General features: G+C 39.6%; 5 protein-coding genes across 6 annotated transcripts; 3 read left to right on the top strand and 2 right to left on the bottom strand.

Annotated features, from left to right (window-relative positions):
- The first annotated feature begins 7,561 nt into the window (after positions 1-7,561).
- tacr3l (tachykinin receptor 3-like) lies at positions 7,562-12,864 on the top strand. Its single transcript, XM_078282747.1, has 5 exons — positions 7,562-7,929; positions 9,015-9,203; positions 9,556-9,706; positions 12,297-12,493; positions 12,624-12,864. Exons 1-5 carry the CDS (start codon positions 7,562-7,564, stop codon positions 12,862-12,864), a joined length of 1,146 nt encoding a protein of 381 aa, XP_078138873.1.
- Positions 12,865-16,385: 3,521 nt separating this feature from the next.
- LOC139908865 (ecto-ADP-ribosyltransferase 5) lies at positions 16,386-18,293 on the bottom strand. The gene is made up of 4 exons (XM_071895711.2): positions 18,178-18,293; positions 17,822-17,909; positions 17,012-17,712; positions 16,386-16,637 (listed from the first exon to the last, which is right to left on the bottom strand). The coding sequence occupies exons 2-4, from the start codon at positions 17,879-17,881 to the stop codon at positions 16,553-16,555; spliced, it is 846 nt and encodes a 281-aa protein (XP_071751812.2). The 5' UTR covers positions 17,882-17,909; positions 18,178-18,293; the 3' UTR covers positions 16,386-16,552.
- A 4,416-nt stretch (positions 18,294-22,709) lies between these two features.
- primpol (primase and polymerase (DNA-directed)) lies at positions 22,710-27,582 on the top strand. Of its 2 annotated transcripts, none has more exons than XM_071895722.2 (13): positions 22,710-23,601; positions 23,711-23,805; positions 23,902-24,040; positions 24,660-24,807; positions 25,309-25,411; positions 25,502-25,653; positions 25,804-25,966; positions 26,059-26,156; positions 26,330-26,416; positions 26,695-26,803; positions 26,897-26,973; positions 27,094-27,140; positions 27,324-27,582. In XM_071895722.2, the coding sequence occupies exons 1-13, from the start codon at positions 23,428-23,430 to the stop codon at positions 27,555-27,557; spliced, it is 1,626 nt and encodes a 541-aa protein (XP_071751823.2). In that variant the 5' UTR covers positions 22,710-23,427; the 3' UTR covers positions 27,558-27,582. The 2 variants fall into 2 exon arrangements, with proteins under 2 accessions (XP_071751823.2, XP_078146478.1); XM_078290352.1 differs by having other exon boundaries at positions 22,711-23,601; positions 25,505-25,653.
- A 352-nt stretch (positions 27,583-27,934) lies between these two features.
- Positions 27,935-49,746, bottom strand: acsl1a (acyl-CoA synthetase long chain family member 1a). Its single transcript, XM_071895717.2, has 21 exons — positions 49,686-49,746; positions 38,702-38,908; positions 36,687-36,801; positions 36,500-36,564; positions 36,280-36,381; positions 35,524-35,623; positions 35,214-35,389; positions 34,854-34,886; positions 34,520-34,571; positions 34,341-34,414; positions 33,554-33,631; positions 32,983-33,117; positions 32,539-32,673; positions 31,716-31,811; positions 31,542-31,614; positions 31,259-31,347; positions 30,461-30,577; positions 30,086-30,229; positions 29,826-29,927; positions 29,674-29,745; positions 27,935-29,396 (listed from the first exon to the last, which is right to left on the bottom strand). The coding sequence occupies exons 2-21, from the start codon at positions 38,894-38,896 to the stop codon at positions 29,256-29,258; spliced, it is 2,094 nt and encodes a 697-aa protein (XP_071751818.2). The 5' UTR covers positions 38,897-38,908; positions 49,686-49,746; the 3' UTR covers positions 27,935-29,255.
- A 5,459-nt stretch (positions 49,747-55,205) lies between these two features.
- Positions 55,206-56,959, top strand: helt (helt bHLH transcription factor). The gene is made up of 4 exons (XM_071895723.1): positions 55,206-55,232; positions 55,834-55,938; positions 56,111-56,207; positions 56,484-56,959. The coding sequence occupies exons 1-4, from the start codon at positions 55,206-55,208 to the stop codon at positions 56,957-56,959; spliced, it is 705 nt and encodes a 234-aa protein (XP_071751824.1).
- The last annotated feature ends 1,903 nt before the right edge of the window (positions 56,960-58,862 follow it).

Raw genomic sequence — 58,862 nt, 5'->3', positions numbered from 1 at the left:
CTCTCTCTACTGCCAACTATCCAATAAAGCATAAATGCCAAAAAAAAAATCAAAAGAACAAAACAACAACAACAACAACAAAACAAAAACAGGCATGCTGAGTGACTCCACTGATGTTGGGAGAGAATGAGAGAGCAGAGAGCTTCTTAAAAGACTGCTGATTCAGAAGAAGCTTGATACAAACAGCAGCTTGGTGCATTTAGGATACAATATCAGCTCTGTTAAAACAGCTGATACCCTTTTACCAACCAAAACCCTTCCCAGTAATTTAGATAAAAAAAGAACTGAGAGGGTTTTGTCATAGAATAAGTAACAACATCTAGGCCAATAGTTCTATATTTCCCTGTATTTTACATTATGGATCTTTCAGGCAGGGGCGGATTTAGTGATTTGAATCTCAATCCCAATCTTCACCTCTTTCAAACTTCAAGTTCTACCATAACTCCCAGTAATGTCCCAATAATGTCTGGGGCCTTTATTTACCTCAACAAAACAGAGAACCAAACGTCTTAAAAAATAAAAAGAAAACACAGTTAATTTAAAACAAAAAAATCCTAAAAACAGTAAAGTTAACAAAAAATGTATCAACAGTTCTGAAATAATTATGAAAAGTGACTAATGGGAATTAATATAATAGACACAAACACATAAATACACATGTATATCACCCAGCTCTGCCCTACAAGCTACGTTTGGAGTATCCCTGTGCAGAAACAATGTTTTTACAAAATTTCAAATTTTGCAAATTGCATTTGGAGTAAGGGCCCCAGATTTCACTGCCATATATTGCAATTGGTTGAATTACAGTGTCAAAAATTTTCAACCAGATCTTTATAGGAGGGTGAAATTTATGTTGAGTTTTTCTGATTGTACGCTCTGCGTGCCCTTTCTGCTAAATCCTTTACTGCGAGATCAGAACTGCCCCAATGAAGAGATTGTCAGGCCCAGATGTCACATGCTTATTAGTTATTCCACCCAGTGAGAATTGGTATTTATTTTCCTGAGAACATCTTTTTTTTTAAATCATCATTTTAGTTTTCTCTATACTGATCGATAGTGCCCAATCTGTGCAATAATTTCCTAGTAGGGTCGGGTTATGATGCAGTCCTTGTTCAGTTAGTGATGGGATGAGTAGATCATCATACAGGAGGCACTTCATTTCCTGCCCTCTAGCCTTAATCAGGGAGATGTTGATTGTTCCAGCATTGTAGCAAATTCAATGATGTAAATATTAAATAATATAGGGCTGAGATTGGAGCCTTGTCACACTCCCCTACCTTGATGGAAACATTGTGTCCTGCTGTTATTAATTTTGACACAACATTTGTTTTCCTTATACATCTCCTTGATGAGAGAGAGAGATGAGTTGAGAGTTGAGAGTTTCAGAAAGAGGACTTCATGCCAATCAATCAAAGTCTGAATCAAAGGCTTTCTGAAAATCAATGAAACAAACAAACATTTTGCTTTTGTTGATTTAATGGACATGTTTTTGTTTTAGAGTGCTGTGTACAAATATGTTCAGTTGTTCTATGTTTAGGGAAGAATCCAATTTGCCAATTACGTTGTTCTTTTTAGGAATACAAAGCATTTCATTACATGTGCTGTCCGATCCATGTGCCTTTTTAGTTTCAAGTATTTTTTATTTTGACATTTAGTTCACATAACCTATGGGTGTCCAATTTGTTGATTTTTTGTTGATTCCAGATTGTTCAATACAGCTGCAGCACTTCTCACTTTCCCACGTCATAGCTCTGGTGTGCGCTCAGAGATTTGTGTCTGAGTATCTCTGGTTTATATATGCATTTGTCCCCTACTGAATCAGTGTAATCTACTTCTTTCCCAGTTCTGGCGTTCAAATCCCCCATTAGCAGCACTGACCCCAACGACTGAAAGTGGAGGATGTCAGACTGCAGTGTTTGAAAAGTGCCCTCACAGGGAGATTAAAATGGAGGGATATAAATTGCACATAGGTAAATATGTTGGTCTGAAGTAAAAAAAAAAAAAAAAAAAAAATCTGTATCTTTATCCAGATACATGTTATCTCTTTTTTCTCAGGGGAGATGTGATTTATAAGATGTTCTTTAAACCATATGATAATTTCTCCTGAATCTCTCCTGAGGATTTTTTACTGATGGCACACACAACTCCCTGTAACTATGAGGAGAGTGTATGCAAATCTCCTCAGTTACATGTCTCTAACAAGATGATAACATCTTAACTAGATATAATATTTACACAATCAGAGCCATTGTTCTTTTCTCCAAATGTGGAGAAGTACATCCCCTGAATGTTATAACTTGTTATTTAGGGATATTAACCAGTAAATGTATGTTTTGTGATCCAAAGCACGTAAGTCATAAACGTCATCAGCCTAGCTCATGAGATTATTACATATAAATGCTAGCTTTTTTGTTTTTATCTCACAAAGTTCACTCGGGGCTGTGTTACCTCCCCTTGACATTACAGCAGCACATCTGTTTGGCTCGGTACTGAGCTGTGGTCTGTCCACCTTTACTCCAGTATCAGGCTGCCTGGCTGGTTTGACCGCCTCTGCTGCCTCAGCTTATTGCCTCATGGAGGTTGACTGTAGCTGGCTGGTCTCCTCCCTTGGGGCTTCCTCTCCAGGTCAGTGTCCATCTCCACATTTATCCTGTGGATGATCCTGTAGGGTACATCCGTCCGGGGTAGAAGGGCGGAGAGGGTGACCTTGGCTGTTGGATATGTCTTCACCACACTGGACAGAGTTTTGGCCGCATCCACCCCCCAGGTGCTGAGGTCATTGGTCCCGGTGTGTAGAATGACGTGGGAGTCTCCCAGTGTTTTCTCCGCCAGCAGTATCGGGGCAGACTGAGTGATGGGACTCCACAGCTCTTCTCCCTGGAAACAGCCGTGTCTGATGCAGGCGTTTCCCATTAGTCACACAGAAAGACAACACTGTCTTTCCTCTCTGTGTGTGGCTGCTGGGAAGTTATTGAACTGCTCTTTGTGTTGGGATGGCCCTTCTCTTTTGGGGCAGTAAGAGACACTGGGGTGGTTGCAGGGCAGGAGGTGTGTGTGTGTGTGTGTGTGTGTGTGTGTGTGTGTGTGTGTGTGTGTGTGTGAGAGGTGTTATTAAGTGGGCTTGAGCTTGTCATCTGTGTATTGTGAGTGTGTTCTCTCTCTCTCTCTCTCTCTCTCTCTCTCTCTCTCTCTCAAGAGAAGTCCGGACAGCAAAAGCTCCATTTAGACATGTAATCCTGCAGGATCAGTCACTTGCTCATAAGCTTCTCTCGCTCTCTCTCTCTCTCTCTCTCTCTCTCTCTCTCTCTCTCTCTCGCTCTCTCTCGCTCTCTCTCTCTCTCTCTCTCTCTCACATTAGACACATGAACATCCAGACACATGGCGAGTAATATGGCTATTTTTTTGTTTGTTTGTTTTAGTATTTTTATTATTTCTACAGTTTTATTATGCTTCTTTTATATTCTATTTGGGTGTTTATATTCTATTTAAACTTTCCCTGCTGAATCCTATTACTTTTGCTGCTGCAACAACATAATGTCCCCACAGGAACAATCAATACATTTTCACCTTATCTCATAATGTTATTACATCAGAACTCATAGCTTTCAAACAGGGCCTGCTTTACTCTTTGTTTCTCATGATTGAATAAATGTTAAAATGTTAATTACCTCAAATGGCCAACGTCTTTTCCCTCCATGTAGCACTTCCCATCTCTCGCTCTCTCTTAAGAAGCCTGGACAGCAAAAGCTCTCTTTAGCCATGTAATCCTGTAGGATCAGACACTTGCTCATAGTCTCTCTCTCACTCTCTCTCTCAGATACTCCACCGGGACACATAGACGACACATACACAAAACACATGAGCACACACACAGCCTATGCGCGGCCATGGCCTTCAACTGGATACAAAGTATGGCAAATGCCGAGTCCAAATTTGATCTCATTATAATGGAGACAAAGTTTTTAATTTTCTATCAAATTGTAGGAAATTTATTTGGAAGTCATATCTAAAAAAAATCATATCAGCGGAGCATTCAGGACCAATGTTCCCTATAAGCTGATAGTTTGTTAACATATAATAATTTTTCACACTGACTAAATAATAATATCCTTTTAGTCATCAGTCATTGCTCCACAGGATTTAATGAATTGATGCCCCTGCGCACAGTGTGCAATAACTGGCTCAGATTTAGACTATTGGCAGGTCTAGACTCTCCAAACAGCAAATGTAAAGATGTGTTGGCCTGATCATCACAGATATTTTATGGAAATCAACTAAAAATATCTGGTCACCTCAGGTTTGCATATGGCCTGTACAGTATGTGCGTAAAGACATTTCTTGTGTGCAAGTGAAGCATATAGGGAGAGAATTTATGTATGTATTTCTTCTGTGCATGGGGCATGTATACATATTTGTGCTATTCACTCACCATACATAAACAAACACAGAGATGTGACTTTGCCTTCATCATACTTCCCCGCAAAGGATTTTTGCCAGAAAAGGACAGAAAAGCTCTCAAGCCCGACAGTGAGTAAACATTTTTCCCCTGAAGCAGGATTTATAACATTCCAGAGGAAACATTTATAGCTCAGTGATATACAGTATGTTAAGTCTCAGGAGAGAAATATAACATCTCTTTGCCATCTGACCGTATGATCATTCGTTTCTGAATAATTTCCCCCCAGTCCTCCTCAGAAAAAGGGGAGAAATAAACTGGAAAATACATTTTCAAAATTTCAAAAAAAGAAGTGTGCTTGCTGAAAGCCGCATATATGCATGACTGTGTTTACATTAAGTGTGTTTGACACCATCAAATTGTTATACATGAAGCAGACAGGACAAGACACAGAGAGAATTAATCCTTCAGTCACATTTATAACACATATACACAGTATGTGATGTTATTGGGGACATAGCATTGAGTCATACTGGGGTTTCTTTGCAAACTCATATTCTTCTCATGTTCTTGCTCAAGGAGACACTGTTATGAGAGGTAACTGAAATGTATTTGAAATAAATTACAGATGTGGTCTGTTGATTGGAGAAAGTCCTTGTGTCTTATGTGAACCTTCTTTGAGATGTTTCTCTCAATTATTCTTCTTCTGAGCTTCTTCTGAAGTATTCTATATGCATGGCCCACGTACACACATACACACAGATGCACATGCACACACATGTGCAAGCATTCATCCACACCGAATGACTCACACACATACACTACATATAAAAAAAAATACCATTACAAGTTGGAACCCTTTTCATTTTTCTTCAACAAGTGATTTTGACTCAAGGTCAAAGACTAAACTACTGTCAATATCAATTTCATTTTCTTCTGACAGATCAAACTTCACCCTATGACACATTGAATCAGACAAAAAACAAAGAGACTCACTCGTCTCCCCTGCTGTGGCCTGCAGAGTACCACCCTTGTGATTAAATGATGGCTGAATTATTCATAGAAAATTAAGAAAAATAATTTTTGATGCAGCTAATGATATTATCAACAGTTACTTAATAGCTTATGACCTTTTTAGTATGGGGCACAGGCACTGTTTCAGAAGAGGTTTCAACCGTGACATTTGAGTCAGGGAGTGGCCCAAAAGAGGTGGCCTCTGGGTAATGAGGTCACGCTGAGAGGAAACACACTTTTTGACCTTCTAGAGGTCTTTTCCCAGTGTGCACAGCTTATATGTGTTTGTGTGTGAATGTGCTCTAAAGCGAATGATCCACAGACTCATTGATAAGACCTAACTATATGGTACCATGTCCTTCCTGGATCAAATTATTTCTTTTTAGCGTAGGGAATACCAAATTCTAAAGACCTATAGCTGTCGTTACAGTAGGAGAACAGGGAGAGAGACACAACAGATTGTACAATGTAGCTCATTAAAATAAATACACCAGCTGCAATCCAAGCTAATTGGCAGTAGTATTACCCACCAGGAGCAAAAGACACTAATTGGGTATTTTACAGATACCTGGGGCTACATCATTGGCCTGAAGCCTCAGTTTGGATTAAGGGATAAAAAGTACCTCGATTTGTGAGTACCAAAGGTATTTCACTAACACTTAGGAGAATACAATATTTTAAGCACTGCTACAAAGCAGAGTAAATTGAGAAAGTGATCTTTACAAAAATGGGTCTAGTTATGTGTAACTCATAGAGCAGCTAGTTAAATCTCTGCATGGAAGTGTGAAATTGAAACACAAAGTAACAAAATATAGGAAGATTCCAAATTGATTCACCCATACAGCTAAGAAATGTTATATTAAAGCCCTGAACGAAGCATTGGTGGACTTAATTTTACAATAGCCTGTGTTCAGAGAAAATAAAATGTTTTTTGATCACCGTCTAATAAATGTTTGATTTCGAGGATCAAACATTGTGATTGAAATTTATATTTTAGTGTAGTGTTAAAGAAGAGATAAATATAAATAGATAAATATGATAATTTTGCGGCATTCCAGCATTTACGAAAATGTTTTGCTTTCATGCCCGTTTTACTGAAGCCTTAGATATGCGTTTTAGTAATGATGTCCCTGATCATCAACCACCACTGGCAGACTGGTAACTCTCTATCAGTTACGAGTCAATTCAGCCTGCAGAGGGAATACTGACACTGTAATATAGAAAATTGTATGTGGGAGATGAGGAGGCTTCACTGAATTAGTGAGTTAGTTTTCTTGGCCATCACTTTACACTGAAATGCTAAATATTGCAATTATCATCCCCTATGTTTTCCTATTTTATCCATTCGTAATAAACTTAAATAAGAGACATCACAAATTCAAATACAGAATCACATGAGACGTTAGACTTTTTTCCACCAACATGCATGTCTATTTTCTATTCAGCCTGTCATGATTGCGTATAATGCAAACCAAGATACAGAAAATGCGCAAGCCATATGCCATTCACTTTTGATGCCTCGGGTAGCCTACTAAGTTTGATGTGCGGTGGCCCAAGGAAACAGATAACACACGACACAAGAAATGGCCACCATACCAAATCGCGCACCAGACTCTAATAGCTACATCCATGGACTTTACTTGATGGGGGGCTTATTGGGATTGATTAGGACTGGATCAGCATCACATCTCAAATTCGTTTGTTGTAAGCAATGATGTAGTGGTAAATAATCAATATAAACAAAAAATGTTGTTGTTTTTTAAAGCATCAAATATGCTTTTTCCTTAAAAGACCCCATCGTCATATAACTTCAAACCATATGTTTGATACATCAAACTGGACCAGTTTGATACACAATTATGATATACAGGCTACTATAGATTTACCTCAAAAGATTTGCTGCAGGTTATACATGTTGGTAAACTCCATTTGGAGAGGCTGGTAAGCTGAGTTGAGGTGGTTTTACCCTCCACTACGTCCCTACGCACCTGCAGTGTGCGGGAGTGGAACAGCTGCGGCATGACTGCTCTCCCTGCTCTCTGGTCACATGTAGCACTCTCGCGCGTAAGGTGCGCACCAGAGGTGCCAAAGTGATTTTCTGTTGCCTGCCAACAACGAATTGAAGTGAATCTGACTGAGGATACTTGAGGAATGGCTACTGCACAGTATGGATCCAACACAACGCGAAATTTGACAAACCAGTTCATCCAGCCACCGTGGCGCATCGCGTTGTGGTCGGTGGCCTACAGCACCGTCCTCACCGTGGCGGTTTTTGGGAACTTGATTGTGATTTGGATTATTCTGGCCCATAAGCGGATGAGAACTGTGACGAACTATTTCTTACTAAACTTGGCTTTCGCTGATGTTTCGATGGCAGCTTTCAATACTCTGATTAACTTCATCTACGCGGCTCATGGCGAGTGGTACTTTGGAGAAGCCTACTGCAGGTTTCACAACTTCTTCCCTGTCACTGCTGTGTTTGCCAGCATCTACTCTATGACTGCTATAGCTATTGACAGGTAATGACTGAGAAGGTTTTATTATTATTATTATTAGTATTAGTATTATTGTGATGGAAATATTTATTATTCAATTTGGGACATTTTCGTGATAATTATAGGATGAATTCATTTTACAACAATTTGACTAATAATATTGAATTCAGAAATTCCGAGGAAAAAAAACTGGACCAGCAGTCGGGTCAATTCACTTTTGATAATTTAAGAATAAATTAAAATTTTAATATTTTGATGTGAAGATTGTCTGGATTGTATGAAGGTGAACTGACCTCAATTTACCCAAGTATTTCTGACGTCTGTGTCTTTTCAGAAGATCAAATGCCAAATACATGGCAGTACTGTAAGCACATAAACATGTGATGACCTGAATTACTTGTGATTGTTCCAAACAGAAAAAAAAAAAGTTTCTAAAATGTTGTTTGTTCATTATTATTATCTGTGCTATTACTTTGAATTTTGCCAAGTAAGACGTTCAAAATCAAAACATGAAAACAATGGGAACAAACAAATGCCACTTCCAACACATCCTTTTTGATATGATTTCAATAGCTACAATTTTAAATGAAAGAGTCACCAAGTGTCATGCATGCTGTATACACACAAGAGTAAAGATGTTTGAGCAGTTTTGACTTAAAATGTGCCTTAGTAAGAATTGATCAACAAAGATTAAGCACATGAGTATCTTCACCAATGCCCTCTGATAGAGGCTTTTTACAAGTTTACCAGCATACTGAAAATGCCACTATTTTGAACTTCTGTGTATATATATATATATATATGTATAAATAGATATTCATCAGAAGAATACTATTCAGCCTGTAACCCATTATTCATGGCCAATGGTGAGTGAGTGACAGTAAAACTAATCTAAAATGCCAAATGCAATAATGGACATCCTATGGGATTAACTCCCTTGTTTATTTTTTAGTATTGCATTAAATGCAGTATACTGACACTGCTATGTACTGATGAATGCATTCTAGTTAGCATTCGGGTGATACTAGTATGTCGCCTATTCTGTATGCAGCACTAGCATTAGGTCACCCAAGGTCGCCCATGACTGTTTTGTGACCTCCTTCCCGCAGGTACATGGCCATCATCCATCCTCTGAAGCCGCGTCTGTCGGCGACGGCCACCAAGGTGGTGATAGTGTGTATCTGGAGTCTGGCTGTGGTGCTGGCCTTCCCTCTCTGCTTCTTCTCCACCATCCGCACTCTGCCGCGCAGGACCATCTGCTACGTGGCCTGGCCCCGGATGGCAGACGACCCCTTCATGTGAGTGCACACACACATCCACCATGTACAAATGCCATGCGCGCACACACACACACACACACACACACACACACACACACACACACACACACACACACACACACACATGCACACACCTTATAGAGCTAGTAACAAATCAACAAATTGTCATGGCCAAAATATTGTTTCATACATTTATGTTTTTCTTTGCTTTGTCTGTAGCCAACATGGTGTTCATCACTAACTCCGGATATGCCATTATTCGTCCCCTCTTCATCATGCATGTCATTATTTTGTGTTGAACAGCTTCAGAGGCACCAGTTACAATTGAACAATATATCCTAGGTGGTGATTTGCTCCTCTACTTGTTCAGGTATCATATCATAGTGACAGTCCTGGTCTACCTGCTGCCCTTAGTGGTGATGGGCATCACCTACACCATTGTGGGGGTGACGCTGTGGGGAGGGGAGATCCCAGGGGATTCATCTGATAACTATCATGGACAGCTCCGAGCCAAAAGGAAGGTAAGCGCCACCTTTGTTCAATGCATTTACATATTATACACACAATACTATTGCATTCATTTTGTCTATTTGTGAGAGTGTGTCTGTGTGTGTCTTCCAAGTCTTTGGAAGGGAAGTGCAGAGAAGTATTGGCAGCTAGACAACGTACATATTTAGATAAGGTTTTGCCTCTTACCCATGAATCAACTAAACAAACAGGAGGCGTGGTCACTCCAGGTTTCATGAAAGGACTTTGGTGGTTGGACAACAGACTGGCAGATAAAGTACTACTTAGCTACTCACATAATACTTACATATTTACATAACTAAGTCCTGCTTTTGCTGATATGCTGCTGCTACTGAGCAGAAGTGTGAGGCAGCGAGCAGGGAGACTGCCCATCAACTGGACGACCCAGGTTCAAGCCTCCACCCTGTTGAAGAGTCCTTGAGCAAGACACTGAAGCCTTACCAGCTCTAGGGTTGCTGTTGTGTAGCCGACCCTACCTTCTGTGGAGAGGAGCAAGTAAAAAGAGAATTTAGCTACAGCAATCAAAAAAGTATTGCATTATTAATACATAATTATACCCTCCAAAGATCAGGGAGCACCAATCCTCAACAGCAATAAGGGTCCAAATCTTTAGAAAGACCTCGGCTGACTGGGATTGAAAGTGAGCCAATTAGGCAAGAAACACAGACACCAGTGTAATCAGTTCTGCAATGTTACAACACCATACACCACCGAGTCCATTCCCTCCCTAGCATAGATCAATAAAATGTGTCAGGTGTAGGTGTCAGTCACATTAATTAGGTCAGTGTTAGTGAAGGGAATTCATACGCAGACTGTCAATTTTATGTCTGCAGCACAAGTACCTTTCTAATTCTGCCCTCCCTGTATATTTCCATGTTATGATGCACACCCATATAGATTTTTGCAAGCATAATTTATTGTTCAGTTGCAACTTCAGCCTTGAAGAAGAGAAAAAAACATCCATTTCAGGAATGAAAATGCACTTGACATCAGCCCAGCTACAGAATGTGCTTTGCAACAGTTAGTGCGTGGGGTGGGTTATACAGGGATTAAGGTCATCACAGCTTGCATGACGAACATCTATCAGGCCAGCTGTGGGATTAATGCCAAAGAATACAATTTATTGATAAACACCACAAATACCACAGGTTTACATGTCGGATTATTCAAAGAGACCCCAAAAAAGGTTAGGCTGTGGAAACATTCACTGATAAAGGATGCTGATGTTTTGGTTGGAATAAAAAAACGCTGAATCATCATTATTTTCTAATAAGTGGATCAGGATCTTGTTCTTTATCAGTGACCCTATATCAGTATTTATCCTATAAAGTTGAGTATAGTACAGTTTCCCTCTAAATTTGCATAGGGAATAATTTTCTTCCACCAATGTGGTGCTACACACACACACACACACACACACACACACACACACACACACACACAAACAGAGAGAGAGACAGATGCAGGCTTGCAATTTACAACATTATACTGAGCTTCAAAGAAAAAGTCATCAAATCATCAAAGAACCAACTTGCTGGCTGAGCCTAGAGATAAAAGAGATTCACAAATTCCATTAACACAAACCTGAAAGAAAATGTCAGACTTAATTCAAAGGCCCTCGGAGATAAGCTCCCATCTGGGCTGGAGCTGATAGGAAGTCATTCTCACCTTCTTCTCGCAGGTGAGCTTGTGGTCCTGGTGAAAAAGCAGCCTGCTCCTTGTAACCCCCCACGGGTCGTCATTGTGCTGCGATAATTGATAAGCTCTGGGGTGCTGTCGTCTCTATCCTACCTGAGCCTGCTGCGCCCGGTGTGTCATCATTGACCTTTCCCTCTCTTTGTATGGCTGCCATAGGGGCAGAATGAAGGGGAACTTCATCAGACAACATCCCTTCTACTATAAGCACAATGTGCATATAAAACAGCTGCCAACGCCTAAAGACAAGCTATTAATCATTCCGTCTTCATCATTTATAGTACAGGTGTTATTGTCTGCGGAGTCAATATTGTATTATATTTCACCCCCAGTGGATGTGACTGTCACAAACAATTAAAGGGAATAATGACTTGACTGTCTGTGTGGAGAAAAGGGCAATTACATGGTCAAAACTGATAACTTATTATAAATTCGGTTATAATAATGTCAATATATATATATTTTTTTCTTATTAAAGTTGTATACCTACTTTTGAAACATACTGTATATGAATGGTCCATTCAGCAGCATACACATTTTTGTGTTTGAGAGGTGTTGACCATTACCGGACAAGGTCTAAATATGTAATAAAATAAAGTTACATGTGTTACAAAGACAAAATACATAAAACACAACTGAAATAAACGAAATAAACACAACAAAACCAGAAACAGCAATATCAAATATATTATAACATCTATGTAAGGTCTTCACTTCCATTTCGGTCACATTGTCTTGTCACTCCTAATTATTGCTCTGCAATGCAATCACAGAGGATTACTAAGAAAAAAAAAGTATATACACACACAAACAAACGCACACACACAATAAATCGGATTTCGCTTCATTTGTGTTTCAATCTAACTCCTTTTTTCTTTTGTCTGGCAGGTGGTGAAGATGATGATCATCGTAGTGGTGACCTTTGCCCTCTGCTGGCTGCCCTATCATGTCTACTTCATTGTGACGGGCCTCAACAAGCATCTGAACAGGTGGAAGTACATCCAGCAGGTTTACCTGTCGGTGCTGTGGCTGGCCATGAGCTCCACCATGTACAACCCCATCATCTACTGCTGCCTCAACAGCAGGTGGGCAAAAATACAAGCATACAAGCATGTAGACTACACACACACACACAAACACACACACACACACACACATGTATATAGAGACGACAGCAGCATCTCTCTTGATTAAATGTTGGTAATCTGGGTCCAGGTTCCGCGCCGGCTTCAAGCAGGTTTTCCGCTGGTGTCCGTTTGTGCGGGTGTCGAGCTACGATGAGCTGGAGCTTCGGAACACGCGACTCCGGCCGGGCCGCCAGAGCAGCATGTGCACGCTGTCCCGCGTCGAGACCAGCATCCACAGCAGCGACCGTTACCTCAGCAAAGACAAGAGCACTTGTTCCCGTGAAATCAGGTCAAGGTTGTACTCTGAGCCCAGTAACATGGAGGGTTAATTGTCTGGAGTGGGCACCCTGCGGCACATTGTTTTTCAGCATCATAGATTTTTTTTTTTCTGCACAGCAAATTTGCCAGTGTTAAGTGGATAAGTGTGATTTTTCAGTGACAGTTGTTTTGAGTTGATGAACGCTGATTGGAGTGTTAGTGCTGTGTTAGTTAGAGCTGATATGGCTCTGGGGTGGCTGGTCAAAACTAAAAAAAAAATAAAATAAAATAAAATAAAATTCAAAAGTGTTAAATTAACTCTGATGGGAGTGGACTTGTATAAGCACCGGCATAGTGTTGATTTTTACTCTCTCAGAGCTAAATTACACTGACAATTTTGCTGTGTGTATGATTGAGCTCTAGTTTAATTGAGCATGGGAACAATAAAATGCAAGTGATTTCACGGCATGTACACACACAAACAAGCACACACTCTCTTTCCCTCTCTTTGTCTCTCTCTCAAGCACATCTGCAGGCGAGTAGGGAATGGTAGTAGTGGAGTAGTTTTTTGTCTTCATCAAAATTATTTTGTGATTATATTCCACTGGATTTACTGCATTGAATTAAATTGAGTATTGAGCCTGTTTTACACAAACAGACATTGGAAACATCATCTTGTTATATTACTGTGGTGGATCTCAGATGATCTCTTGTTTTTACATTTTGTGTTTTTTCTTTCATCTCCAGGGGTTTGGTTTTCTGTTCATTAGTTTCTAATAGTAAATTGTTGCCTTTTAATAGTTTCAGTATTTTCAACACAGTGTGCAATATTACATATTTAATGTATTATCCCTACACATAGCTGTTTGAACTGTCATGTGTTTACACTGCCAACTAGTCAAAATGCAGTTAGGCAAGTTTCAATCTTGCAAAATCTTTCAAAAAATTGTTGTTTCAACTATTCGGTGTGAGAATATTGATGAATATAATATATGTGTTTTTTGTAGTAGGTAACAGTAAAGTGTTAAATGTTTATGAGAACGTGTCATGGCACTTACGATTGTTGTACATATATACAGTAGTTATATATGTATGCCTGTTTAAATTTGTTAAAGCCACAATCCTTTTTTTTTTCTTTTCTTTTTGAGTGTCTGAGAGCAGGCACAGTGCGTAACTCTTGCATATAGGTATGAGAAATTATAACAGGCCCACAGTTCAAGGCAGCATGGGCTACAAGTCCTATGAAAGGTATAGTGGCTTATGAAAAATAAGGGGTAAATATGAGTAAATATTGAGTAAATATCTATCTATCTATCTATCTATCTATCTATCTATCTATCTATCTATCTACTCTTAGTTCAAACATTTTGATTCTAATTGTTTGAAAGCTATTGACACTTATATTGTGAACCAAGTTATTATACCACTGAGGTTATTTTAAATTATATATCTACAGTATATTATATTTACTTACACTCTGAGGACAACAGACACATTAACTCTTAACTTGCAATACGATGCTCATATACATTTAGTTGGTGAAGTGTTTTCTGTTTTTGTTGGTCATATGTGTGATCTGTAACACCAGAAATAGCCCACTGAGCTGAGTGGGATTTTTAGTCTCCTGTATGAGACGTGATGTTTTTCAATATATTGTCACAATAAATTAAGCTTCAGTTTCTCAGGATGGTGAAACATGATATGGTTTTAGAGCTACTTTTGAGAAAATAAATATAATGTAATTATGTATATATCAGATAAATCTAAGTAAATGTTATTTACCCATCAGATTTATTTAATATTATGTTTAATACACAATTTAATAAGATAGACTATAGAATATATAATTTGATTAAATATATACTTTATACTTATAACAGAAACACTATATTGCAATAGGCATGTTTAATGCCTTCAGGCCATTACTCAGTGGATTTCATCAACAGTAATTGCAGCAAGAGCAAGATATTAATGCTGTCTATCCAATTTTGATTTCCTAAAATGAATTATCATGGCAGCGGTGTTAAATGAAGTTGGTTGGACGTTACATGTAGCTCATGATAGAACTTGAATTCACAAGTGCTTGTTGTTTAATGGAGTAGGCACGTGCCATTTAAAATGGACTTTTCTGTTGAAGGGTTTGCTGCTTATGTGTGTTGTATTTTTATATATGTGTCCAACAGGGTTGGGGTCAATTCATGAATGAACTCATCAATTCAACTTCAGCTGAGGAATTGGAATTTGAAAAACCTACAGGAAACAGAACTGGATTTGAATTGGAATTTCAGTTGAATTTGATTCAATTAAATTCTGTGAAATTCAAAAAAAATGTTCTTACCACATATCTGAAATTACATGTAGTGTTATATATTATCAATACTGAATATCATAAATATGTATGTAGGTATTTGATGCATAGCATGTAATCGTAATATATACATTATGATTGAATGTATTTGATTTGTTTAACTGTGTTTTATTTGATTCATACTGTTTGATTGATAATGTTTAGCAAGTCAAGACAACCTCTCTTAGAAGTGGAATTTCATGGAATTTGATGGAATTCAATTCCTGTCATCCCAATTCAATTCAAATTCTGTTTCCTTAGAGCCGGGTGCAATTCCAATTCAAACTCCAGGAATTGAATTGGAATTTATGCATTCTCAATTCAATTCATGAAAGGCCCCAACCCTGGTCTCCAAGTATGATTTTTGTATATAGTAATTGTAAATGTGTATTACAATATTTGTACAATTGTGTACAGACACACACACACACACACACCCACACACACCCACACACACACACACACACACACACACATACACACACACACACGCCTACACACACATTCACATTGTGCAAGTAAAGAAATGGTATACTATTGTTGCAGTATGTTTGTATTTTACCATTGTATTATGATCTGAAATTACTATAAAAGCTTTTGTTGTCTGTACAACAAACCATTTTGTTGCATGCTATTTTGATTCTGTGCGGTCATAATCCAGAGCTTTGAGTAATCACAAAAATCATGCTGCCACACACACACACACACACACACACACACACACACATAACTAGTGGATGAGAGTATCTGATCCACTAGTTATGAAAGGGAATTTTGTGGTCTCCACTACATAGGATGTACTACATTTGTAAAATGATTCATATGAAATATAGTTGGAATGTTTTGTAACTATTGTTATACAGGCCTGTTGATCTAAGGCTTGGACCTCATATAGTGTGACAATCCTCCAAAGCTCACATCCTTCGCCGTGCTGCTCCGGACTGCAGTCATGTTAACCTCTGTAAGCCTTAAATTACTGTATACAGTCGAGAAGAAACACAGCAGCTATGAAGAATCTAATCTAATCTAATCTAATCTAATCTAATCTAATATAATATAATCTAACATGATAATATAATATCCTTTTATTACACCCTCTATCATTTATAGGCATCAGCCTGCTCTCAATCAATTCACAGCACTGTTTACAAACTGCTGTAACTGCAGTCATCACATGAAAAGATGCTCACAGGTACAGTAAGTCCTGGAATTAATGTATGTAATGTAGAAGAAGGGGCAGTCCAATCAGTTTATGTATGTATTTATTTCATTTTACATTCTTCATGCCTTTACCCTGTTATGAAAATTTGGAAATATTGAGTAAATAATGTCATGGTGTATATCAGCGTGTTTTTTTTGCTTTTTAATTACAGTTACCTCTGACAGCCGTCCAAGATTCTTATTATTTATGCTCAGCAGGTAAACAAAAAAAGCGATAAAGCCATAAGCACCGACACAATACTGCCCAGCCATTGGGTAGAGGAGTCAGTTGGGGACCTAGACAAAGAGAAACAGAGAGTGAGAGATTAATATATTATTGCATAGGTACTATTGTAATATTACAATATCTAAAAAAATATATATTTTTCACTTCTTGAGCTTGGAATTATAAATTTCCATCTGGGTGGAGTGCAGTTCTTAGATACTGAGCTTCAAAAATTTGACAAACCATCTGGCAAAACTGTTATGTACTTATATTTTTAAATATTTAACCCCAAAAGGTTCTTTAAAGCATAAAGTAACATTCAAAGATCACTCAATTTTGACAAAGAAGTCAGACAGAACCTCATAATTCCAAGCTCACGGTTTGTTAATTATTATGTGATTGATAATATTGAATTTTGATAAAAGACCAGTAGCCTAAGTCTCACCGAGGAAACAAGTAACAGCGGTCGGTGGTGCTCTGTTTTGCAGATTTCAAAACGATCTCAGTGTACTCATAGTCATCAGAAATCTCTTTTATTTCCACCACCGTGAACACTTCAGACGGGGACAAGAGCAGCTCAATGTCCCCTTCTTGGCTGCATGTGTTTTCCTCCACGTTGAGAACGGAGCAAGAGGTGATATTGAAAAAGACCCCCCCCCCTAAATCGGGATCTTCCTTCAGCTCCGAATAGTCCGCATGAACTGAGGTGAACCTGCCAAATCTCACCTCTGAGCCGTTTTGTGCTGTATATTTTTTCCCTGAGACACGATACACAGTCTGACACTTCTTTTTCGACAGCCTCAAGGCGTCTATCAGCAGAAAGTGAAGAGACTTGAAGTGGAAGTTGCTGTAGACGCTAGCATTCCCGCCCAGAGTTTCCACCTCACTGTTAAAGGTCTTTCTGAATTCTTTGCCCCCATATGCGTACGCCAACAGTGCAGCAGTGTGTTCCGCCACTCCTCCAGGGATCAGCGTTGAACACTGGTTATTTGCACTCCACGCTGTCTTTAATTCTGCACTGTAGCCTAGTTCTTCACTCAGCAGACCTGATGTAACCTTCTGCAGCATCTGGTCCCGGCATCTGAGGTACAGGTCATCCACAGCATCCGGGGCCATGTCCAGCTGTTTTGCAGCCCCTACAGTCACCTGTAATTGATTGTGGAATTCAAAATATGTTTTGCAGAGACGGGAATATGTTTTTTGGCTGTGTCAAAGCAATTTTTGAACTTCAATTTGTAAGAGAAATGAAACTTACCCCCCAATAAAGAGCTGCGAAAACAGTAACAGCAAGGACCCTTTCTCTTTTGTCCCACATTTTGCAAGGGCTGCTGTCCTCTTCTTATCTGCAGAGACCATTGACGGAGATAAAAGGAAAATCGTGTGAAGTTCCATTAAGGCTAATAATGAAAAGTTCCATGACACTATTTGAATGGATGAAATGATCATACACATCCAGCTAGTTCGTTTAGATAAACCCTCAATCTACTATTATCAGTTTTATTCCTTGACATACGGCAGCCCCCCCACGAACCCTACATATATAAAAATACTAAAACACTAAAAGAAGACTCAATACAAGCCTGTAGATAAGGTTGAGATTCAGGCACATACCTTTAGCAAGAAGTATTAATCTCTTGTAGCAAATCAAAAAATGTGGGGAAAGCTGAAGCTACAGCAAGTCCATACACGCCTGATTTCAGGAGTGTTTTTCTGCTATCACTCCCTCTAACATACCGACTATGTGAAGGCAAATTATATCTCCACCCAGCAACTCCTTTTCCTTCCCGTGGAAGGAAATAGCATTTGGAGCCATGGGGACTTATGTTTTTTGTTCTGCTGGAGCTACTGGAGTTAGTAAGCTCTCACTGAAAAAGTGATTTGTTGATGATGTTTTTAGGACCAAACTAAAACCACATAGTCTAGCCCAGTGTTTGATAAATCAATCCCAATCCCCCTGTTTAACTCAAATGTTATCCCCAAAGTAGAGCTAATTTGCCTTTTTGTACAATAAAAGTTAGAATTTATGCAGAAACAGGAACTACTGAGAAGAAAGGTCCAGTGAAGCCTCAGTCAATGTCAACCTCAATGCACTTAGAGCACTTTTGACACTTCTATTTGTACCCAAACTTAGAATCACATTCAATGCTGAGAGAAGTGCACAATACTTCACTTTATGTAAAAGTAGAAATGCCCTAATATTCTACTTAGATAAAAGTATTGAAGTATTTGTATTTGTGAAAGTATATGCTTAATATAATTTCCTTGTTTAAGGGATGGGAAGCTTTCCATTTTCACTCCATCAAACATTGTAGAGGAAGCTGAAGGCATCAGTGGTTCTAGTTAGGATTTCCCTGGATTTTCAGAAGAACCTGTCAAAACACAAATGTACATTGTAGAGGGGTGAAAAATAGCTTATTTTCTTAAGAATAGAATAGAATAGGATAGAATAGAATAGGATAGAATAGAATAGAATAGAATAGAATAGAATAGAAATAGAACTACAGTGCTTGCGTAAAAATATTTTGTCACCACCCCTTATTAGAATAGGTATTTGTGGTTACTTTTCTTCACCAAACAGAAAGGGTGAAATTTAAGATTTATTGAAATTACTTGTTTTCTGAGCTGTCCTTACTTGGGATTTTGAAGTCCAAGTCTTCAGTCTTTCAGATGGTTTCTTATAGTTGAGTCTCTGTAGAGGATTCTTTAACTTAAAGTCTTTCACTGTATTGATCTTCCCTATCTATCTTTGAGATCGGTGCATGATGAGGGTGTCTCTGCAGCTCGTGTCTTCCAGCTCTACTCCTAAGTTTTTATGACAAAATGCTTCAAGCTAAAAGCTCATCACACCAGATCCTAGTTAATATAGGGCAGTGATTCTCAACTTTTTTCATATCAAGGACCCCAAATGTAGTACACATTAGAGCCACGGACCCCATTTGATGAGATTTTGTCTCTCGGACCCAAATCTGAGAATATTTTTATTGTTAGATATGATTTTTCCCAGAATTCCATGACTATCTGTATTGTAGGTAGAGAGAAAACAGTCATTCTTCTACATTCTCTAATTGTGTTAACTTCTTGTAAATGAACAACAACAATTCCTCAATTTGCTGGGGACCCCCTGGAACTCCTTCAAGGACCCCTGGTGGTCCCCAGACCCCATGTTGAGAACCATTGATATAGGGTATGAGGCTCACATACAGCCAATCACATAAATACTGGTACACACTGAAGTGAAGTTGGTCAATTTTTAATTCTTTCAACGTGGTTTTACATGGATGCCAACAAAGATCTATGACCAGAAGCTACAGTCTGTTTTGTTTTTGCCTCAGTTGCATCTTAATTCCATATTCCACTGTTGAGTAAAAAGAAATAAAATAAAACAAAATATCTTAAGGTACAGATGCTTATGCTATTGACTGTACGTCTTGTTTACTTGGTTGCTATTCACTAAACTCCCTAGAGACGGGGCGTGTGATTACAATTCCTCTTCTGTCTCGTTCCACCTCCCGCCCTCTCTCGCTTCCTGCAGAGCATTATGCAGTTGGTTCAGTAAGAGCTCAAATTTACAGTATTGACTCTGATAACAGCTACTTTTAATCCACAACTGTTCAGTCTGGCAGGGGCCAGGAGCAGGAGGAGTAGTGTAGGATTGCCACAAGTGCCAGGCTGCGGCACAGTGTAGGACTGAATGAGGCGTTCGGACGTAATACGAGAATCCAGACAGTTATGTTCAGGGTCACACTTTACAAGAGCATTGAGCGTTGGGAATAGAGGCATGCCTATCTGGTATACGTCAAGGTGAGCACTATGTAAATTCTGCCATGGTGTTCAGGTGACATGGTTTTATGGGGAATCAGCTTGAGCAAGTAAACATATGGCAGGAAAACTTCTCACCACTGCACATCACATTCTATGATTATTATGGTGAACAGGAACAGGACAGGGCTGTGATCCAGAGTAACCCGGCGGCCACAATGTCTATGGTTGCAGTCAGGCTTCATTGGCTTTTGTTTTAGTCCTGTTTATTATGCTGGCTCTCCAGAGGCTGATAGTAAAGGTTTTCATTGGGGACCAGAAACAGAAAGTTTTATTGAATCAGTCATGGAAGGTGTAGTGGTGTGAGAAGCTGCTGCTGTCCCGTACCAGGCTCCCATTTACTGCCTTCCTCTCCTTACATTCCTGACCAGTTACTCAGCTCTCTTTCCAGCACACTCCCAGTATGATTGTCTGTAACATCCTGCCAATGCAGCTAACATGCTGGCCATCAAACTAAAACCCAGACATGTTATTGGATTGTTTGGCATAATATTGTACAAATCACTTTCATTGTAGGCTGTTTAGTTCATGGTTAGTGCATGAAGAGTTTCATTCCAGCTTGAGATAGGCATGCTGAGCAATAAGAGAAGAAAATAAATGTGATTACTTAATTCAAATGTACATGGGCTACATGCCATACAAATAGACAAAATCATCTAAAGGCTAAATAATCTCTTCTCATTCACTCCATCTAGGGCTCTATCACGTTCATTCTTTTCATTTGTTAGTCTTTTGCTTTCAGTCTCACTCACAGCCTATGATCTGAAATGTAGAGCGACTCTCAGCTATAAACTACAGTTCCCAAAATGCCATGAATGTCTTGACAACAGGTAGTTGCGCGACTTGTGTCAAGTTTACGGCATTAACAGGAATAACACTTCCGGCAACGCGATTTTATCTTCAAAATAAAAGGAAAATTGTCATTTGAAGAAAATAAATAAAGGAAGTCATGGAGTGTATAGAACAAAAAACAAACAACAACAAAAAAACAACACAAACAACAAACAAAACAAAACAAATGAAAATGGAGTGAAAATACAGCTGTAAAATGATTCAAAGGAGACTATATGGTCTTATGGTCAATAAAAGTATTTTCTGATCAAATAGGAACAACTTTAAGACCAACTTTCAGATAAGATTCTGATTCCTGTGAGGAAATTGGCCCATTGCATCAACAAATAGTAACAATAGGATACAGCAAAGAAAAATATTATTTAAATAATAATATAGCAAAAGAGGATAAAAACAATGGAACATTTCATCACAAGAACATGTTAAATAGAAATGTAGGATTGAACATATGAAAAGGTATGATTACCAGAGCTAAATAGCAGCAATAATAGCAGTAGCACTTGTTGAAACAAAGAACAAAATGAGTAAAAAATATGTATGATCTGAGAATACACCAAAAATATCAACCATGTGCAGTATGAAATAAGTGGAAAATTATATAAAAAATATCATATATATCCAATATGTAACAAATGAGAGGAAAATGAGAACATGAAGAAATCTGTGAAATCTGTGAAATTACAGCACATATGGAGAATGTACAAAAATTTGCTCTTATTGTGCAGTACTAGCTGTCCACCTTATCAAAAATATATATACAGAAAAATGACAATGTGCAAAGCGCATTTGCATTGTTCTTAATAAGGATCATACATCTAAAAAAAAAAAAAAGAGAAAAACTGATTAATGACTCAAGCACAAAACATGTACAAGATTGCCTAATGTAAAAGGATGGCTACCACCTTAAAAAAGTTTAAAGTGGCTATATAATTTGACATCTAGTATATAATTTTATAATAGATCATATAGGCTTAGCAAATAGGAATTGTGATGCTACTAGATATAGATTAGGTTACATTTTGTGTGATAGTAGCTGTCTGATATGTGTTTGGTGTTTCAGTCATTGTTACTATAGTTTTATCAGTCCTATAAATAAAAAACAAAACAAAAAAATATATATATATATTTTCATTTACTGCCATTTGCTACATGCATATATTCTTTCCTCTCACTTGGTACCCTGTATTACTCTAAAAACCTTGCAACATTTGTCATTTGCAACATTCGGCTTTTATTTTGGAAATAATACCCGGAAGTCTTATTATTGCTAGCTTGACACTAATACAGACCGCTGCCTGCACTTTTGAAGTTCCCTCCAGTTTTGTGTTGTTAGCCTACACGATGCTATGCTGTATGTCAGTCAGACCCAAGCAGTGACACGGGCTGTTGGTTTACATACAGACAGCAGACCGGACACGGCAGTCTCGGTCAAAGACGCGCGAAACGGGGTCCTGAGACTGCAGTTTAGTTTATCTGTGTCGTAACGTTACTTGTGTTGTAAACCGCTTGCAACGATTTTAAGCTCTTGAAATTGAGTGAGTAACTTTAATAATAGCTACGGTAACTGGATTATTTGGCTTTGATCCTAAGTGTTAATTGGGTCAGAGCTGTTAAATTGCCTATATTTTAGACAGTTTTACCTTTGAAACTAACGGACACTGTATACGATCTAGCTACTATTGCTGCCTAAATTAGCATTGACACGCAAGTTTTATGAACAAGCCGTCTTCAATACATAACACTAGGGCTACACTTAATCAGGCACTGTCAGTTATTTTACCTTTTATCCACATATGCTTTTGTAACATAACAGAATTTCAGGAGCATTCACCAGGCATTACAGGAAGTTATTTCAGCAACACAGCTTTTTTTTTTTTTCGTAAATGTGATCAGTCAGCAACATAAATAGGCTACACCCCCTTTGATAGCTCAGTTGGTAGAGTGGAGGACTGCAGAGGCAACAAGTTGAAATCTTTAGGTCAGAGCCTTGAAGGGTGACATTTAGGGCAGCAGGGTGAGGCAGTGCGCAGGGAGACTCCCCCAGGTTTACGCTGCTCAAGTGCCCTTGAGCAAGACACTGAATCCCTACTAGCTACTAGTGCTACTTTGCAGCTGACCCTGACCTCTGACCTCCCTGTGGAGGTGGGATGAATTAAGTATCACACTGAGTGGGTTAGTAAGCAGCTGAGGATGAGGAAGTGGGGGGACCGACTGAAGCAGGTGGAGCAGCTGGCCCAGTCGTTCCAGCAGAGTCCTCTGGCCGCACGCTACAAACCCCGACTGTGGCCATGCCAGCCCTCCTCCGTCTGGAAGCTCTTCCCCCGTCAGAGTATGGCTATCAGCTTCGCTCAGAGTTGCAAAGAGGTACACGAGGCTTTGTTGATGCTGGTCTATCTCATCAGTGTGTACCGCAGACTTTCCTTCATCCTGTGTGTGAAGAAATGTGCTGACGTTTGTGCCATTCATTTCCTAGCCTGTGCATGTTTTTGCGCTTGAAAAAGAAAAGGCTGCCAAGGGTCAAAGGATCTATTTGGTCACCAGTTACAGTGAGCTGTGGCATTACTACAGGTATGTTTTAGGGCTGCCGTGCATAATTAGGAGCGTCTGCTTTTGTGTTTTGGAAAAATGGTGATGATGATGGTGATCTGACCCTTGTTTCCTCAGGACTTACCCACATTCCTTGATGCATTGCTATGAGGTGATTCCAGAGGGGGCTGTGTGTAAGCTTTATTTTGACTTGGAGTTTCACAGGCCCTCCAACAAAGGACTGGATGGGAAAACAATGGTGTCCTCTCTTATCCAGGTAGGCTACATATTTGCAACATCATTCACAACATGTGTACTTTGTACTTGCACTATAAGAGGAATTTGAATGGGCCCAACAATGTAAAGAATCCCTTGAAATGTAGTAATATTGGTGAAAATGACTCAGAAGGGTAAGGGTAAATAAGCATGTTATGAACAATCATCAACTGTTTTCCATTGTTTATTCACTCTTATAACCTTTATCAACACAGTCACACAGACAAATTAGAAAAAAATTAATTTGCAGGGTTGGAGCAATATGGCAGATTTGGAAAAAAATGTTGATGTTGCTCTGATATTAAGGCACTTATATGACTTAATGTGAATTGGTAAATAAATACACCAGATTTCGTCTAAACACTCATGTTGTTTTGATAGGTCACTGGGAATTAGTGCTGCATTTTCTGTAGCATGTAATTTTAGTATACTGATAAGTTATCATGTTTGCCCTTTTAGACCTATAACATGGTTGGGTAGACAGAGATCAGTTATAGCTTGCACCCATATGCATGAAAGGCAAGCTCCGCCCCGACTTCATCCTATAGTTAGAATTGTAAAAACTGCAAAACAAAGATATACATTGACTTTTCATTTGTCTCTGTGTTGTGTCTTGTCAGTATGTTTGTGAAAAGCTGATGGGCGTTTATGGGATTAAATGCTCTGCAAAGAATGTCCTGAATCTGGACTCCAGCACAGAAGAGAAGTTCAGTCGCCATCTTATCTTCATTCTACCAGATGCAACTTTCAAAGACAACATACATGTTGGTATGGTATGCATTGTATAGAACAGTGATTCTCAACCTTTTTCATATCATCACCCCTGATTTAGTACACAGACCCTCATTTGATGAGATTTTGTCTCTGGGACCCAAATCTGAGAATATTTTTATTGTTAATATGATTTTGTCCAGAATTCCATAACTGTCAGTATTGTAGGTAGAGAGATAACAGTGAAACTAGGATCAAATTAGTCATTCTTCTACATTCTCTAATTGTGTTAACTTCTTGTAAATGAAATAATGGTGAAGTTTAACAATTCATCAATTTGCTGGAGACCCCCTGGAACTCCCTCAAGGACCCCTGGTGGTCCCCATGTTGAAAACCAGTGGTATAGAAGATAATATTACAAAACACTTTTCATGTTTAAAACATGAAAGCAGCTTTTTGATTAATTGAATTACTGTTTAAGAAACTGTTGATGTTGAACTTTATTATTTTAATTTCATATGTGATTTAATCAGATATTCTCCCTGCCCTTTCCTTTAGGTAGATTTATCCATGCAATTCTACAGCCAGTTCTGAGCTCACCCAGAAGGGGAAGTCACATGGATGCTGACGTTGACTCAGCGGCAGAGGACAGTGGAAAGCGGTTCGTTCTTCAGCGTTGTAAAACTAAATTGTCTTACCGTTGTCTTACAGTCATCGCTCTATATGACTTTTCTCTCTGATGTACTGACAGCAGAACACATGCTATTCCCATGGAGAGGCCAGCAGAGGAAGGTGGGACGGCTGACAACCTGCAGGCCAAGAGGCGGAGGCAGGAAGAGAGAGACCTTAGCTTCCTTTTGGTGAAAAACAAGGAGGGGCAGGAATCTCTCTTTGTTGATCTTGGTAAGAGAAGCCTTCAACTTTTGTCAGTCTTTTGGTTAATTCTTTCCTTCACTGCTTTCAGCTCCCCTTTTATGCATTGTTGTATGTGTAAACCTTGCCAGGATGTACTCGTGGATTTTTTATTACATTGGTTACAATTTACAAAACCAGGTGTCTACACCAAGAACAGAAATTTCCGCCTTTACAAGTCCTCAAAACTGGGAAAGAATGCTGCATTCACTGTGGCGGAGGACAACAAATTCATCGCCAAACCTGAGAGGAGCATCTCCACAGAGGAAAGCCTATTCTTGGCTTCTTTAATCTGTAACGTGAGGTACAACGATCACACTCACCCAGTTTTATATGTACTGTTACCATTATCTTTATCAAGCCACTGCATTAGATATTATTCCTTTATATCACCAGTTTCACGGGTCAGAGAATTCTCACGTGGGACGTCCCGGACACAAGTGAATGTAAAACCACAACGCCTCATTGTCAGCAAGGATCAACAGCAACTCCAGGTAACTGAATTAAGAACAGAGGCTTCTCTCTATGGTTTACATGCACACTCATATTGCATGTAATTAATTTTAGAAGTATAGAATGTTATCAATATTATTATTACCTTGATATTTTTCAACATCAACATTTTGGCTTTATGTAAGTGATATCTTTTCATATCCCATATTGACAGGCTCATTGGGTGGCTACCTGTCGTCTCCTCACCAAGAAGTGGACAACTTTGTACTAACTGTGGTTACAAAGGACGGGGTTCAAGGAAGTAAGTGCTTGGATATCACAGGCTATGATCTCGCAAAGGATGTGTCATGTTCAACACATTTGTGCATCTAGTTAAGGATAACACCCATTTCTGATCACAATATATCTTGTGTCTGATATGTTGCTATTAACATAGTGTATTTAAAAGTGTATGTTTTCCCAAATTAGATGTACAGATAAGTTGTAAATAACCCATCATTTTTAAGGGTGTACTATCCAAAGACTGATTTTAACAGTGTATGTCAGGACAGTCAAGGCCTCTTATGTTTACCTCAACAGGCATAAGACGATGGAACTACTTTGTCTCCGAACAACTGCTCGTCTACGACATCGCGAAATACCGCTGGTGTGAAAATGTGGGCAGGTTCCATAAAAGCAACAACATCATGTATGTGTTATTCATGTCCTATAAGCCGTCTTGGAGTTGGAGGTCGACTTGGAGGCTCCATCCTTTAATTTGATGAGTCATTCTCCTCTGCAGGATTCTTGTGGATCTTAAAGAAGAAGTCTGGTACCAGAAGTGTCACGATCCTGCTTGCAAGAGCTTCAGATCCTCAAGTACGCAATGGCTACAAGGGGTGCCATACTGCTTTGCATTTTCAAACATATTAAAGTACACTCTGTGTGTATGGTGGTAATATTACTGGACTGAACTAAATATTTCTCCGGTCCCACCAGGTTACCCACTGCCACAGGAGATCTGTGTCAGCTACCTCATGACAATGGTTAGTTCACTTCCTTTCCACTAGTGTCCTGACTGGCTGCTCTGGAGATTAGATGGGAGCAAAAGTCAACTGAAAAATTATTTAATCAATTTGCCAGGAATCTTACCTATCTTTTATTACGCTCAAATAAAGGTGTGGCCTTTTGCACGTCATGAAATAATGAGTCTTTGTGTTTGCTGACAGGACGAGGAGGACCAGGCGTATTTAATGGATGATGCTGGTAACATTGAGCTCAGCCAGGCACCAAACCAAGCCGCACAGAGCACAGACCCGCCAGAGGAAGAGGCAGCTGGAGCCTGGGGAGACGGACAGGACGATCAGGCCTATTTAGAGGCTCTGGAGGACGTTGAAAGAAGCACAGAGGAGATCTCAGATCAGCTTCTGCTCCAATGCATGGCAGATTTTGATTCCCATTAGAGGGAGAATTTCAATGTTAATTTTCATTGGTGGGGCAGTATCAAAGGTGGTTGATTTATTAATGCACTTTATGGACAAATTATAACAAAAAGAAAATGTTGTTTTTTTTGTAACCGATAGAGAACAAAATGATGTATTTATGGAATTTATTAATAAAAGAACAAGTTTTCCTGAATGCCCTTTTAGTAATCCATCAAAATGTGATGCCCATTATCAAAGACAAAACCAAACAGCAGTTTTGGAATAAACACAAGTGTTTATTTGGTACAGTTGAGGAATAAAGATATACTATACTTCTAACCCCAGCACAAGGTGTTGTTTCTTGTGCAGAAACAACACCTTCGCCCCATATTCATGTAAGTCAAGTAACATTGTGAAGGGACAAGGACGGGACATTACTAATTTGCTTGGTTTATTTTCATATCCTGATTCATTTGTTCAAGATCTTTGTTAAGGTCATAGGAAGTTTCTAGAAAAAATATCTGTCAAGTCAAGAAGGCTTGAACGGTCAAGAAGGCCTCTACATGATAGATAAAATCTTTCTTAATGTACTGAAAAAAAAAAAAACCTGGACATAGATGTGTGCAATGATGACAATTCATTCCAAACACATCTGTGTTCATAAACAACCTTTTCTCCAAGCAGTTCCGTCCTACACAAGACTGGTGGCCTCACTGACCACAAATGGATAGTAAATGTGAAATTCAGACAAGACCAGGAATTCATTTAGAAAAATTTGCTACTTAAATGCTATTGAACTGTGACACCACTGCTATTTAAAACTCAACATAAACAATGGGTCTGAAGCCTTGTACATTATCGGACACAGTATGCAGCTCTATCTTTCAGCATAGAGGTCACTGAAATTTGAGAGGACATCTAAAAGGAGGAACTATGTCTGAGCAGAAATTGTGGTGTACTGCATGTACAATAACATTCAATATTTTTTACCATGCAGCGTTAAGAGGCAAAAAAAAAAAAATAGGCTATAAAACTATACACTAAAACAGTTTGAAAACGGTTTAGTGGCCCTCTTATAGCCTACAGCCTTGAAAAGCATGGCAAAGCAGGGAATTAATAGCACTCTGGAGTATTAACCATGATCCAACCATTTACTTTTTGTACAAATAGACTTTTTCAACAGTTACACTATTTACAGGTTCAAGGACAACATTAAATATCAAATTAAATAGAAAACCAAAACATTAAATAGACGGGTATATAAATAGCCAATATTTGTCATTGTTGGAAAAGCATGTTTGTAAGTTTAATTCTTACAAAAAAGCAAAATGTCCCTCAAGATTGAAAAACTCTTCTGACCATGACACTTGGCAGCCATGGCCAATAGTCAGACTCTGATTGGCAGTTAAGGCATGAATGAGTCACATTTCCCCGTCACGTTTGTTTCGCCCCTCCTCCCGAGTTGAGAAAATAATACCAGTGACATTATCACATCATTTTCTGGGACATTCTCAGCCTAGACTTCTTTACATAGTGATAGTGGGGCAAATTTAGTGTTGCGGGGAGGAGATGAGTATTGTACAAGTTAACCTCTGATTCCAAACTGAGAGACAGTATCCAGGCTGTTGGAAAGCAAAATGGATCGTCACTGGCAGAAAATCCCCTTCAATTAACACAATTTGCTTCAGACTATGCGTTCCAAACAGTTGTCACCTTCCCCTACTCTTTCATCAGAGCTCACATCTTAACCTTGGCGTAGAGTGCATCAATCTGCTCTCTGAAGTGGCTCCGAAGCTCAGCCCTCTTGGCCTTGAGAGTGGGCGTCAGCAGGCCGTTCTGAACGGAAAACATCTCTGGGTGCAATGTGATTTCTCTCACCTGCAGAGAAAAAAAAAAAAAAAAGAACAGGAAGAGTGAAAGAAAAATCATGGATATGGAAAAAAAGGTGGGGGAGGGGGGTTATTGAAGCATAAATGTTATTGCCCTGGACCACAATATAGTGTTCATGAAGTGTGTCGTTACATTGAAAAAGGTTTGCGTTGTTGTTTGACCAGATACAGCCAGCATGAGAAAAGCAGAACATGATTCTATGTTCATACAGTACATGCCACAGTTAAATAAAAAAAAAAGCAAAACAAAACATGACAACAATCACCTGCTCAAAAGACTTGAGTCCCCCTTCTTTGCCCAACATCAAGATGTCCTCCAGAATGGCATTCTTTACATCCTAAAAACAGTCAGAAAAATGTTAGAGTGCAAAACAAGTGCAGCACTATTTGACTTTGGGATACATTTTGATGATCTAACCTTGTTACTGCAGAGCTCAGAGTAGGATCCTTCAATCCCTCTTTTCTTGGCCCAACCAGGTAAAAAGTCAGGATCGGGCACCACTATGCCCACCAGGCATGCCTTAACACAGCGACACGGACAACACCAACATCAGCACCAACGCACACAAAATGTACCACCGAACTAGAAAGTTTGTTTGCATTACTGGTGTGTAGAAGTGTGAAAAGAATAGCCATCGCTTAGTGCTACATGAGATTCAGATCAAAGTAATTACTCACCTGTAAGCTGTCGCCGTGGACAAATATCTGGGCCACTGGATCGCTACGATTATAGATGTTTTCTATTTTCTCAGGGGCAATGTATTCTCCTTGTGCCAGCTTAAAAATGTGCTTCTTTCTATCAATGATCTTCAAAGTACCATTCTGCAAGAATCCAGAAAAGAAAGACGCCTTGAAATATTGAAGTTGCAACTGATGATATGACATTGGACTTAATACATTTACCCTTTTACCAAATACACTTAATCTTAATCAACCCACAACAATGATCAAAAATTTCAGGGTGTTATTTTCAGCATGAATTAGATACAGATCACACTATATTTCAGCAACTGTAAATCAACTAAATAAGTCAAATCTGCTTATATTGCTTACAGGTAGCCATTTCCCAATGTCTCCTGTGTGGAGCCAGCCATCCTCGTCAATTGCCTCTGCGGTTTTCTCTGCGTCTTTCAGGTATCCCTGGAATACATTTGGTCCTTTAACACACACCTGGCAAGAGAGAAGATTTTCATAGGTGAAAATCACATTTAATTGCAACTTTTTGGCTCACACAGACCATTCCACATGTCAATGTGTCACATATTTATTCACTAAGGAACTTCTCCGTTCACCTCAAATACCAATGACCACAGCTCTTCATTTTATAGTTCTGTTGCCAAGATTTTTGCTTCCTCTTGTTATTTTCTCTACGTTCTGTTTCCCCCGTCTGTTTTCCCTTCCTTCATTGCATTTTCATTTGAGATTTACTGTACATACATGTTCCTGCCTTTGTCCCTTTTCCTTCCGGTTCTTTTCAGTATCACGCTCAGGATCTGAGAGCTGTTATCATCCCCGACTGCAGCCAACATGCTTATTATTGCATCAGCTCGCTTGCTTTACAGCTGCTGTATGTGTCAGTGTGTGAGAATGTGTGAGGGTGCGGGCTTGTGTGTCGACTGGGGTGAGTGTATCTATGAGTACGATATGTGTATATCTCGACCTTGCATCAGTGCAGATTTGAGCGTGTGACTGTGTGCAACTTAAGAGAGGAAGCTGTGAATGTGGGTGGATATTCACATATATGCTGTTTAATTCCTGCATTGTTGTTATGGTCTTTTTAAAATCTTCTTTCAATAATACTCAATAATTAGCCAGGTTTATTTGACAGTACACTGGAGCAGCACTCCTCACCTCTCCCTCTCCATTGGCTGCCAGGTAATTCATTTCAGCCACATCCACCAGCTTGACAGAGTTGCAGGGCAATGGGGCCCCGACGTGACCTGGAAAAACAGGACAATGGTCATATTTCAGTAATATGGTCCAATCCAACATGGTCCTCCACATAATGCGTTTAGTTTTTCACAACTCAAATAGCATTAGCACCGGAGATACTGCACCAGAGCATGCAAAATTGTGTTTATTTGAAATATAGGCTATAATGGCATAATAATGGAATGTACAATCAAGCTGTTACCTGCTGTCCAATCCCCAGGCATTGACATGGAGCATCCAGCTGTACATTCAGTCTGGCCATAACCTTCATAAAACTGTGGAATGCAGGACATGTTTTCAGTGACATTTATGTTAAAGCCGTCACAGTCACTGATGAAAAGCACCACACAGTCAGAGGAGATGTAAACATGCTCACCTGACAGCCCAGAGCGGCCCGCAGGAACGTCAGGACCGTTGGAGACACTGGAGCCGCTCCGGTAATCATGAGCCTCACACGGCCGCCTAGGCTTGTCTGTCAGGCGTGAAACACATTGGAATATCGTATGGTTAAGAATCAAAGTTTCAAATAGAAACACTGGCTCTCATTTATTATGCATCATGGAAACCACCGCTAATTCAAAGGTCAAGATGATTGTGAGAAACTGAAACTATCCAGTCCACTCATGAGTATATTTATCCAACATAAATGGCACATTTTCCAGACTACAATAACACCCACTTTGGTTAAGAGCCTTCCAATTAAATTACTCAGGCTCATCAAATGAATGGATTTGTCATAGGGTTTAAATAGATCCACTGGAGCCATGCGGTGCGTGGGTACTGCCCAATTTGAATCCTAATCTCATGGTGATACAATGAGAAGTAGGCCTTCGGTTCAGTACAGTGCAATATTCTCTCCCGAAACAAAATCAACTGACTGAAAAAGAGCAGCATTGTTTGGAAGAAAAAAAACATTAGGCCAGCCAATATATAGCTTACTGGATTTAGGTTTTTCTATAGGTTGTAATTTGTCAGAGACCTACCTAGCTGACCATACTTTTGAATATGAGGTTGAGATTAAATGAGTACACGTCCATGTTAAGAGTAAATTGGATCATATGCTTGCTTGATAAATGAGTGGCACTGTATGCTTCAGTACAACAATGCCCCTGTAACACATGATGATTGATGGGGGTCCTTTTGAACTTGTAGCCTGGCACCAACAGACAGACCGCTTCTACGGAGCATGTGGTGATTACCTGTACTTTTCTGAAGATGAGTTTGTCCCACATGCTGTCCTTTCTGACCACACCACTTCGAAGCTCTGCCTCCTTCCTCCTGGAAGCGAAATCTAGCAGCCATCTCTTCAGCGGTGTATTGGCTTGACCAAATATCTGTGGAGAATAGACACTGCTGATTTTAAAAGAGCAACAAGAGCAACATATGCCACAGAAAATCACCATAATTTACATAATAAAGAGGGCAGCAGCAGCAGCCCAGAGATCAGAGAAATGTGCTTATGGCTGGGAAGGTAACCACTTCAATCCCCAAACCAGCTGGAAGAAAGTGGTTTTAATTAAATTTAAGGCTGGCTTCCTATCCAAACAGACTTTGCTGTAACACCAGAGATTTGTAGGACCACTAGAGTAAACAGTAAATGAACAGCAGCAAGACCACATTATGAAACCTAGATTTTGTCTGACCTTATCAAACATGCGGTTGAGAAGACGCGGGACAACAGGGAAGACCGTTGGCTGCAGTGTTTTCAAATCATCCATCAAAAGACGGATGTCTCCCTGGAAGTAGCCGATCCGAGCGCCATGGATGAGGATGACACCCTGATTAAAAAGGAGAACAGGTTATTCCTCTGCTAGTCAAACATGCATAAAAGTTGTGCCACAGGAGGGCATTGTTGTTCAGAGCATCTGGACATGCTACACATTAGCAGCATGTATATCACAAAGCAAATCTGATACACTCCTATGAAACGATGAACTCCATGTATCAGAATCAGAACTTTATTCAGCAAGTACAATGTACAAGGAATTTCTCTTGGTGCAGATGTCAACAGAAAATCTAATAAGAGATAAGAATAAGAAAAATAAGAAAAGAAAGAAAAATGAATAAGAAAAAAAAAAGTAAAAAAATAAGAAAAATGTTAAAAGATTATATATACACAATACAATACAAATAAAAATAAAAGATATGTGCAATGAGTTAATAGAATCTGATAGAATCCTTGATATTTCAAGGCAAGCGCAGTTCAATACATACCTCCACAACCCTCTCAAACATGTGAGCTAGGGGGAGATAGGACATATGAATGTCATGGAGGTTCAGCATGCAGTGCACCTGCGGAAGACACACAAAACACACGTGCACGTGCACAGGTCAAGCATGGCATACCTCCACCACCCTCTCAAACATATGGGCCAAAGGTAGGAAGGAGATGAGCACGTCTTTATTGCTGGGCTTCAGTAAGCCCTGGATCCCAAACACAGGGGACAGGAGGGAGAAATAGAAATAGAGGAGGAACAGAGATGAGAGGACAGACAGGAAAATAAAAGAGAATAAACCAGACCTAGGAAAAGAAGAATTCCTAATTTATTAAGCTCCATCAAGGAGTTAAAGGATAATTCTAGTTATTTTCTACTTTTTGAGTGATTGTGATTGTGTTCAAAATTCTGTCACTCACTTAACTGTAGAGCTTTATGTAGCTTCAGTTCACTGGTAACACGCTCAAGGGCCAAAGCAAACTCAGTTGAACCCAAAAAGCGATTGAAGCATGCCTTTGTGACAAACTTTTGAACACAATCAATTACAAAACTAGGAAAATAAGCCCCAGGTTAAAAATGAGAACCAGAATTATCCTTTAAATTTTCAAATTTAATTAAGGGAAGATTTTGGAAGGTAGAGAAGCACAAGTAATGTATTATGTAAACATCCCTTTTAAAAGGAAGGGGTGGGGGTGGGTGGGGGCAAATATACATTAGACAAGGTCATTAATCTTAAAAAACAATACTGAAATTCTCTTTATCTGCTTAGTTTAGCTTTTGTTTACCTCTGTTATTCTAATGAAAGCTGCAGTGTTGGAGATAACATTCCCATGAGTAAGCATTGCACCTTTGGGGTTTCCTGTGAGGAAAACAGTGGTTATATCACAATGACGATACTGATTACATATGATGTAAAAATAACATTTTTAAAATGTTAGTCGTGTGCAAACAGACTTGTAATTACCTGTTGTTCCAGATGTAAAGCAGATGAGTGCAAGGTCCTCTACTTTAGGGGGCTGCAACCAGATCACAAATGTTAACCCATATGAAGCCTGAATAATGAACACTTAATAATACATCACTTTAGGCTATTACTAATGTATTAGAAATGTGCATAGTGCTGAATTTTAGTATAGTGCAAAACTTTTTCCTATGAGACACAGTACTGCAGGTTGCATTTAAACTGATGCTCCAAGTTGAAAAGCTGATTACTCCTTCTCAATTTATTTAGATATGAAGTCCTAATCCTTTTCTTCACGCTATCAGCAGTTCAAATAAAGTATGCTGTTCCAACTTACCACTGGCTTCTGATGGTTGGCTTTACCAACACCCTGCAAACAAACATGTAACATACAGTGAGGCATTGTGTCTTTAAATGCTGAAGGGTGTGCTGAGAATAAGCAGGTTTTCAGCACACAGAGCACCAGGTCTAATTTCCATTTAGGCCCATCAGGTGACTGACAGCAAGAATCATATAGCAAGGACAGGAGGCACAACTAACATTCCCCCAAGCATCTGTAGATGGTTGCCAACATCAAAGAGATGCTCAGTAGATACATGCATACATTCAGTCATGACATATTTATATGGGGAAACGTGAAAACTTGTGAAATCCTAAAATCAATAGATGGTTAAGTGATGCAGTTTGTTATTCACACCTCCAAATCCTTCAGGCTAAGGATCTCTATGCCGGACTCCTGTCCACGGGTCACCAGGTCACTTTCAAAGGCCTCCATGATGACAATCGTCTTTACTGCGTGCTCCTTTCCACTGACACAGTCCAGAAGCAGCCTGGCCTTGTCGGGCACGTCGCAGATCACTGTTGAGATGGCAGCTGCAAACACAAAACGCCAAATTAACCACTTCATTTTGTGTCAGTATCATTGTCCTTGATCTAAAGAACTGTGATATGACTGTAAATGGTTGTGTGGCCTGGCAGATAATGTTTGAAGGTGCCCTCTTATCTACCTTTGTCAATAATGTAGTCGATGGCCTCTGTGCCCAGTGTGTCATACAGCGGAACTACCACAAGGGAGTATGTGTAACAAGCCAGCTCTGAAATGGTCCACTGAAAGAAAAAACATATGCACACATTGGAAAACCGATCAGAATTTACTTACATTAAACCTCAATGCAATGAAAAACTTTTTTCGCTTATTGTCTGTGGTGCCAGATAAACAAATAACCAGAAAACTGCCAGAACACTTCAAACATTCCAAACATCAGTACATTGTACTGTACAACTGAACATTTATTTTACTTGCAAACAGAATGCTGATAATATTATGGCCACAGTAAGGGTCAACCCCCAATGCTTGGCGAGATTTTGAGGTGACAGTGAACCTCACCTTGCACCAGCTTCAGTGGAGCTATACATATATATATATATATATATATATATATATATATATATATATATATTTTAGGCTTTCTATTGTAGTAGCATGTAGCGAAATCAATTGTTTAATTCTCCATGCAATGTAGGCATGATAGATGTTTGATAGATGTAATGTAGTTGGAAGAGTTTCTGTCCCAATTACACTCCTGTCCCTTCACTGTTAATTGTTTCGAGTGTGCAGTACCACTGGAAATTGTTAATTTATTGGAAAGGTTTACAAATCATAAGCTTTGCACATTTCCACTGTGCAAAGGAAGTGCAAAGGATGGGAAAGGAGAAGAATTAAGAAATTATAAAAATACAACAATGCAACACATTCATCTTACCTCTGGCCTGTTCTGGGCAAAGATGCCAATAAACTTGTCTCCAGCATTAGAGTGTCCTCTGTGGAGGAGAGCAGAGCCTACGTACTCTGCTCTGTCTGCCACCTTTACAAAAGAGAGCAAAAAACAAAAACCTATATTTTTTAACATGCGGACTCAGATGCGAATTGTTAAAATGTAGCTTGTTAGATTTACATGTTGTGGTTGAGATCCCACAGCTCACCTCTCTATAAGATTGCCACTCATAAGGCTGGTTGGGTTTCCTCGATCCTAGACAAGGTCCATCATCTGTGAAGCAGAAATCACACACAAACAACAAAAAACTCACTTTTATCTACATGTAATGGATGCATCATGATCTCACGCCTTCAGAGAATATCATCTTTGGTTGATGCAAGAAGAGCACTCACTTGATACCCTTAGCCCTCGTTGGAAGACCTCATACATGGTCCGTGCATCGTCGTAGTAGTATGTCATGTATTCGTCATTGTCATTTAGTACTGACCTTCGTGCATATTCTCCACCCTGTGAGAAACAGAAAACATTCAAAAAGTTATGACCAAAGTACTGACCGAACCAATTACACAGCTCTGCTTTAGACAACATATCAAACCAAATATTCCAACCAATGTATTTTGCAAATTTAAATAAATCAAAAAACACATCCCAACTTTAATCTTGCTGTAGTAGGCTGTGATCTTCATACAGAAAGTATGGACAATGAGGCAAAGCCCCAAACCTTGGAGCTGAGCGACATTAATTGTGCCCACATCATCAGCACAGTTCAAGTTCCCAAAGCTCTGGACTTTTTTTTAGCAATGGTAAATGTGACAAGGAGTGAGGATGTCAAAGCTTGTGAGTTAGACCATAAAGTTAGCTTCATCATCAGTTGTGATGAGGTTCCTGGAGAGGATCCCAGGGACATTCCACCTGAATGAGGTCCACTGTCCATGTGATTGTTTCCAGTTGGCGTACAAGTCAGGGCGAAGGCATAGACAATAACCCTCTATTCCTGTTAAACCTCTGCCACCGCCCACTGAAGGTATGGATTTTATGTACCAACTGTACATTTCTTTGTCATGTCATGATATGTCTTTTATGCCCATTTATACACAGCATGTCTGCAAACATGGTGAGGCAAGATCAGAGTGCTCAAATTGGAATGGCATGACTGGGGTGTCAGTATGAAATGACAGTGAATGCTCTATTGTTTGTAGTACTTTCAGATAGAAATGTAACCTAAACACAAAACACAATATGTTACTGCTATATTGAATCTTCAGTCAAAGAGAAATAAGCATTTGAAGACAAATTACTTTTAAGTGAGACAGCGAGGCAGTAGTGAGTGACATCAGTTAGCATGGGGAAAAAAACAAGTACGCTAGCACTTTTTAGATGCATTATTTATTGTGGCATAGAGCAACAGGAAATATACACATGCTCGCACATGCACCATCTAGCATCACTTTGGAGTAGTGTTCTTTGTCACGCCAAGAGAGTTTGTGAACCCCATTGTCAAGAGAAATAAACTTGTCAGCCTGGTTTTGAATAAAATGTCACCAATGAAAGCTGTTTGTGTTTTGCATTGGCTCTTCGCTAGAGGAGGCCACTTACCAGCCCAGTCGTGTCTCAGCATGCAAGCAGTGGAATAATACCTACAATTTTGGTCAGCTTGAAATAACTAAAACAGATGAAGTTGCATGAATGGAATGAACAAAGCATGAATGGAATGAGCAGGGAAATGAGAGTTACAGTCTCCACTTACTTAAAACAAGGACACACACACACACACACAGAGAGAGAGAGAGAGAGAGAGAGAGAGAGAGAGTGAGAGCAATAAGGATAAGGAAAGCAGGAATGCAAAGCTGGCACAAAATATCCGGTCTGTTTTCTCTGAACAATCAAATGTTCAGGACCTCATGTTACCCTGATGTTATTTCAATCCTTTCATCAGCATCAGTTCCTTTTAAAGTGATATTTCAAAACATTTATAGTTTTTCAGGACTCATATCATCAAGCAGACAACTATCAGCAACCATCAACATTGTCTGCTCCAGTAAATAGTTTTGTTTTGCCTTCCAGTAGTTTGAAAATCATACTTCTACAATACAACACACCAAATAAGTGGATAGCCTAGAGTTAGTTTTTTTTCCTGTGTTGCAGGATCATGTGCTCAGCAAGTAATTTAACCTATTTGTTATGAATCAATAAAGAGTTGGAAATGATGAGTGAACCTGAATGTCTGGTGGATACACACTCCAGGAAGTAAGCAATATTAGAGATTGGCGGCTAATGAAATTACGCAATGTATGTGGAAAAATAACCCTAATCCTAACCCTAATCATGTTTATTAAAATGAACTGACAGCAACGTGATAGATACACAAACACAGAGTATGACCATTGCAACATGGGTGATCACCTACCGCCACTTCCACTGACTGCATACTGAGGTCACAAGGTGGTTTAAGGGCTTTCGGCCGGGTGGCATACCAGTAGGTGGTGATGGCAGCAAAGGCACCCATGCCCATGAGCGCATTGGTGGGCAAGCTGCGCACATACTGCCGAAAGTCATCCAGCTCGGGAATCCGCAGCTGTCTCAGGACTTCCTGAGCCTGCATGGCTGTTCTGCACTGTAAATGGAGGAAGAGAAAAAGAGGGAACATTTAATGTGGAAACTTTTAGTTGTGATTCTGCACTTTTTTACCCTGCAAGTCCTATTCCATTTGAGTTTTAGAGGTTAGGTTTTAGAGGTTAGGTTTTAGACCACACATAGCACTAAGACAGCCCTTCTCAAAGTGAGGAATAACCTTCTTTTAACAACAGATGCAGAAAATTGCTTCCTCTTGTCATTTTGTCGAATTGTGGTCTATCCCCCAAACATTTTGTAATGCATGCCGTATATCATTTGAATTTTTAACACTTAACTTGTTTTCGTTTAAAATTAAAACTTTGCAGTGTCAAATCTATCTCGAAATTAACTGCTGTTCCAGCTAACAGAGACATCCCAAATAAGAAGACACGGATGTGACAATAAAGATTGTAAAGCGGCATATTTTGAGGGATTATTTCCTGGTAGAGACTTCCTGTTCTTCCTGTGGGTGTCAGATGATTGACAGTAAGCAGAGTGCAACGTAATGTGTGCAAAACTAAATTAAGGCTTCATGTTTATTATGATGGATTATCTAGCTCTTGCAATTTTAAAGTCTGTGGAAGTTGTTTTTCATACTGTACAAGAATGAATGCCAGCAAATGCCTTCTTCTGAAGGTAGGAAACATGAGCCTGATATCTCCAACAATACTGACAGACACCAAGAATAATGTAAAGGAAAAGGGCAACCTAAACGACTAGTACAAACTTTAATGCAGCATTTGATACGGTTGATCATTCAGTCCTAATTGACCACTTTGAGCGCTAGGTGAGTATCTCTGGCCTATCTAGGCCTAACTATTTTAAAGGCAGTTGCCTACCTTTAAAATAGGTAACTGTTCATCTTCCTTGGCAGACATCACCTGCGGGGTCCCTCAAGGCTCAACTCTAGGTCCCATCCTTTTTTTCCCCCTCTACATACATGCCACACTTGGCAACATCATTCATAAACATGTCTCTTTGTTCATATCTAGTTAGTGACCTAAACACAATTAATACTCTTAAGAACTGCCTCGCAGACATCAAGTTTTCAATGTCTCAAAACTTTTTTACATCTTAATAGAAAATCTGAAATAGCCTCTTTCGACCCTCCTACATCCAGAAATCTTAGTCTTAAAGATCTTGGGAGTCTATCTTCCAATACAAAGCCACTGGCCAGAAACCTAGGAGCTATTTTTGACTGTGACTTTTGAAGAACAGCTGCTTGATACAACTGAGAAACATATTAAAAATCATTTTTATATTTGATAAATTTAGTGAAGGTCATCCATGCTCTTATCTCAACTCGTTTATTCCTGCTCAAAGTCAAAAGTCACTCTCAGGTCTCCAGCTTGTTCAAAATACAGCAGCTAGGATTTTAACTGGTGCCAAATGAAGGGACAATATATCCCTTATCTCTCCATGAGTAACAAATTACATATAGAATTGATTTTGAGATTTTACCGATCACGCTTAACGCATGGTTAGGTTTGGCCCCTAGCTACATTACTGACCTCTTAGTTCCCTATGAACCAGAGCCTGAGAGCCTCAGGCAGAGCCTGCTGACGGTCCCTCAGTCTAGACTCAAGACAAAAAGGTGATTGTGCTTTTGCCATCAGGGTCAATAAACTGTGGAAAGCATTTAGTATCATCTTTTAAGTCACTCCATAAAAACTCACTTTTATAGACTTGTAAGTTTTTGATCTTGCCCATTTGTTTTGTTTAACCTTGTGTCTTTTATCTTATTTCATCATGCATTTCCTCCTCGTATCACCTTTTATATTTTACTACTGTTTTTATGCCTTCCTGTAAATAACTTTGTAAACTGTGCTGTTAGATAAGTGCTATATGTGAATAAAGTTTATTATTATTATTAAAGTTCATGATTAACAGCACAAAATTAAACCAAATTCTAAAGTATTCATTAAAATATAGTGGGAAACATGAGTCCCTGATTGAGAAAATGATAGCATTGTAAAACAGTAGATCCTCTGTTTTAGAGACACTGAATGATGAACTTTAGTAGTTTTTTCAAAAAGACACATGTACCACAGATTCAAACAGTTCAGAAAGTTTCTGTTCGAAAGACAAGACAGTGGCATGCTGCCATAGCCTACTTTTTAATCTGCAGTTCCACAAATGCTTAAAACAAAAGGAAGCTGTGTTGTCCTATTCAACAGCCGCACACTTGAGAACATAATGAATGACACAGGAAGGAAATGTGACACTAAAGCACTCCTCAGACAAGTTCAGATCACAAGTCTCCATGGAGATATCAGGAGACAGCCCCAAACGCCACATCTCGTTTTTGTGGGGAAGTGAGACTTCCTACTTGGAATGCTTTACAAATGAGCTCACTGGAATCTCCCTTTTTATGTGTTGAACCCCAAAGCGCCACTCTGTTAGCAGTCTTCTGTGAGGACTATCTTATTTCTGTCTGAGCTGCTGTTTATACATGACATTGTTTTTTATTATTTTAACATAGAGGCCAAATGATACCGAGGATCAAAAGCAGTCATCAGCAGTCATGACTTAATATACACTGATGTGAAATGCAAATTGGATGAGCCTATGGCAAAAGACCAATTTAAGCTTACCATACTAATACTTATCTCTGACTGGAATTTATATGCATTAATTACATCCAAATATCAGTTCTGTGCCTGTAGAAGTTTATGAAATTGTGTTATTTTAATAATTTGCTGTAAACTACACCACAAGCACGCGAATGGTTTCAAAATCCCTCTTAGCGTTCTGTTGCTAGTGATCACATTTCATGTTTTTCCTTTATCTGCTGTTATCAGACTGGACAAATCTATGGGCTACATGCTCAACTCATTTGACCTCTAGTATGGAAGGTAACACCCATGTGGCTAAATGGTTACATGCACAGCCACCAAAAAGCTGCAACAATTGACTTCTCACCTACTTCTATTATTAACACTGAGCCCATGACAAATAGGCTTGGTGCCAACTGGGACAAAGTACTTTACAAAAGCTGCCAAACGGGGCACTTTTCTTCCGCTAGCTTAATTAACAGTTCAAGTATTGTTAATTGTTGAATGTGGAAAATTTGTATCAAGTTTTCAAGTTTAAGAGTTTAACAGCTACTGTCATTAAAACAGTTCTTTTCTATTTGTTATCGTTTGAAAAAATGCATGCAAACATAATCAAAACCTCCAGGTCAAACCTTTGCAAATGTTCAACTCAGTCTTACAAAAAGACTTCAGGTGTTACCATTAGCCATTATGAGAGGCAAAAGATGATCAGTCCACTTCTAAGTCTACGCTAGGACAAACTGAAATACAACTCAATGGATTTTCAATGAGATCTGCATTGATACATGACAGATTAAGAGGTTTAATATAAAAAAAATGTACTTACAATGCCACACAATGTATACTTGCTGAGAGGTAGGCACTCTATCCAAAGAGGGAAGAGGTATAGGTGTCTTTAAGGCCCTTTGCTGCAGCAGTTGCTATTAGAAGGGGCTTGAACTGACCTCTAATAGACCTCTGAGGTTCTCACAACTATGAATAGCAGAAACCCGCCCCCTCCAAACAGAAACACAGGCGCATGAGGCAGTGACACTGCCAGCCACTCACTGGAGCACAATTCAAGTAGCAGGTTAATTTAAACCCACAAGATGAAAGTCTTTTTTTCCCATTTACAACCCTCACATACTGTAAACAGCAACATGCAAGTTAAATCAGTTTTAAAAAATGTGTGCATGTGTCGGTGTGTAAATTAGCTCAAAGGTAATGGTTGCTGGGCATTCAAGTTGATATTGTGAAGACGAGTTCAAAATGAACACAGTGATTCAGGCATTTCCAGGAATGTTAATTCAAGGTTTACTGACCAACACCCTTATCATAAGCAGTCTGGGCACCATGTGTGCCATTCTTGTGTTGTTGAGCTTCCAAACCTTTGTGTTCGACACTGTTAAAACAAGTGGAACAAAGAAGGAGAGGCTAATCACAGGGAAGAGGAGCTAATCACAGGGAAGATTGTGTAGACTACCTGACAGATGTGTTTACAAAACTCATTCCCTTTTTCTGGCACCTTCTGCCTCCATTCCGATATTTCCACTCTCCTAGAGAATGTAGGTACTGCTTACATTTACTGAGAACACGACACACACACACACCCACACACACACAAACAACATCCAACTTTAGCAAATAATTCCAGTTAGGAGAGTTGGGAAATATTAAACTAGTCTAAGACAGTTCTCAGCGTAACCCGATTTACCAGTATTTTCAGCTGATGATACAAGTTCAAGTTCAGATTTATTATCATCTCAGCTGCATAAATCTACATATATACATCCAAGTATACATAGACAGTACACAGTGACACGAAATATCGTTCCTCCATTCACACCATTTAAATTTTACAGAAGTATTACTGAATACTCTGGAGGTGATACCCAAATGTGGACATAAATAACATATCTGGTGCTGAAATTATTTACCAAAACAAAGATACCCAAGTAGTAATCTTTTCATCGGCGCCTTAGCTTAGTCTGAATGTAAACAATACCAGGTGCAACCTAGTCTGAATATCCCAAACAAAACGTAGACGCATTTTGTGCAGCATGATCAGAAGCATGTAGGAGCATGTGTTTGTGTCAGCTGGCCAAGAGCAGCAACATGCCACTGGCGTCACATGGTCAGCTGTGAGTAGTTGGAGGCAAAAGGTAGCCTCACAAACCCTACCCCCACCACCGCCACTCTCCATACTTGGCCTGGGAGGATGACAAGCCAATGGCAGAGCTAGACCGCCAGTCACCCCACTCCTCAGCAAACAGAAGACATTGGAAAAAGGGGGAAAGGGGAGGGAGGGCAGCTGGTCTGTTTGACACATAACAGAACATCAAGAACACTAGGCAGCCTGCAGCTCGAGAGAGAAGGCTGCATGACAAGTTTTGAACAGCAGTTACCCCCAAACCCGAGCCAGGAAGTTACAAAAATCTGGGTTAGACAGACACTTAAGTTGCTCAGAAACGTCCAAGTTCCTCTTTGTGGAATGTTGCAGCTGAGAGAAGCAGAGATGTGCAACAGTCAACACTTAACAGGGCTTCTCCACTCCTGATTAGACATTAAGTTGCTGCCATCTTGAGTTTAAACAAATAGCTTTCAACAACTTAATCACTAAGGGGACTGGCAAACAATTTAGAAAAAAAAATAAATCTTCAAAGTACATCTGAAAAGAGCACTGTGACACCAAGCAGCAGTTCTACAATTTAAGTAGGCTTGTGCATGAGATTATACAGATTGTCAGCTAGGGTGCTGAGAGTCAGGTCAAATGCACTGAAAGCCCTCTGATCAGCTGAAGCTCATTATTACTGCCTTGTCATTGGAGGATTAGCACACGGAAACTTAAACACACTAAACTTAATCCCATCTTGACAAGACAGTGGCTTCCGAACCACAGGAGCTGTTTCTCTGGGCCGCTCCACGAGTCAAGCGCACTACGGTGCATAACATGCACGCTTGCCAAGTCTTTCGTTCCTCCAAGTCCATGTTGCATGACATTCATTCTCTTTCCTGTCTTTACAGAATCCACTAAAGCAGAAAAACAATCTGAGAAGTGAAATGTCTAGTTTGGAAACAAACGTATTAAGATGTATTACTAATACTAAAATCTTCTGCCAGCTAAACTTCTAGAAGAAGGGGCAGCATCCAGCAATATAATGAGTGAGAAATATTGATTCTGTTCTACATTATTCTATATGGTGCAGGGAATTACCTTTTGCTTGCAAAATGACTGTTACAATGACATTCATATTTCATGAATCATAGAATTATCAGATGTAACATGAGTGTCCATTGACCATTCTGTTGTGGCTTAGTCAATATAACATATAAATGTAGAAACATTTACATAGGTTTAACAAAGGCAATTATGCAAAACGTGTAAGGATGCTCTGAACTGAACTGTGCTGTCTGGTTACAATCTGACATTGGCGAAAGATGAAAGAGCACAGGTTTACATCTGGGTGATTGATCATATTTTCTTTGTGAGGATGGAGGATGAGATGCACTCTATGGGGAAGTAGTGAAAAGCTGCAAAGTAAGTGACTGAATCCTCACAGTGGATGAATGATGGCAAAGACTAGCAAGTCACCGAGACCAGGGGGTGAGGGGAAAGGCTGGTTATCAATGCATGGCTGGAGTTGGCTGCAGCTTCCCTCTTTTGACCCCATTTCACCACCGTCAACCTATCGCAACCTACTGCTGTGACACAATGGCTGACCTTGCTCGAGATTCGAGGTCCTCCTGACCCTCAACGACATCGCACACTCTTGGTCACGTGAGCACACAGTGAAGAAATACATGGGGGAGGGGGTGGAGGACGGGATTTGTGAAATGGAACAAAGGTCATTCATCCACCCATCAACGACTTCCAATACAGCGTCAGGCCAGATGACCTCCACACTGGCGCTCATGGAACCCATACTGGCTGCCACTTAAGCCTGCTGTCCACCACTGCAAATTCAACCACTGAGATACTACTGAGAATCTTTCATTCATGAAACTTTCCAACCCACTTATATGAGCACAAAATCCAATCTGAGAGCCATATACTCATGAGAACATGATGTAGATTTCCAATTAAATAAATGAACACAGAATGCTTTGTAGTTTGTTGAAAGCCACAATGTCCCATGATGAACTGACTATGATTACACTTGTAGTTTCTGTGTGACTTATCATTTGAAAATATTGGAAATGGAAGTGGTCAGGCTCACATGATGCAGAATTATATGTAGTCCGGATGAAACTCATCCACATTGTGCATGCAAGCAATGTATAGTGATTTTGAGTCAGACTGGCCAATAATGCAATATTATGGTTTATCATCTTTCAGTAGAATCATATCGTGATGAAATGATGATATCAAGCTATCATGATCAATTCTGTTGTCTAAATTAGTGATAAAAATTTATTCAGAGTAAAAATCTCATAAAATGAGATCTGAACCAAGTTAGGGAATATTGCTTGAACTTTTGAGTTTTATCATACTTAATATTACCATGCAGTTCAATGCGATGAACACGCAATTTTGCACATTGGTAGATATCGTTATACATCAAAACCAAAATAATTTCTTATGATTATCATGTTTTTAATTTTGTCCATATAGCCCAGTCCTAATCCAGAGGGAGAATGGGAAAAAGTAATGCAAACAGATTTAGACAAATACAGCCACGGGAGATGCCCGATAACCATTTCAGGCCAAGTATGGATATACAGCGATGTGATTTCATAGAATCTGACCCCTCAAATAAGATCTCAAACATAATGTCAAAATGTCAGTTCTAACTGTGGCCACTGTTGCTTTCCAAATACTGGTACAACAAAGCTCAATTTGAAGTCCTGATAGGGGAAAAATGAGTGTAGTTTCCTTTACTGATCAGGATGGGTCATGCCAAGATTAAGCGCCATTACTTCTCCTACTTAGATTCTACATTACACTCCAAGTATCACTGAGCACTCAAAAGTCAACTGTCTATAAAACTGGAACAACATAATTTTACAGCTGAACCAGATGAAAAACTGCCTTTGGCCTCACCACAGGTTGAGGTGAAGCGAGGCACAAAGTCAGCATCAGACTGCCTCTGAGCATGATCTGACAGTCAGTCATTCACCTTCAACAACAAATATACGGTAGGTTCGGCATTTTCAGTCATACTTCTGGGAGAATTACATGTCTCTTTCAAAAATATTGCACCTTTGTAACCGGACAGAATTGGTATGATAAAACAGCTTTTCAGACTGCAGAAGCCCCACCTCAGCGCTTGATAGCGCCACATTGGTTGACATTTGGCTGCATTTGCATTTGTTCTTAGGTTGAGGGCACTTTCTGCCATCCCAGATGAAAACTGAAATAACAAGTTCAAGGGTACTTTTTGCAATCATTCCAGGATTTCATCAGTATCTGAATAGATAAACATTACATTCGATAAAGTAGCATGAAACAGGCCTAGATGGCTGCTGAATGAGCTCAAGCAGAGAATGGTCTGAATCAGATATATTATAGTTACAGCTCTCCCTCAACATGAGGCCAACTTGACATTATCATCCCTGCTATGAAGCTTCAGGATATGAATGAGTTGGGGATTTTTTTTACCCACTGATTATCTCCACAGAGTTCTATAGGAAAAAGAGTAGGGAGAGACAGCATTAAGTAATTCAGGCTATTCTTAATGTTCCATAACAGGAGCATGATAATTTGTGGTTGGTTTGTTAACAGAGACCCTTGAGTACTGGTACTCACATGATTTTTTTCTTAATTCGTCTTACTGACAGAAAACCCATGTTTCTCATATGTGGAATGTGACCTGAACAGCCAAATATTCAACATACTTTTTTGCAGCAAATCATGTCTGTTTGGTAAATCAATACAGCATGACGCCACATTCTCACATTAATTTCAGTAAGCAACATATTAATGTGTGTGACATCGTTTTGGGGCAAAAATAGTGAATACTGAATTATGCGTTAGAACCAGCAATTACATGTTTTGTAGCACCAGTGCCACTTGCAGATGAAGTTAGTTAAAGCGCTGCCCTTAAAGTGCCACGCTAATTCTCTCCTTTCTAAATCCTGCACAGAGCCGATTTCCTGCTTGAATGGCTCCAGGTCAGAGCCACAGTTGACTGGGAAGTGTTGTGTAAATAATGGCTAGCTTACTCGCTCTGCCTGCTAGCAGCCCCAAGACAGGCAGGCATCCTGTTGCTCATCATCGTTCGCCAATGACCAAAAGTAGACCAACACTAGAGTGACAATCTACCCTTGAATCACAAAACCACAAAGTGTTCCTCTTCCTGCTTTAAAAATGTTTAATCTGTTGAAAGCGGTTACTGTGTGAAGAACTGACAAGTGTAAAAACACATGATCTAAGTTAGATGGCAATTATCATCACATGTTTGTAGTGTAACTGTATGTGCATACTAGTCAAAGGAGGAAAAGATATTAACCTGCAAAATAAACAAAATAAACAAAAATATGCTGCAAAACAGCTCATATGCATTGCTACAATGAGTATTGGGATGTGGTAATAACTAAATGCCATAATTTTGACCTGGACCAGGGGTCCCTTTATTAATGTTTCACTGCCTACAACACTGTACGGCTGATAGCTTTTGAAGCCACTTTTCAGGTGCATTCTAAATTTAAATGCAACTAATATACTGTAGGATATTTCTGCTAACAATCACTAAAGCACAGTTGGGCACTGAGCTAAAAAATAGGATTGTTCAAGTGTAACATGTGACATGAACACTGAAAATGTATCAATATTATTTGAACAGAGCCAAATACAGGGATATGAATTCAAGAACCAGCTAGGCTTACCTAGTTACAAATGATGTTGTGTAAAAGTGGGGCAACCAAACACATTACACTACATTCCACAGATTCCTGTTATGGGAAGTTTGCCATAAAACTGTTCCACTACTTCCCACCTTCTGCACCACCACCCAGTACCAAGCACATCTCTGAACGTCACACCCTCCCCCTCGGAAAAAATATCAACTGTACAGCAGACTAACCATCAATTTACTGTCCTCCTCATATGAACAGCTATAATCTCTGTATGCAGGACATCAGTTGTTGTTTGTAACCAGATGAAGTGGCACTATGTTAAGTTGCATTGTCCCTATCAAATAAACTATATAAATAAATAAACCATCAGTAAAACCTGAAGTCACAGAAATAAGCACCATCAGCACCAAATACATGCATCTCTGGGTTGGATGAAAGCAAATGCCAACGAACAAGTAGAGCATGCAGCCTGCAAATAAGTCATTAAAACAAAGTCTATCCAGAGCTTCAGTGTTCAGTCATGATCTGCTTTAACAACTTTGAGCGCATCATGACTTTTCTTTATTCCAGGACAGACTCTCCCAAACTTTTTCACATCCACCAGTTTGGTTTCCAATCTGAGATTCTTTGTTGTCTGTCTCTACTGTGAGGTGGTTACAGTAGAGTCAGTGAAACCTCTCATCAGAATAGCTGTTGTTATACATTCTCTCCAGGTGGTGACTTCTACTGAATACAGTTAAATTCAACTATTCCTCATTTTGCTGGGGACCCGCTGGAAACCCCTCAAGGAGCCCTGGGGGTCCTCGGACCCCAGCTTGAGAACCACTTCTACAGGTTGAGCATTAAGCCAGCAGCCACACAGACACAGAGTTGAAGTGGTATGGCGGGGATGCCACGACATGCACTTGACAATGGTCGCATTGTTTCCTTTAAACCTCGCTACAATATTATCTTATTAACTAACAATGGCGTCTCCCGGGCCCTTTTACACTGATACAAAGTAGCTAGCACGCAGATAAAAAAAAAAGTTTCTAAACAAAGTGGTTTCACACAATCTCTGCTTTCACCTCTGATGCTAAACGTCCCTCGCCTCCTTATTTCAGAGGACAACATCAGAAACTCCACGTAGCCTACAACTGGTGGGTTTTCTCAGTGGTAATGAAAGAGTGGTTAACACGCTGCTCTGATAACACACAGGCCTACGTGTTGACTCGATATAAACATCACGAGGTGAATGCGAATGAAGAAAGGATGTGAAATACACAACATGGCTTGTCTCATCTCTGTTTTAAGGCAACAATACGAAAAGCCCCGGTTTTTGAAGACGCCGCAACGCATCCTGCTTCTAATGAATCTCTGTAAATGTGATACAGTCAACGCGAATGTAGGTTTGAACACACAATTGTTAGTAGCCTATACTCTTGAGAAGTGGCAAATGTATCCACAAACCTGTGTTGAGCAGAGCCGAGGACTTATAAGCTCAGTCTTCAAGAGGCAAGAGCGCAGCAGTCTACATTGTGTTCAGCTGGTGGATCACTTGGCCAATCAGAGATGGCCTCGCATGTTCTTTTCCATAAAGATTGAGAGGCGTGCTGTCATTGGTCAATATTTTATGACAGTCAAAATAGGATGTGCATACTTTACAAATAACATTTTGTATTAAACCAGATCACATATTGACAGAAAGTGACAGGCAGACACATCCGGGGATCCATTTAAACTTAATTTAATGTACCCACCTTTTCATGAGAGGATTAAAATTGAACCACAGTTTTATGATCTTTATGATCAAAAATCATAGTATACATCATCATAGTACGTCAAGTCAAACTAATGGGGGTTATATGAGGATAGGGTCTTTTAAGGAAAAAGAAAATAAACTGATGATTTTTCTGAAACTATAATAGATTTTTGTTTATATTGGTGGTGATTTGCCGTATGATGAGTAAGACCTCGAGGTCAAAGTTTGCCCATGTTTTTATTTACCACTACACCACCGGCCATATCATATTTGCAAGTGGAAGAGTACGATACTTTTTGTGTAATCTATGGGGATTTTTTTTACCATCAGAGTAGAAAACAATAGGCCAGTCTCTTTAGATTTAAGGGCACTAAAAGCAGCCATTGTGCAAAAACTCCCAATGAATCAATGATACATAAAGTGGGATCTTCCTAATCTAGGCCATCGGCTTTATCCAAACATATGGTGGGCTACAAAATCTCATTGCGGACAATCAGACAGACCGAAAAATCATTATAATATCCATATAATTTTCTTATAGGGACTTATAATGTGTCAGTGGTACACAATACTGGCATTATCTAACTTCTTTTTCCTCATCTCTTATGGTAGCCTACCACTATAGTATTCATATAGGGACTTAGAGTGTGCTTCTGGTAACCTAATCAGTATCATACTTTATGGTGATTTTAATCTCTTATTAGCCTACTACTGGATTTTCCGTGGTACACCCTATTTCTAGTAGCTGTATAATATTTAAACGTTGTTTCTGTGATATATTCTAAAATAAATTCTAAGATTATACTCTTATTAATCTCATATATAATATGAGAATATAATATTTTAAGATGCCTAGTGGTTTGTTTTAATGAGTGTCATTTACTTTATGCCCACATTAATGAAGCCTACTGCCCTGCCTCAGCAGCGTGTTTGAGGACTCATCGAATAAAACTTCATTTTTTGCCCCATCATGATGAGTGGAAAATCTCAGAGCATCTTACCTTGAGATAAAGGTCACGCTTTCTAAATATAACCACCTGAGGGAGCAGTTTTGCACTTAAATGGAGAGGATGAAAATAGACAGTTACTGTAAGAATTTCCATACTTGCAAACAAATTACACCGTGGATAATATTCCCATGGGAACTTAGTCTGTAGTGTGTCCTCAATAGTGAGTTCAGACACTTAGGTCTACTTTATGGTATTTTTCATCTCGTATGGTATCACTGTAATATTATTCTAAAGTCTTAGAGTGTCTCTGGTAGTGCTCATGAATGAGTTTATAGTGAATTTATCGTTATTTATAGTACTTTTTTTTTTAACCTCCTGTGGCATCACTACAATATTTGCATAATATCATTACAGGGGCGTATAGGGATATTATAGTTTTGCTGTGATGTTTGCATAGCATTCTTTATCAGGAAAATGTGTCCTAGGATTACTATAGTTCTTTCTCAAAGGGGCCTATAGCTGCTGAACCATAGGTGGTTAGTTTGCAAAAGGCTTAGTCTGAACTCAGCTTAGACGCCTGTGATTTCCACAGTTTGAATGGGGACCGTGTGAACTGCTGCCGTTCAGGCTGAGGGTGGCGCACCAAGCCAAAGGATTGTGTTGGGGAGCCGCGGAGGTCACCACGGGTCAGAGCGCAGCGCCTGACAACACACAACACACCGCGGCAGATAGGGCTTGGTGTCCCGAATTAGACTGACGTCAGGCAAAAGGAACTATAACTTATATAACTTTATAGGAATATTATAGTGACATAGGAAGCAATATAATGATTTTGAATTAGGGATTGTACTTGGAATAAAAAAACTGTGATGTGTGTGTGTGTGTGTGGGGGGGGGGGGGGGGGGGGGGGGGACTTTATGCATTACTTTATGCATTACATCAAGGTTCCTGCATCCTAGGTTCTTTACATTGTTATACTAAGCACTTGTCTTAGACCATCAATCAAAAGCTTCTCAGTCGAACCAGAAATGCAGGAGTAGGCTACAAAACTAAACAATGCACAAGGCTAATAAGGCTAATAGACTTATAGAAAAATCTACAGACTCTTTCAGTAGAGGCTAATATTCCTGTTAATTTTTCTTTGGTACAAACCCAAAGCCATGATGAAACTCTTCAGTTAGACACTGTAAAATATATTGATTCATACTCGTCTTGAAACTATTTTTTCCACAATATAACACACTTTTAAGGGCAAGCAAGTAGCCTAGTCAACAGTGTATGGTGGTAGTGGTTTTACGTTTTACGTTGACACATATCTCACTATATCTGTTCAATGATTTTAAAGCATTAGTACCTTTTACAGATTTTAATAACTGTCATATAAATAAATTTGCTTCTTCGGACTACATGTAGCCTATAAATAGCGGAGGATCCTTTTAAATGAAAAAAATATATATATAAATAAGCAAGTGATCCACTAATAGACTCAAAAATGTCAATGTGCAGCAATATGTAGGCTAATAAAGGGTGAATCAAAAATGCAAAAAAGTTAAAAGATCCTATCCTAATTATTTCAACCAAGTACCCGTACTGTCTCTGGAGCCTCTGGTAGACAGCAGGCCTGCTGTAAAACGAAATGGTTCACCGAAGAAACGTTCTTCAAAAAATATGCAGGATCCCCCAAAAAATCACTATATTATTCCCATAATATTCCTATATGGGCTCTTAGTGTGTCCGTGGTACTCAATAGTTGTCCTCTATAAGTTAAACCATATTGGTATTTCTCCTATGACATCACTATAATATTACCACCGGGACTTATAGTTATGCTGATATTAGAAAACTGCTTTAGAGTTCAGAATTCAAATCATCTATGTTGGCAAATGCTTTAGTGATGAAGCTTTTCATTCCATAGGTCTCAAAACAACGGTCATCAGGTTGAGTGTCCAGCAGTGGCTGCTCATGTTATGAAAACCTCCACATACATCAGTGACAAGAAATGCAAACATGGTAAATGCAATCAAAAAGTTCACCCTAACATGAGCAACATTTACATGCAAAATGGCTGCTGAATGCATAGTTACTCATTTGATAAGCCATTACCAGCCATTACAAATAGCCTATGTAAATACGAGCAGCCACTGCAGGATTGTTTTTTTTTAAATAATTATTATAAACCTCTTTAAAGCAACTAGACCTAAAGGTTGAATATGAGCAGTTTTGGATCATGGCATCTCAAAGGTCATAGAGGTTTCTCTTAAGAACCCCCTGTTTTCATAGTGTAGTAAAATATATGGAAACGCATTGAACAATAGCTCTCCAAATCTAACCCAAATGTTCTAGTCAGTTGGGCCTATGGTTATAATAAAAACCAGTAAACATTCATTTAGTAAAACAACATATCATTGTCAGACCATGTTTTAACAAAAACGTTATTTGAAATTTGAACGTGGAAATACGGTTTTCACATCAAAGTAGCCCATAATAATAATGATGAAGAATCTTGACGCATCATTTGGCTTTATTTACTGACGCAATAGTTGGCGTTTACAGCATGCATCAGCACAAAATTGCAATATAAAGTTTAATGAAAAGCGACAGCAGACGGGTCTCTCTATATTTCAAAGGACAAATACATAAAAAAGTGTTAAAACTGCACAGTCAAGTAATTGGATTTTATGCCCCCGTCCCGCTCGCTCGCGCTTTTCTCTCCATGGTGCTATAAAAACTCTCCAAACGCTTCAGATGTCTTGTGAGCCTTTCTTTTTCAATCTCCGCTGCTTTTTATTCTTCGACACTGCTCACAGGATCAAATATATCAAAACACGGTGAAACTTTCAAGATTAAAACGTTCTCAATGAAAAAAAGCATCGGAGCAAACTGTTTTGGCGCATGAGACCCGTTTGAATCTGTGAGAAGGAGCGCACACAATAAACCTGTTGTTAACCTTGCTGTGAAAATATGTTTGAAGAAAACAGCCAATTGTTGTATGAAATGTATTCAAGTATAAAATAATGCCCTTTGTTGGGGGAAAAAAACTTGAGCAATGTGAGGGTACAAAAGTCCCCTGTGGCATTTACTAGCACCCTTTGTGCAGTTTGCGCTTTGGCGTCTCCACTTGGCGCATTACCCAGGCCCCTTTAAACGCGATTGTTTCTTTCTTTCTAATGACATTTACCGGATCAAAACATGCTGTTAATTCGATCAGAAAGCTTCACCCTTCATAACAATGGCAGTATAATTTCTCCCAAAGTTTGTTAAGTTGACCGAAATTAGGCAAATGAATAGGGGTCTCCAGGCTACCCATCTTGCAGGTGACGGGGAATAATGCGCGTTCACACCAGCTGCATTCTTCTTTATTTCTCCCTTTCTTTCACAGCATTATTAAAATTTAGGCCAATGAAACTATTCATTCGACTGAATAGACATTTTCTTATAGGATAATAGGATACAAATTGAGCCTCTCCAAAGAGTCTCCAGTGGTGGGTAACCCTCGTGTGCCAGAGGCTGCTGGAGACGCTGGCCTTGACGCAGACGACGCTCGTGTGCCAGGGCTAATCACACACCTGCCGAGGAGTCCAACAAAATAAAGAATGTAAACAAAAAGCTTGCCATCTCTCATAAAAGATGGACGTGTCACCAAGTCGTGTGAGAAACGCCGAGAACAAACGGGGGGACTCCGTCTCCAAAAGATCTCCCCTGAACTTGGCGGAACAGCCTATTAAAGGCTTACTTAATTACTCTAATGACACTGGACAGGCCTTAAAACTCGGACTGGGCTTGGATGAGAGTTAAGATCGCTTGCTGGGATTTGTAAACAGGCGATCGTGTGAGAAACGCGAGTTGGAAGAAAGAGGGCTTCTTTTTTCGCCGGCTTTGTTTTCAGTGCGCACAGTGCGCCCCACCGGATCAGGCGAACCCAACGCTCAGTTCTTATTTCCCGCCTGGGTTGTTACTATGCAAATAATATTCCGAAAGTAATCACGTGTCTTTTGAACAGCCACGTGGATTAACAAAGCAGGTTTGCCCCCCTGCTAGCCCATGGCTTTAGATTTTTACTATTTCTTTAACTGATCCTAAATGCACACATTTACCCAAAGCATGGCTCTAATCCCATGGAATAATTTACACCATGAATGCCAGAGTCCCTTGGATGATCCCTTTATAAGGACCAGCTTTCCCCTCAAATCTCAGTCTGCCTCATCTCCTTCCAGAGCAACACATCCCTCGAACTCCCAGCTAAACTGATTTTATAAGAAGTTTATCAGCAATTCGTCGATGGCATCTAAAATGAAGGATCGGAAGGTATGCGCTCCCCGTGCGCTCTGCATTATGAGGACTGAAATATTTTGGCAACAAGGCATTTTTGAACACTTTTGAGTTGCTTATTGGAATTGTGTACTTCAGTATTTATACCAAACTATTGTTTAACTACTACTTGGAGGATATTTTATGCTAGTAAAGGGGAAATCCATCAGGCACCACGCCTGTGCCGCGCGTCCTGGGTAACTACGGCGCGCTACTTCTGTAAAACAGCACATCTGAAACTTAATAATATTTGGCAACAAAAATCTCATTAACAACGTTAACGTAACAGTTACGTTATGCTAAAAATGGCTAAAAGATGACTTCATCATTTCCACGGAGCGTCAGAATAATCGGAACTGTCCGGAGCGCGGACAGTTTCCACCTGCGCTGTGCGCTCTGGTGCTCCGCAGCGCGCAGCGCACAGCGCTCACCAACTACAATGCGTCTCATCCAGTTTCCAAAGTATTTCGTCCTTGCATATGTTTTATTTTACCTTGCGCAGCTATATGGTTAATGAACTAACTGTAAGTTGTATTTACTTTTGCATTTGCACGTCCTCATGCGGCCTCTCTCTCTCTCTCGCTCTTTTTTCTTACAGAGAACTCCCATCTCCCACAAAGTCATCGAGAAACGAAGACGGGACCGTATTAATCGCTGCCTGAACGAACTAGGGAAAACAGTACCCATGGCACTCGCTAAACAGGTATTGTGATAGCACAATTTAATATTTGTATTAGTAGTTTATTATTTATTAGGCTATATATTTGTTAACATGATATTAGATTAGATACATTACGGTGTACAGTTATGGTATTTTTCAATGTCTGTGGTCGTGGTTATTATATGCAGTAAAACATATATTTTTTTAATACTAGAACTCTGGAAAACTCGAGAAGGCTGAAATCTTGGAGATGACAGTTCAGTACCTGCGAGCGCTCCACTCAGCAGATTTCCCCCGCGGGAGAGAAAAAGGCAAGTAACCTTTACGCATCGCAACACACTGCGTGGGGGAGTTCTTTTAACCAACTATGTCATTTTTTCTGTAAAATTGACTGGAAATTATTCAGCATAATTAGTGTTTTACTCCAACTTTTTAAGAAACTTGAACTTCTGTAGCCTATATTACATTTTGCTGCAAGTCCAACTTTACGCAAGGGAAGAAACCAGACCGCGTCACACTGAGGCACTTGTCTATAATGTAATATGATGACATGGTTAGTAATGGCTCGTTGTTTTGATTCATTCTAGGTGAGCTGCTGGCTGAGTTCGCAAACTATTTCCACTACGGATACCACGAGTGCATGAAGAACCTGGTCCACTACCTCACCACAGAGGACAGGGCTGAAACCAAAGACATCAAGTACGCACGGATCCTCGCCTTCTTACAGTCCAAGTCCCGAGTGGTCACCGATCCCGTGTTCGGCTCTGTGGGCTCAATGCCAGAACCGGCGGAGTACCTCGGCCAGCTGCACTCATCCCCGGAACACCAAAGTCACAGTCCCGCCGACTCCGTCTACCAGCAGAGTCCGCCGGGCCACTTCTCCTGGCACAGTTCAGCCCGCAGCCCGACCATCACCTATCCCACAGTGCCTCTCTCCGCGCCCACGCAACAGCACGGCGGATACTTGTCGCCGGTGCAGGGACTCGATCACCACTATTTCAACTTCATTGGTCACACACATGCGAACGCGTTTAGTTTGCACAGTGCGCAACATGCCATGTAAATACTTCCACCATGTTTTGTTGTTGTTTTTATTTATATATTGTATGTGAATGATGAAAATAGATACAGGTTGTGAATGGAATAAATATTTCTGACGAAAATTCATTTTGTTTGTCATGATTAACACTTATGTTTAATGTGAACAACAGCAGAACAAGCTTGAATTCCTAAAACACCAAAATTACAAGCAACCAAAAGTGCAAGGGTCAGGGCCTTGGTGACCTTACAATATTCCTGTGACTAAACAGCCATCATTCAAGAACAAAGTGCTTGGAAAAGAAATAAAAATAACAGCTGAAAAGAGAGAAATAATATTTTGAGCAATGAGAGAGAGGGGATATGATTCTTGAAAAGATGTGGAAAGTGTTCTGCCTGCAGTACACACAAGATGAGGTCTGACTGTTGCCTTTCATATTCTCTAATGTAGCCTAATATGCATCAATGGCATTAAGCATTGATCTCCAAATAGGTAAACAACAATATTTTGTCAAAAATAGGAAAAAAAAGTTACAAATTTGGACTTAAAATGTGATAAGTTGCATTTGATGATGGCATGGGCAGTTTGCAAAAGATGTGTCTAAAACGCATCTCACTGAAGACTAGGCTATGTTAACACTGAGGATGCCAAAGACTGATATCTGCACTGATACTGACAAAACAAAGATGGTATAGCATAAGTAACTTATTTGTCTAAACAATAATTAGTTTGCATTTATGCCATATGAAAAAATAATCAAACTTGCAGAGGAGAAATTACAGCAAATTATTGAGTCACTAGTAATTCAGTGATTTTGTCATATACTTTATTGCTGAATACAAAGACTGAGCCTGAGAGAAAGAAAACAAGTTACTGAATCATGCACGTCTTTTCTTTGTAGATATATTGCCATAAAATGAAAAAAAGAACATTGTCTAGTTTTCCGTTATCTTTCAATCTTTCATGGAGCAGTGGGCTCACTTGGGCGAGGCAGCCTGAGCTCAAGCTTCAATAAAAGCTTCAGGAGGCTCACTATATTGTTGGGTACTTCCACCTATATTTAAATAGAATGCAAATAACACAATGCTTTCCAGTCTCATCCACGGAAAGGGTCTTTTTAGGCAAGGGTTAATCTCTGTTTTGGGGAAGCAGCGTGTTCCAGGGGGCAGCCATGAGCGCTGTCTCCCAGAGGGGCCACCCCTCTCCTGACTTAAACAAACCTGCACTTAAACAGCCCATTGATTCACCCTTCACTCCCCCTGGCTTCAAGTTAAAACTATCACTTCATTCAAGATAACATGACATTTGATGTTCTTAATTAGGAAAAATAAGTGAATAAAGGCTTTCAATCATGTAGGACTTATAGAATCAGCTGATATGTTTTGATAGTGATAGAAGCAAAACTAATTGTGGTGTTTCTCATATTTTTGGATGAAGGGAGTTACATGTCTCAGGATTTCAAAGGGTTACAGATGAGAATTTCGAGGGGAAAATTGAGTAGGAAAAAAAAAAGTCATCCACTCTACACTTTTGCCAAGTGTTAACATTTCCATATATTTAGGCAAATGAGGTCGACTATTCATCACTATGGACAGGATTAAAGAGGGCGGGTCTGCAGGGAAGAGAGCCACCCTGGTTAAAAGTTGGACCTTATTTACATACAATTTGACCATCTCAACCATGGCACCCACAGCCGATGGAGCAGCATCATTATCATTACATGCAAAAAAAGGACTTACTTTTACTTTTTTGACTTCTACTTTTACCTGTACTGTAAAACTGACTTACTTTTACCCCCTTGCTCTCTCGCTTTCTGAAATAAGTTTGACAATCCTTTCAGTGGACCTCATGCCATATTGGGACAAGCTTCTTGTGGTATAGGGGCCTTTTGCGTCCCACAGAAAAAGAAGCCACTTTGATCAAGAGA

Source organism: Centroberyx gerrardi, chromosome 3 (genome assembly GCF_048128805.1).
Source record: "Centroberyx gerrardi isolate f3 chromosome 3, fCenGer3.hap1.cur.20231027, whole genome shotgun sequence".
NCBI lineage: Eukaryota > Metazoa > Chordata > Actinopteri > Beryciformes > Berycidae > Centroberyx > Centroberyx gerrardi.
This window is presented reverse-complemented; position numbering and strand designations above follow the sequence as displayed.

What these genes read in the sequence shown, in the direction of transcription:
- tacr3l (XM_078282747.1), top strand. Translation starts at nt 7,562, where the DNA reads ATGGCTACTGCACAGTATGGATCCAACACAACGCGAAATTTGACAAAC. An exon ending in ATGGCAGACGACCCCTTCAT is followed by an intron (nt 9,204 to 9,555) that starts GTGAGTGCACAC and finishes CTACTTGTTCAG; the next exon opens with GTATCATATCATAGTGACAG. An exon ending in TACTGCTGCCTCAACAGCAG is followed by an intron (nt 12,494 to 12,623) that starts GTGGGCAAAAAT and finishes ATCTGGGTCCAG; the next exon opens with GTTCCGCGCCGGCTTCAAGC.
- LOC139908865 (XM_071895711.2), bottom strand. Translation starts at nt 17,881, where the DNA reads ATGTGGGACAAAAGAGAAAGGGTCCTTGCTGTTACTGTTTTCGCAGCT. An exon ending in TCGCAGCTCTTTATTGGGGG is followed by an intron (nt 17,713 to 17,821) that starts GTAAGTTTCATT and finishes AATCAATTACAG; the next exon opens with GTGACTGTAGGGGCTGCAAA. An exon ending in CGCTGTTACTTGTTTCCTCG is followed by an intron (nt 16,638 to 17,011) that starts GTGAGACTTAGG and finishes CTCTTTGTCTAG; the next exon opens with GTCCCCAACTGACTCCTCTA.
- primpol (XM_071895722.2), top strand. Translation starts at nt 23,428, where the DNA reads ATGAGGAAGTGGGGGGACCGACTGAAGCAGGTGGAGCAGCTGGCCCAG. An exon ending in ATCTCTCTTTGTTGATCTTG is followed by an intron (nt 25,654 to 25,803) that starts GTAAGAGAAGCC and finishes TTACAAAACCAG; the next exon opens with GTGTCTACACCAAGAACAGA. An exon ending in AAAGGACGGGGTTCAAGGAA is followed by an intron (nt 26,417 to 26,694) that starts GTAAGTGCTTGG and finishes TTACCTCAACAG; the next exon opens with GCATAAGACGATGGAACTAC.
- acsl1a (XM_071895717.2), bottom strand. Translation starts at nt 38,896, where the DNA reads ATGCAGGCTCAGGAAGTCCTGAGACAGCTGCGGATTCCCGAGCTGGAT. An exon ending in TCAACCGCATGTTTGATAAG is followed by an intron (nt 32,674 to 32,982) that starts GTCAGACAAAAT and finishes TATTCTCCACAG; the next exon opens with ATATTTGGTCAAGCCAATAC. An exon ending in ACATTGGGAAATGGCTACCT is followed by an intron (nt 30,230 to 30,460) that starts GTAAGCAATATA and finishes GGATTCTTGCAG; the next exon opens with AATGGTACTTTGAAGATCAT.
- helt (XM_071895723.1), top strand. Translation starts at nt 55,206, where the DNA reads ATGGCATCTAAAATGAAGGATCGGAAG. An exon ending in CTAAAATGAAGGATCGGAAG is followed by an intron (nt 55,233 to 55,833) that starts GTATGCGCTCCC and finishes TTTTTCTTACAG; the next exon opens with AGAACTCCCATCTCCCACAA. An exon ending in CCCCCGCGGGAGAGAAAAAG is followed by an intron (nt 56,208 to 56,483) that starts GCAAGTAACCTT and finishes GATTCATTCTAG; the next exon opens with GTGAGCTGCTGGCTGAGTTC.